At 46.5% G+C, this 72,089-nt stretch overlaps 1 long non-coding RNA gene and 1 other non-coding gene across 2 annotated transcripts; one reads left to right on the plus strand and one right to left on the minus strand.

The window, feature by feature from the left end:
• The first annotated feature begins 25,289 nt into the window (after window positions 1-25,289).
• LOC123373782 lies at window positions 25,290-35,854 on the plus strand. The gene is made up of 3 exons (XR_006580856.1): window positions 25,290-25,515; window positions 34,204-34,409; window positions 35,802-35,854. It is a non-coding gene; the product is annotated as an uncharacterized LOC123373782 (long non-coding RNA).
• A 3,905-nt stretch (window positions 35,855-39,759) lies between these two features.
• Window positions 39,760-39,862, minus strand: LOC123375227. Its single transcript, XR_006581349.1, has one exon. It is a non-coding gene; the product is annotated as a U6 spliceosomal RNA (small nuclear RNA).
• Window positions 39,863-72,089: the final 32,227 nt, after the last annotated feature.

Raw genomic sequence — 72,089 nt, forward strand, 5'->3', positions numbered from 1 at the left:
CTAGTAAGTGCTAATGTCATCAGTTAACAGAGCTTTCTTTGAAGATTTCTGTATACTACCACACACACAAACAGAGAGGAACCCATGCTCTCTCTCATGTCCCCTCTACCATGAATAAGACAAGGTAGAGCAGGCAGTCAGACCTACATAAGCCATGTCTGACTTCCCCATGATCCAGTTTGAGGAAACGCAGGAATCAGAAATATATCTAATCATGAATGATCTCACTGGTGAGAGATTAGAGAGATTGCCAGATATACAATAGCTACATATGATAGTATCTGGCCATGATGTCCATGGAGTCAGCTGTTCACGTTTCTTGGCTGTTTTGTGGAAGAAGAATTCAGCCAGAGAGAGGGGAGTGGGTTTGGCTATTTGCAGAGACCTAACTCATGATTCCCCCTCTCATCCATTTGGTCACTTGAATCTGTGTGTGTGTGTGTGTGTGTGTGTTTGTTTTTACTGGATAGAATAAGAAACAGAATAATGGCTCAGATGTTTCATTCGTGTTCATCTAGTCATGTGTGTGGTTTAGATGCCACAGTTGTGATGTCTGTACATAGGGTGTTATAGGCTACTTCCTGACTGTTGGACTATATTCCTAAGAATCCCTCACACTTGAGGACAAGCTGTGTTTTAACTGGGAGAGGAGAGTATAGCATAGTAAGTGCTCTATGTATGTATCACTATAGCTGCTGGGTGGACTGTTGAAGCTGTCCAAGTGGTTTTAATATGCTAGTGTCTCACTCAAGAGGCTGTCCCACTTCTGAAAGTTTCTTTTCTTCATCTCTCTCTCTCTCTCTCTCTACTTGGATCCCATATTCATATTTATTTTCATCTTTCCCCATCCACACCAATACCTATGTTCTTGATCTCATCAATAGCAGCACATCACTCCCTTTCCTAGTCTCTTTATAATCTTGCCTGCACAGACCACTCTTGGATTATATTTGGACACCTGGCCCCATGGTTTCTCCTTAGAAAATGAGGACATATTAATGCTTGCTCAAGCACCTTGATCCCACTTGACTTTCCTGCCTGGTTTGCTCTTCAATAGCTATTTTGCTGACCCTTCCATCCCAGTCCCTTCTGTTGATGCTTCCAGTGCTGTTCTCTCAACTCCCTTCAACTACCTTATTTCCTGCTGTTTATCACATCTAACTCATCACATTCTGGGCTGCCTCTCACACATCAAGTTATCTTTGGTACAGAGAAACCAGCCTTGATCCTAAAGTGCACAAGCTGGCTGGTGTCTTGAAAAACAAGAGCATGTGTCCCTACTCCATATCCATCAGTACAAGATTTGGAAAGCTGCCAGTAGTTAGTCTATAGGGTTTGCCTCACTAGTTGCAAATTCAGATATCTGTTTCCTCACTTGCAGGGTAGCTGATAATCCTTGCTTTCTCTTTTGCGCCATGAATTCTCTTCTTCCTTCCCATGTTCTCAGACTTTATTTCCTTTACCCATCCTTCTTCCTCTAACCTCAGTCTCATGAGGACATATATGTATTTGGCAATTTACAAAATAAAGGCATCAATTCCACATTATTCAAAACTTTCCCCTCTGTGTTTTAATGTCTCCCTTCATTTGGGTCATTGTCTCAAGATGTTAGAGACTAACATCAGAAGCTTAAGTTATGGCAGTATAAGAGCTAATAGTATTGTTCGCAAATGCCTACCCGAAATGCTCTCATCCCTGTCTCTGCTGTGGTTATTGCTCCCAGATAAAGTTCTGATCACAAGAGCAAGCAGAGGGAGTAGTTGAAATCTTAGTAATGAAGAATGCTGCTGTCTATTGGTATCAAATTAATGCCTGTCGGAAACAACAAGTGAAGACAATAGGGAAGTGACCCATGGGTAGATGTACTCTCCCAAAGTACCATTACTGAAATCCTGCAGAATCAATGTGTGCTTCAGAGATAGTTTATCACTTCAGTGTTTTTGATGACTCTTACAGTAAAGAAGTTTGTAATTAGAGCTGGTCTAAATATTTAGACTACAAATATTTCCCCTCCTCCCCACATCAAAAATGGACCTCTCTCATGAAAAGAACTTTTGCACAACATTGGTTTTTCCAAAATTTTCCAAGTTTTCTTCAGTGAAAGCCAAACATTTGGGGGTTTGATTTGATTTTTTGTTTTTCAAGTGGCAAAATGGGAAGAGGGAGGGGAAGGGGCAGAGAAAAGGTGAGAAAAGGTTGGGGAATGGACTCCTAAAAAAAAATTCCAGCAAAAAAAATGTCATCAGTTCTTTTCAAAAATTTTGAAACAAGAGCATTTTTGAGGTAATTGAAAATTTTTGCAATGTTCCCTCCCACTTTCTAACCAGTTCCATTCAGAGCTTTGGGATTCAGCTGTGGGGTAGGGGGACTTGGCGCATCAGCCCCACAGGAGCCCTGGTGCCTCCTGCAGGTTTGAAAATATTTGCCAGAGTTCTGCTCCAGATGGCTCCAGCTGAATTTAAGCTCTGATTGCTATACATGGAGTGCATTATTCCTTCCGGACTCCCTTCAGTAACTGGCTGACAGTCTGAAGCATTACATATGAGACACAGCATTTGGACAGGGCACTCAGTCCAGAGCCCCAGGTTCTATTCCTAGCTCTGCCTTTGATGCGCTATGTGGCCTTGAGCAAAATCACAAGCTCTGTGCCTCAGTTTCCCCATCTTTAGAACAGTGATCATGTCTTACCCACCTTTGCAAACACATTGAAATTTGCAGATTAAAGGACACTATACACATTTTTATATCCAGCTGCAGTATTTGACACTGCAGCCTCCTTCCAGCATTGAATTCCTACAAAGTAAAGAACAGTTTCCTTTAATTTGCTGTGGATTTACCATATAATTACTTAATTGCGATTCTGCTGTGGAAGGGCAGGTATTACTGCAGAGGTTGGACAGTTTACATTGTCTTTTACTAACGCATACAAGAGGTTAACGCCGTAGATAAACGTATGCCTGGTTTCAATGGTAGAAAGCCTTGCTTTCCACCCCTGCACTAATTTGTGACTATTTTTAATCAATGTTAATGTTGAGCTATGGTAAAAATACTCCCTGGAAAGTTTAGGATTTACATTTGCCTTCATATCTATTCAGCAGAAAGCTGGCGCTGCAGCCCCTATTCTGATTCATTAGCTTCACCCGCCCCATGAAAATGTCAGATTGCTTTGGCCTGGTGGGCCACCTCTCCTGCAGACGCACAGCTTGAGGATTTGAAGCAACTAACTCTGAATTTTAAAAAATTAAATTAAAAAAAAAATCTAGACGTCTCTCTCTAACAATAGCGCTGACACAATGAACAACATCACAGAGCTGCAGTGATCAGGTTCATGAGCTATCCCACTATTTTGCACATGGGTCCTCTCTCAGGGTAGATCTACACTGCAGGTGACTGTTGTGTATTTGGTTGTCATGGGTTTTGTTACTATGGCAACTGAGTTAGACTATTAAGGGATAGCTCAGCCGGTTTCAACCGGCTGAGTGAGCTCTCTGTTTCTGTAAATAAAATGGAGGTTTTGGTTAGCTGTCTGCTCTCTGGCCTCAAGTGATTGTTTCCTACACCGGCTGCCCCAAGGACTTAACAGTGACTATGTGATTTTAGTACCATATGAGCTTTAACCTATCCCACACAAGTAGCAATGGCAGTGTAGATGTGGCAACATGGGCTAACAAGCAGATTACATACCCAGGTTCTCTTGAGGACTTGTAATCTGGTTGCTAGCTAGTGCTTTGAGACTGATGGAGTAAGAGGGCTATATAAGAGCTTGATATTCACTAAGTAATCACTACCATAAGCCTTCCTGTATCTCTCCTCTTCTCATTGGCTCTCCATTTCCATTCACCTCTCCTCTTACAATGTCTCTTTTCTCCTTTGCCTAGGTCCTCGAATGTTCGCACTCTGCAATAACTGTTTCTATTAAGCCTTGTAAAGCATTGTCAGCTCCCGCTGCTGCACACTCAGCTGGCTGCTTTGTTTGGGTCCCGCTACATTGGGCCCATGTGCTCTTAAGCTTCCTTTGGTCTGAGCAGCCTCCAGCCTCTTTCCTTGATCTCGCTGGCATCCTTCCTGGGCATGGCCTCTCTATAAACCTTTGCAGAAATGGGACCTTATGGCCCAGCTACCCCAGGCCCCCTGGAGACCCTCCAGTAGCTTAATCACTCCCTTTCCCAGAGCTGCAACCTTGTGGGCTCTCTGGATTTACAGTTCACCTCTTCAGGGACACATGATCGTTCAAAGCCAACAGAGGCTTCATACAAGCTCCCCAAACCAAACACTCGTCACGTCAGTTAAAACAAGCAATGTACATATCCAGAAAAAAAATCATAAACATCGACATGCATTTCACTGCCTCTGTTTCCTCACTGACTGAAGTCTAGAGAATGCTCAAGCAGAGTCCTCTATGGAGTCCAAGATCCCCCTTCCGGCACATGGCTTCTCCGCTGCAGGCAGTTTCTTTCTTCCATGTCTGGTCACACAGTTAAACAGGACACCTATGCTACAAAAGCATATCCCTATGTTCCTCTCCCGAGCCCAAGTTTTCTGTGTCAGAGTCCCTCTGCCTTCCCCCTAAATGTCTCAGGAACTGTGATATTTTAAAGACCCAGCATTCACAGTTGATCTTTGTTCTCCTGATAGGATAGTGAGAAATCCTCAAACCCCAGCCTCCTGTTGAAAGGCTGGTGTGACACTCTGTGTCCCAAAGCAACACCCTGGCACCCCCATATTCACCACTGTCATATAAATTATATGTTTTGTACACAGTATGCCTTGTGAGGTATTATTCTAAAAGTCTTGATCTGATGGACATTAATATCTGGTTAAGCTGTATGTGCTATCATTGTAAGTGAAGTTATGAAGTTTTGCTACCTATGTTCCACTGAAACATGTTGTGAGATTGGGAACACATACAAGCAGCCTTTCAGATACAACAATAAAAAGGCCAAACAATGTTGATGGCTCATTGAGGAGACTACAAATACTCACAAGGATTGCCCCAGGAACTGTGAACAATGGAAACCTCTCAGGGATAGCACATACCCAGAGGAGGTTGTTGAACTTATATCACAGAAAAAGATCTTTCCAGTGAATTGGAAGAAGATATGAAAGGGGGAAGTGACATCATCGCTTGGCCTCACACCCCACACAACAGAACACCAGTGGAACAAAGACTGAACTGGGGGGAAATGCTGGTCCCAGGCAGGAAAGAAAAAAGCCCTGCCTGTGTATGAAACATCAGCAAACTGCTTGTACTATCTAACAGGGTGAAACACTGCTTGATTCAAATCCTGTCTAGTGTATAAGACTTAGATTGCAGTTTTGTTTATTTCTTAGGTAATTTTTATCTGTACATCTGTCACTTATCACTTAAAATCTATTTTTCTGTAGTTAATAAATTTATTTTATATTTTACCTAAAAATAATATTGTTTGAGTGAAGTGCTTGTGGGAAAATCTCAGCTCAGTTAACAAAGGCTTGTGCATATTCCTCTCCACATTGAGGGAGGGGTGGGCTGGGTAATAAACTCATACTGGTCAGGCTTTTGACCAGGACAGGACAGCAGTACAAGACTGGGGAGCTCTGAGGAATTGGCTGGAGCCTATCTATTGTTGGTTCATGCAGTGGCTGGTGTGGTGTGGCCCCTGCCTGTCAATGTTTGTGTGAGGGGAAGCTTGGAGGGCTTTGCAGCTTACCACAATGTCACAGTGTGAGAGGGAATCCAGATTGATAAAACAGAGGACTCAGTGGTACCCCAGTTCCAGGTTACACCCTGGGCAGCCGATCACAGTTGGAAAACACTGATTTCTCCTAGAATGTGTCCAGCCATCTTAATAGTTCACCAGAGGAGGTTGTGTGTAGTCTCCGCCAAAAGCAAAGAACTAGCTGATTGTCAGTTATTGCAAGATATTTGCACAGGAAACAATTTTAAAGCTACGTAACATGTAGGATATTAGGTTTCACTCGCAACAGACTTGGAACACATCCCCTGAGGAAGGCGAGTGTGACAGCTGACAATCAACATAAGAAGGATGGACATCAATGGAGACAGCCTGTGTTTGGTGTCTGGACTAGATGCAGGTGGAATGATTCTCAAGGGACCCACAACTGAGAGTCACCTTATTCACACCCTGCCTCCAGCATGAGAGAGTCTTGCTTGTGCCCAGCTGGGTGGCAGCTCCTTAGGCTGTGCTAGCCCTTACTGTACCTTGCAGGTTAACAGTAGAGGCATCCCAGTCCCACAGTCCCTCTGAAGTGTTCTGCCACTTATCCACTGACCACCCTCAGAAATACCAGGTCTGCTGTCCCCCAAGGAACAGTTCACACTAGCTTGTGTTATTCAGCTCCCTTTACTTAAAAGCACAACACACCAATGTATTTATAGTGAAAACAAGAATATATTTTTTCCTCAGAGATTCAAGGAATAGCAAGTCAGAATACTGGAAAAAAACTGCTACATATAAAACCAAATCGTAACACGCTTTCTAGAGGCTAAACATAACTAATCAGTTAACCTCCTGTCTCTTCTCACCCAGAATCCTGCAGCATTTTCAACCATGTTTGGCTGAGATCCCATTTTCATTAAATGTAAGCGCACTGCCTGTTTACTTCCTAGGTGCAGGAAAGGGGGATGGGGGGTCTTCTTTGCCTTCTACATCTACCTCCCCCCCACAAAGTTCATGGTTTGTCCTCAGTGACAGGATAACCACCAGTGACTTATTTTTTCTGTGTGCTGCTTCCCTCTTGACTTCACAAGTCTCCACTGACTTCATATGCAAAGGACATCCATTGCATTAGCTTACAATGCTTAATTTACATCTCAGAGAGGCAGGTAAATAAACATCTCTTTTCTGACAGAAAACCTGTTCCTCCTTCTCTGCTTGGGGCACAAACCTTGGCCCAGACCCTACGGACGTATTTTCAGCATATACACATAATGCCTTACTTATCTGTACAGACATTTTACACTGATAGTAGTGACTAGAGTGACCCCAGCTTTCATTTCCGACCTCACGTGACATTCTTTGGTGAACCAGAATGTACATACCAGGCTCAGGACACTCCTGTAAACCCCTTGCCTGTGGCATTAAGGGGTTTTGGGGTTATAGTAGGCTGGAGATTTACAAGACAAGTGAACCTCCGGGAAGTTCTCTGAAGAGGGGACCTTCTGGGCTGAGAGGCAATGGCTTGTGGCTGGATAAGAGAAGACATGGTCCATATGGTTACCCATTACAGAGGAGTGACTCTGCCAGCAGGAGTTGTTTCCATGAAGTGGGTCCCAACTCTCTGAACTGGACAAGTGCTGCAAGAACTAGTCAGTGGGTGAGAAATAGCTTAGGAGACAGGAAAGTAATTGGCTACTCAGTGTAGGCTACAGATTACGTTTTGTTTCTTTTAACTGTAACCTTATGTTTCCCAGTCCTCCTACTTGCTTTTATCTGAATCGTTATCTCAAGCTCTGTTAAATACATTTCAGTTTGGTTTTACTACAAGCCTGTCTAAGGTCCTGTCTACACTGTAGACCTGTATCAGTGTAACTACGTCACTCATGGGTGTGAAAAATCCGCATTCCTGAACAATGTAGTTATAGCAAATTAATCCCCCTGGAGACAGCGCTTCTCCCGCCAACATAGCTACTGCTTCCCAGGGAGGTGGATTAACTAAGCTAATGGGAGAGCTCTCTCCTGTCATTAGAGCTCTTCATTAGAGCGCTGCAGCCGCACCAATGCAGTGTTTTAAGTATAGATGTGGCTTTAGTGACTTGTGCTAAGGAGAGCAATGAACTGAGGTGAAACCAGTGAACTGGAGCGCACTGGTTCTGCAGAGGCAGCAGAGCAGCGTACACTGTGGATGTCCCTAAGATAGGGGACTAGGCACTCAAGAGTAACAAATGTGCTCATTGTCCCCCAGCATTCCCACTTAAATGGGCACCATCAAGGGTTAATGACCCTCCACTGTTCCTGGTCTGAGAGATACATGTGACACAGCCCTGACAGCACATGACTGACTCCACAGCCACTGAGACATTCACTGATACACCAATTTCATAAGATCAACCAGAATTCATAGGTTGTGCCAAAACAGATCCCCCAAACCATCACAAGCATGTTCTCTTTTGTATCAAAAAATCTTATCAAACTGTTACCTGATAGTTTTCAAAGCCACATGGGAGCATTCTGACAATACAGTCCGACTTCTCACATTGTGTATTAGGCCCAGATCCTCAGGCGCCTAAATACCTTTTAACTCCCATAGATTGCAATATGGACCTTAGAGCTCTTTGCATCACAACAATCCGAGTCTTGTGGGCTAGATCTCAGCTTTCTACCATGGTTGGGCTTTGTAGCACAGCAACTGCCAAGCAAGTATTTCTGTAGAGAGGCATCCAAATCCCACAAACTGCGAAAGAGGCAGAGGCTGAACCTGGATCCAAAGTTCCACAGCTCTGCCCCTTGCTTTATCATAAGCCAGAGCAAACCCCCTCCCCACAATGAATGCTCCTGAATTTTGAGAGCGTTTCTTGACTGGGCATTTAACTTTCAAATTCCTTTCTAAAGAAGCTGACCAATGCCTTACTAAGGCTACTTAAAATCAAACAGATACACAGCCAATATTCATAACTTCGAATACAAAAATGATACATGCATATAAATAGGATGAATATATTCAGTAGATCATAACCTTTGCAGAGATATGTTACATGGCATATGTAGCTGTCATGGGGCGGGACTCACCCCTGCGGTGCCTCCTGCTGGTTGTCCAGGGAATTAGCATTTCCAGCCTCCGGAGCACCCTCTGCAGGCCGGTGTCCCACTTGCTGCCGGGCCCAAGTCCCTCCCGGACCCTGATGCCCCTTTCAGGCTGCGGTGCTACCCCCTGGCAGTACCCCCACAGATCTGGGTCTCCCCTCCCAAGGGAACCCCCAACCTCTATCCCCACTTCACCTCAGACTATGGCTACTGCCAGTCTCAATCTAGCCCCCATTCACTGGGGCAGACTGCAGTGTAAATGCCACTCATCACCGGCAAGGGGGGTTTGGACCTGCTGCCTCTGCCTACCCTTAGGCTGCCCCTCTGCAACCCCAGTACTCTTCTTGGCCTTTAACAAGGCCTGCAGCCTGGGGAGTTTCCAGGCTGGAGCTCCCCCAGCCTTCCCCCAGCCCTGCTCCACTTTAGGTACTCTTTCTCAGCTCCCAGGCAGTCAGGCCCTTCTCCCTCAAGAGCTAGAGGGAAAGTCCTCTCAGCTCCTGGCTTCACTGGCTTTTATAGGGCCAGCTGCAGTCTGATTGGGGCGTGACCCAGCTGCAACTGCTTCCCCAATCAGCGAGTCTTTAGCTCACGCCCCAGCCCTCTCCCAGGGCTGGCTTCAAGCTCTTTCAGGGCAGGAGCAGGTGACCACCCCGCTACAGTAGCATAAAACAGATTCCAGTTATGTCATATTTACATTCATAAGCATATTTCCATAAAGCATTACGGGGTGCAACATCACAGGTGGGTTCCGTGTCAGAGACTCCCTGATGAGCTCTTTCTTCAGGGAGTGAGGCTGAAAGAGGAGGCAGAGAATGGCTCTAGAGCCACTCACAAACTCCCGCCCCACGGGAACAGAAGGAGCTGCCACAGCAGGCTTGAAAGAACCAGAGCACAAATACAGCACATTGCTCTGCCACTGAACAGCAGCTCGCCCCGTTAAGCAAAACGCCTACATTTTCCACAAAAAAGCAGACAAAATTGGGTTGTTTAGTCAAAAAACAGTTTATATGGAAAATGTTTGACCAGCCCTGCCTCCAGGGACATCACCAGGAGCTTTGGCTGAGTGAAAGCTGCAGGATTGGGTCCAAAGCACCTGGCTTCTGAAATACAAGAGAGGTTCCTGAGAGCAAGACAGCTGCCCAGCCAGCTCTCCCTGGCAGCTGGCTGCTCTGCAGATAAGCAGTTCTCAGCACAACTCTGGTTCCAGATTAATTAAACTCAGGAGCAGGCTGGGCAAACAGTTACATCAACTCTCTTCTTTCACCCATCACAGACCTCCAACCAATAGCAAGACAGCAGGTCACCCAGTCTTTAGGGTAGCCAATGTGCAGACACTTTACAATAATTACCCCATTAGTTAGTGCGCTAAACTAAAACAGTGCAAAACAGGAACCTAAAACCACATGGCATGGATTGGCACCTGCATGAGGAGCCCATTGACCTCCCTGAGAGATCTGCACAGGGAATGGGGACAGACAGTCACCCTGGGAGTCTCTCTCTTCCCTTCCTAACTGAAGACACCAATGTTTTCACTTCACAGAAGGCAAATGGAAGGATCTGCCCCCAGTGATTTGACTGGTCATGCTGCTCAGACTGTCAGTCCCCCAGGATTGGAGTCCGGGACTCTGACATGTTGAGTAGCATCAGACCCCACTTACAGTCCCTTTGAATTCAAAGGAACTGTGTGAGGAATATTATATCCAATGTGAGTAAAGGTGTCCCAATCTGGGCCTTACAAGTTAAGTTAGTAGGTGGACAGGGATCAGGAACTAAGCCACTGTGCTGAACTACGGCTACAAGTTTCTTCCCTGTTATTTATCTTCATGTAAAAACCAAAGCCAACTCCTCCACCAAGCACGGAACCTCATGCACCCAACTGCTCCACCAAGCACTGAACCTCATGCACTCTGTGCTCACCATCCAACCTACCAAGAAGGCTGAGGGAGAGGTACGTTTTGCATCTCCCCCTCAAACAGGCAGATGGGGACAGGCTGGGGAGGTGGGAAGATTAGAAGTAAGTGATTTCCCTGCTTGGAAGTTCCTGGACTCCCACTCTTCCTAGCTCTGCCAAGCTTCCTGCCTGAAGTAGGAGTATCCCGCATTTAGAGACATCCCTTTCCACTTTCTGGAACACCACCTTGGAGCTGCTGCTGGAGCTCTGGCATTGTGGGGAGGACTGGATGGATGGAGGGAGAAGCAGGTAACCAGAAAACCTGTGCGTTGAGAGACTGTCCCTGGAACACAGCCAGCAGGGGAAGAGAGCAAGTCATCTGCCTGGGGAAGTGCCAGAAGACTAGGCCCTTGTGGTGTGAGAGGGAGGAAAAGAGATGGGAAGGCCAGAAGAGAGGAATGGGCTAGAGGCAGGGAGAGCAAAGGGAGTGTGAAAGGGGGGTAGTTTGTCATGGGTAACTGATTTATTAAATCTCTCTCATTTTCACAGGACTTCAAGCAGCTCAGCTAAACACCCAGCAAAGGCTATTCCCCGTCCTGTCCAAACTGGGCAATAGCTGCAGCCTTGTAAGAAAGCCTGGTCCCTTGAGACTTCCTGATCCTAGAGGCTGGACATGCTCACCTGAGCTGAACCCCTGAGGAGGTTTGCCCATCACTCGAATGACGCTGCAGGATCCAAGTCTTATCTCAGCTACACTGCTGTAAATCCAGGGCAATCCTATTGGCCTCAGCATAGTTATTTGGGATTGAGACTGGTGTGAGCTCACAATCTTGCTCAGTGACTTGACAACACAACTCCTCTGCCCCCATTACCCAAACCCATCCACAGCACAGATTAGTCCCTTTTTGGTGCACAGAGGTGAAAGGGATGTTTCTCTGTGCTGCAGCTTTTCACGCTGTGCTGCTTCGCTCCCTCTTACTGTGTATTAAAGAAGAGGGTGGCTGCAAAGAGGCAGGCTATGGATACTAAACTATAGGTCTCACTGCGCAGTGTTCCATCCTGATCCGGGGGCTTCCTGCCCCTCTGCCAATTTCTGTACAATGCTTTGTAAGCCATGCGACAATGCGTGCTCACCTGCCCAATGAAAGCAGCACATCCATCAGTATTTTTACATACCTACCTTGTGTGCTGATTTGCATGTTCAACCCAAGCATCCACTTGAGACATGGCTTAGGCCCTCTGTTTTCCATATAGGCTTTTGCCTCATTTCTTACTACTGAATCTGTGTTCTCACCTCTCTGCATTACAGAGGAAGACATTAAGCTCAACAACCTGCAGGTCCAATGGAGTTTCCAGTCCCTCTGGGTCAAAGCCTCTTATTGAACAGAAGGCCTGGCATGGATCATGCTGGGAAGCACAGGAGTCAATATTTTTTCCAACCCTCCTTTGCAAGAACTTGTGGATCCAATTCCACTTGCTATTAGAGCAAAGTGAAATTTTTCAGACAAGGAGGGGGTTGTTAGTTTGGGGTTTTTTTTGTTTATTTTTGCTAAAAAAAGGGGGGGGCAGTTTTTGTCAACTGAAGGTATTCACAAATTTGGGTTGAATGCAACAAATAGTTTGAGGTGGGAAAAAATGTTTTTCCCCCTCCCTGAAAGCACTGAAATGATTGACACTTTTGAAACACAACGTTTTGAGGTTTTGTTTAGAAATTTAGCTATCTTTGGTTTAAAACCAAAAGGGTAAAACACACCTGAAAACTAAACCAAACATGACAACAACTCACTTTAGGGCAGGGGTCTCAAACATGCGGCCCGCGGAGCTCTTCCCTGCGGCCCGCGGAGCTCCCCCAGTTACTTCCTGTCGCTGCCAAACTCCCCTCACCCCGAGTTATTTTCTGTGCCTAAGCTCCCCGCGCGCTGCTCCCCAATGTTTGGGGCCGGGTCTCTCCCCTGGCCCCACCTGCCGCCCCCATGCGCCTCCCCCCAGTGTCTCCCGGCCCCCACTTGCTGCCCCCTCACCGCTGGGGAGCCTGCCCGGGAGCTCACGCTGACTCCACTCCTCGGCGGCTTCCGGCATCACCTGCTGCCGCAGGGTCCTAGCGCCCCCCTGCACTAGGGCCAGAGCAGGCTGCCCTTCCCCTGCACCTTCTGCCCTAGTCCTGAGCCTCTCCAATGCCTCAAACCCCTCACCCTCAGCCCCACAGCCCTCACCCCTGCACCCCCTCCTATCCCCAAACTCCGTCCCAAAGCCTGCACCCCCACCCCCTGCCGCAGCCTGGAGCCTGCACCGAGCACAGAGCCTGCACTCCAGACCCCCTCCCCCACCCAAACTCCAGCCCAGAGCCTTAGGCAGTAAATCTAAGTGCGTGTTTTGTCCTTTGAGTGAGGTGCATTACTGAGTGTATATATTTATTAAAACTGCTTGGAAATGACTTCGTCCAAAAAAAGAACACTCATGGAAGAAAAGAGAGTTTTCCAAGACAAATGGGAGAACTTATATTTTTTCACAGAGGTAAAAGATAAAATTCAATGCCTTATTTGTCAGCAAACGATTGCTGTTCCCAAGGAGTATAACGTGCGTCGGCACTATGACACGATGCACCGTGAAAAATATGATGCATTCACCGGAAAAATCTGAGAGGAAAAAGTTCAGCAACTTAAAGCAGCATTTGCCAAGCAAAGAAATTTATTTTCAGGGATTAACAAGTCTAGCGAAGATTCAGTAAGAGCAAGTTTTGTGATAAGCGAAATGATAGCTAAATCATCGCGACCTTTTACAGAAGGCTTATTCATAAAAGAATGTCTTATGAAGGCCAGTGAAATTTTATGTCCTAATAGGAAGAAAGTTTTTGAAGGCATAAGCTTGTCTGCAAATACAGTTGCCTGCAGGATAACGGATTTAGCTGATAATGTGCAAAAACAATTGATTCAAATGGCAAAAGACTTTGAAGTATTTTCAATTGCTCTTGATGAGAGTACAGATGTATCAGATACCGCACAGTGTGCAGTGTTCATTAGAGGTGTGGACTGCAATTTGAATATAACTGAAGAATTGCTAGACTTAATACCACTGAAGGGTACCACAACGGGACGTGACATATTTCAAGGATTGGAAGAGTGCATTGAAAAAGCTGCGCTGCCATGGAACAAACTCGTATCTTTGGTTACGGACGGTGTGCCATCAATGTGCTCTGAAAACATTGGTGTGGTTGGATTATTGAAGACCAAACTGAACAGCCTCAATATACCAGGAATTAGCTTCACCAGTATACATTGTATTTTGCACCAAGAAGCCCTGTGTAGTAAAAGTCTACAAATGAAAGAAGTTATGGATGTAGTTGTTAAAACTGTTAATTTTATACGTACACGAGGGCTGAATCACAGACAGTTCACTTCTTTTCTAGCAAGTATGGACTGTGAATATGGGGAACTTCTGTATCACACTCAAGTTAGATGGCTGAGTTGTGGAAATGTTTTGAAGCGTTTTTTTGCACTTAAAGAGGAGATTGATTCCTTCATGAAAATGAAAAACAAGGAGGTTCCACAGCTTGCTGATTCCACTTTTATCTGCAACCTTGCTTTTCTAACAGATGTAACTGATCACCTGAATGCACTGAACTTGAAACTTCAGGGTAGAAAACAGGTGATAACACAGATGTATGACAGTATTAAGTCATTCAAAGTCAAGCTTACTTTATGGGGGAAACAGCTGATTGCTGGCAATTTGGTCCATTTCTCAACTCTGAATTCCTTAGGAAAAGTTGAACCCAAATCCTTGAAAGAATATGCAGAGATCATTTCTAACTTACACAAACAGTTTGATGTGCGGTTTAAAGATTTCAAGGCACTTGAACCACATTTTCAACTTTTTTCCACACCATTTGCTGTTGAAATTGACAATGTTGCAGAGGAAATGCAGATGGAGTTAGTGGAGCTTCAGTGTGACACGATTTTGAAGCAGAAGTATACAGATGTTGGAATTCCAGAATTCTACAGGTTTCTTTCACAAGAAAGATTTCCCATGTTATTCTCTGCTTCTGCAAGGATAATGGCAATGTTTGGAAGTACATATATATGTGAACAGTTTTTCTCTTCCATGAAGATTAACAAATCTGTGTTAAGGTCAAGGCTCACTGATGAACATTTGCAAGCAACACTGAGATTGGTTTCGTCTCAGGATATCAAACCTAATATTGATGCTCTGGTTGATGCAAAACGCTGCCAGCTAAGTGGCCAAAAATGAAATGACTGTCAAAATTAGCACTGACGTTTCACATTACAGTTAAAGAAGTTAATAAAAAAGTTAATAAATTAACTTTTAATAGCATACTATATTTTAATACTATACTACTATATTATTCTTCATTTTTTTTTCTGCCTACCTCCAGGCGCTTCCCGCCGCCAAACAGCTGTTGGTGGCACTTAGCACTTTCCAGGAGGCAGGGGGGAGGAGCGGGGAGCCGCACACTTAGGGGAGGAGGTGGAGAAGAGACAGGGCAGGGGCGGGGCCTCATGGAAGGGGTGGATTGGGGGTGTGGCCAGGGGCAGCAAGGGGGCGTGTCAGTGATGCGGCCCTCGGGCCAATGCACTAGTCCTCATGCGGCCCTCGGGGTCATTTGAGTTTGAGACCCCTGCTTTAGGGCAAACATTTCATTTTGTTTGACCTTAAAACAAATAGCTTTTGGTGTTTTGTTTTGGCCACCCAAAAATGAAAATAGAAAATAAAAATGACCTATTCTCTCAGATCTACTCCCCATCCCCGTGTTCAGCTTAATGGGAGTAAGTGTGTCCACACCTGGAGTTATTCAGGAACAGCTGAATAGCTCCATGTATAAACTAGTCATTACCCTAGGCAAGCCCACTGATGCTAATGGGGCAATAGGAACAGGAGGGCAGAACACGGCCAATGTGCGTGAGATTCCAAGGGGAAATCGACAGAACATTAACTACTGGCAGCAAATAGCATAGCAACAGTACCGCTAGCCTTCAGTAAGTGCGTGGAGCTACAACAGATCAGGGACTGCTACAGTGTTCTAGGTTGGCGTGTGGAGCAAAGAGGCATCTCTGCTCTACGCACCTGTTTTGCAATTCTGTTCTGAGAAGGACAGGCAAAGAAAAAAAACCAAATGTTTTAGCTTTCTTTTTAAAGAACACGAGAAACTTTGGACAAAGGAGGCCATAACAGCTGCTTGTGTTAAAAAGTATCTTAGGCCTACTTCCTTGCTGGATCCCTTAGTCCCTTCCTTCTAGAGAAAGACGTCTAATAGACTCATCAGTGCTAGATTCTACCCTCAGTTATGCCCTTGCAAGATGCAAGCCCATTGATTTCAGCTGGGTTGAACAGATAGCGGCAAGAGATCAGCTGGCCTCCCGTGTTATTACCTTTTGCATTCAGGGCAGCAAGGCACTAATAACCCTTTGCATTGAGCAGTTTAGCCTGAGTTCCCTAATAAGTCCTTGCTTCCTGGTGTTCTACGGTAAGTCCTTTCATTCTGAAATGTCTCACCAATAGCAGTTGAGAGCTGGTTTCAAAATGAAATCCGGTTTCAAAATGAAAGCCCACTTTTGTGAAATATTTTGCATATGTCAATATTTTCCCCATGTCTGAATTACACACTTTTTTTAAATAAAGATTTTGTTTTGCATTCTGAAATTTGTGTAGATAATGTAATTGAATTTTTTTGGTTTGCCCCAATGTTTTTTTTTTTTAAGAAAAAAGAAAAACAAGTTGATGTTTTTTGTTTTTAGAAATTGTTTTTGTTAAGACATGACATTTCATTTTTTTAAAAGGACATTCAATGAAAAAGATATTTTCTTTTGAAGAATTTCAACCAACTCTTGTAAAGACTAAACCACTCTCTAGTCGAGCCCAGTTGATTTTATCAAATACATTCATGACATTGAAATGATCCTTTGGTCACTGCAAAGCCTCTGCTATCAACAATAAGGACTTGAACATCTACACTAGTTTTTAGCCTCTGGCTTCTCTTCAGAGCAGTGGTGCCTTGCAGCTAGAGCACTAGGCTGGCCTTGGGAGACCAAGGTTTTATTCTTAGCTCTGCCATTGGGCTGTTGGATGACCTTGGGTATGCCTCATTGCCACTCTGTGCCTCAGTTTCCCCATCTGTAAAACCGGGATGATGACCTCATTGGTAAAGAGCTTTGGGATTTATTGATGAAAAGCAGGATATAAAAGAGTATAGTTATTATCCTAAAGTGTAGTCCCAAGTGGAGATTAGTAGTGCGGCGTGACAGAATTCAATCACCACCAGGTGCCTCCCCATGGCGTAGCTGCTCTTCCCTGGGCCAGTGCCCCTTTGTTGACAGTCACTCTGGCACTGGGGTGGTCTCTGCGCCTAGTAGCACAGTTCTCTGGCCAGATCACAGTCCTTAGTCCCCCACATCGACTGCTCAGCCTGCAGCCCCCTTTCTGGGCTCGATAACTCTTTCAACAGGCTTGTACATCCCCTTTCCCTGGGGCTGGTAGAGGAACCCAATCCCACCTCTACTCTGGGTTTAAGCCCAAGGCCCCATACTGGAGAACTAGTCTGCTCCTTCACCTGTGCTGTGCTTTTCCCTGGGCATTTCCTACCTCTCTTCTCAAGTTCCTCTCACTCACTTCCCTAGTTAGTCCAAGCCCTCCTCCCCCCCCCCCCCTGGAAAGCTTTCTTCTCTCGCTCCATGTTTGGAGTCCCGCCATGCAGCTTGGCTTTCCTTCCAGCTTCCCCCTGCCCAGGCTTTAGCCTCACTTGAGCCTGCTTTTCCCTCCTTCACTTCAGCCACCTTCGGCTCTCTATGGGAAAGCAGCTGATTCCCCTCAGGTGGGGCTCAGTCTCTGATCAGGCTGGCTGAGCCCCAGGTAACATGCCACCCTGTTCCAAGCAGCAATATCACTGCATTTTTACCAGGAGCTAAAAAGATCCACTGTGCACGTGGCCCAAGGCCAGGTCCCTTCTGCCCCCTGCACAACTTCAGTTATACAAGCTGGGTCTCACCTTGTTGCTCAACCAATGATCTCCTTCCCACTCCGTGCTACACGCTGTATTGCAGACAGTGGGGCCGGGCGTCCAGTGCCCTGCACCTCGTGGCTGTAAAATACTACCAGGCCGGAACAGTCGCATCGCGCTGCTCCATGGCCCAGGGGGAAGTGACTGCACAGGATGGAGAGAACTAGGCCCTTGATGTGTTTCAAGTTCCATAGGCCTCAAATCCTTAGCCCAGTACAGCATAGAGTAAGCAGGCAGTGTGCTACGGAGAGGTGTTGGCGGCGGGGGGGCGGGGGGGGGGAGATGAAGGGATCTCTCTCCCCACTCCTCCCACCAAGCGGTAGATAGGCAGTAAAGACCCGTTTGCTGTACTGTGGGGTAGAGTGCTGCTTGCCTGGGGTCCCGTATCCAGTATCAACATCCCCCCATTTGCTGCATAGTCTGCCCTAGGCTAGCGTAACGCTCTCTTCTTCGCTACGAGTACTGCTGCTGTGCCTTGGGCTGGAAATTTCAAGGAGGTCTCCATTTTCACCCCCACGACACCCATCTGAGTCTGAGAGGTTGTTCAACTTTCTAGCCATCAGGAAACAGTTTTGGTGGCAAAGTCTTTGGCTCCATCAGGCCAGTTCCTAGCTAGAGTAAACAAGAGCCTAGGTGAGAGCAGCGCAGGCGAACAATGCACAAGAGGTTATTGTAGCCAGTACTTGTCAGAGCTCATCTGGGGCACTGCCTGCATTACCGGGCTGCTGCTGCTGACGGTGCGTTGTGTCTCTGAAGTGCACTCAGGGATTTTTAATTGTGTGCTGGCACTATTAGAGTTGGTCAGCTTTGCTGCTCCAGAGCCGAGAACTGGGAGGGCTATGGGGAGCTCTTCTAACCAGTTTTAAAACCAGCTGGAGTTATAATGCAGAGACAGTTTCAAGCACTTAAGCTGGCTTCACCTGTTTTTACCAAGCTGGCTTTATGACCCTAACCCACCTAAACCTGTGTCTATGCTATTTCATGAGCCAGTTTTAACACTGGTTTAGCTGAACTGGTTAGGAAATATCCCCAGCATAGCCCGTCACTGAAATATTTGTCATTTGTGCAGTGTAGTGTCCCAGAGAAATCTAACTTAATTGTCCCTCTAGTCCACTGTCCACATATTAACCTGCTGAACTATGTCTGTGAAGCTGTTAAATACTGTATTTAGCACAACAAAGGAAAGGAAATTGAAAATATGGAAGGGCCCTTGCTGTGCACTCAGGCAATTTAATTAGGTATCCAAGCATTGTGTGTATGTCATGATTTCACCAGAGCCTATGTTAAAAGAGTGGAGGATAGTAATCAAAGAAAGAGGCAGCCAGGCAGCTAATTTAAGTAAATACATCTTGAGAAATGAGTCATTCCCTTTACACTAGACTGAAAGACATCTCTGCAATGGATGGGGCCACGGAGGTCACTGGGCAAAATGAATGATCTAGGGCAGGGGTGGGCAAACTTTTTGGCCGAGGGCCACATCTGGGTATGGAAATTGTATGGCAGGCCATGAATGCTCATGAAATTGGGGGTTGGGGTGTGGGCTCTGGGGTGGGGCCAGAAATGAGGAGTTCAGGGTGTGGGCTTTGGGCTGGGGCAGGGGGTTGGGATGCAAGAGAGGATGAGGGCTCTGGCTGGAGGTGTGGGGTCTGGGGTGGGGCCACGGATGAGGGGTTTGGGGTGCAGGAGGGGGCTGAGTGCTCGGGGTGGAACAGAGGGGTTCGGAGTATGGGAGGGGCGATGCAGGGGTTTGGGGTGTCAGAGGGAGTACGGGTTCTGGGCTGGAGGTGTGGGTTCCAGAGTGGGGCCAGAAATGAGGGCTTCAGGGTGCAGGAGGGGGCTCCAGGCAGGGGCAGGGGGTTGGGGTGTGGGAGAGGGGGCTCCATGCTGGGGCTGAGGGGTTCAGAGTCCAGGAGGGGGCTTCGGGCAGGGGCAGGGGTTGGGGGTGAGGGCTCTGGCTGGGGATGCGGGCTCTGGGGTGGGGCTTTCGGGGTGCAGGAGGATGCTCTGGGCTGGGGTTGAGGGGTTTGGAAGATGGGAGGGGGATCAGGGCTGGGGCAGGGGGTTGGGGCGTGGGAGGAGGTCAGGGGTGCAGGCTCCGGGTGGCACTTACCTGAAGCAGCTCCTGGAAGCAGCAGCATGTCCCCCCTCCGGCTCCTACGTGGAGGCGCAGGGCCGGATGCGGCCCACGGGCTGTAGTTTGCCCACCCCTGATTTAGGGAGATGCCTGTGTGGAAGCTTAAATGGCAAGTTGTGCCTTGAATTAAGGGACCGGCTCTTCCACCTTGGCGACTGTCATCTCAGATCAGTGCTGGGAAGACCATGCTTGTCTAAAAGCCAGGGCTTCGCTGCTCTTTCCTCAGGCGAACGTGGGGAGGTCGGCGTGTGTCAGCTGCAGAGCGCAAAGGCTGTGACAGAGGGAGACAGCTTCCCAGCATGGGAGCTGTAAAATATTAACAAGGCTTTGTCTTGCCTTTCCTGTGCACTAGCACATCATCCAGGTGTGACCAGGCACCTCCTCTACCTTGCTGGGCTTGGCATGTCCACCTCTGGCAGCTGGGGACCTGGACAAAAACAGCCCTACTCCGGACTGTGTTTATTTCTCACTACTTTCAACGTAGGCCGAAGGAGAACTCCTCCACCAAACCAAGGGGATACCTTTTCCTACTCCCTCTTGGGGTGGGGAGGGGCCCTTGTTTTTAGTCCTGGGGGGCTAGTCCTTCCCCTAAACCAGCAGTCAGTCATGTAGCTTCCCCTGTTGGGAGGAGAACTGCCTCTCACGCTGGAGCAGCTTCTCTCTCTGCTGCCATTAGCTCTACAGCAGTTTTTCTCTCCTCCCCTCTCACCAGAGGAGGGGTTGCTAAAGGTCTCAGGCAGCCCTGAATTGGACTCAGATGGCCCTAGTTGACCTGCTGTCACCCTTGTTCAGCTCATAGGGAAAAGGGCCTTTCTCTAGGGCTAATATACCTGCCCTCCCCCACTCTCTTACAGCTGCCCAGCGTGACTTTGTCACCCAGGAGAGCTGCAGAACACGGTTCACCCTGGCCTCCGATACTGCACACTGAATACACGATCCATAGATTTTTAGATCTCATTAAATGGATTAGGCACTACTGCAATCACAGCGGCCCCAGCCAAGATCAGTTCCCCGGTGTGCTAGGCACGGTACTAACACGTCATAAGAAAGAGTCGCTGCCCCCCGGGCTTACAGTCTAAAGAGACAAAGGCTGGAGGGGAAACACAGAGAGAAGGGGAGTGACTTACCTAAGATAGGTTTCAGCGTGGTAGTCGTGTTAGTCTACCACTAAAATCATGCATCTGATGAATTGGGTTCTAGCCCATGAAAGCTTATACCTAAATACATTTGTTAGTCTCTAAGGTGCCACAAGGCCTCGTCGTTGTTTTTACGTAAGATAGCGCAGCAGCTTAAGAGCAGAGCCAGAGAAACCAGGTCTCCTGACCCCCAGTTCGGTGCCCGCCCCACTGTCTGCTATACTCTGGGGAGCGGAGGCCATCTGAGAGGGATTTCCCTTCCTACCTCTGCTCTGGACGGATGTGTCAGGTGGGTTTCAGTCTCAGAAAGGAGGAGGTCTGCTGGTAGTTAGGGGACCACCTGTAGGCATTGTCGGCAGCCTGTAGTGCGAGCCAAAGAGGCAGAGGGGGATTGGGGCAGGGACGTGCGCAAGGGGAGGCAAGGAGGGGCATAGGCCCCCCAGTAATAGGGCACAGAATGCCTCCAGCCCCAGGGCCGTGGAGTGGGGGAAAGAAGAACGAGCTCCTGCCAGAGCCGGGGGGAGGGAGGGAAGAGTGAGCTCCTGCCAGGGTGGGGGATGGGGGCACAGATCCAAAAAGAGGTCAAAGTACAATTTCTGCACAAGCCCCTGGAGTGGGGAGAAGAGTGTGGCCAGGCCAGACCCTGAAGGACGGTAAGAGTTACAGAAAGGCTCAAACAAGGGGGAAATGGCACAGCTCCATGGGTAGGGGCAGGTGGGGTATGTCAAGCCAGGCTCTGACTCAGGTTTGAGCCAAGCCCCCTGTCCAAACCACACACAAATCAGTCAAGCACTCAGGACCCCAGTCCTATGACCCCGCTGGGGGGTGAGTCAGAGCCAGAGTCCCAGTGTGACTCTGTCCAAGCCCTGTCATTTTGCAGTGTGGACGCAGCTCAAACTGCAAAGCTGAATCTGAAGATCTGGACACGTTAGCCCGGCTGAGATTGCTGGGGCCAGCAGTTGTAAACCCAGGTTTAAAGCACAGTGTGACCATGCCAGCACACGTCGCTTGGAAACTGTCCACAAGCCCAGGTCCCCCAGACCCAGATGTGGTGTGCAGTGTAGACATACCTGGAGACACCATCCAGGGAACTGCCACACCCTCTGCATACCATAAAGCAGCCTCCATAGTAAGCCCTCAGAGCAGGGATTTGGGAAGGGAGGGTATCTGGCCAGGGGAGGACAGCGGTGTGGCCAGTGGGTCCAGGACTATATGGATTCACTGGCCTACCCCTTCCAGGGAAAGGCTGGGCAGCAGCTCCCCAATACCACTCCCTGAGGCCACAGTAGCAGCCATCAAGGAGTGCAAAGGAGCTCTGCCCCCTGATTCCAGGTTGCATGGGAGGACTCTGCTTCCAGCACACCCAGCCCTTGCCCAGCTCCCCTGGGTACAGCCTGCTTCACTTGGGCCCTGTGCCGACACCGGGATTTGGTCCTAAGCCCTCCCACTACTTGCTCTACTAAGCCAGCCTAAGCTTCTGAACTAGCTGAGAGGAATCTGGTACTGTTAAGAGGCTAAAGCTGCCGCCTCGGCTTTCCTCCAAGGGGAAAGCACAATTGTGTGGCTTGTACTTAGACTGGGAGCTCATTGGTACAGAGCAGCTTTTCATTGTGTGTGTACAGCGCCTAGCACAGCGGGTGCCACCCAATGGGCTGTAACCGCTACCACGCCACAACTGCTGATGATTTTGGAAACGAAGGCATCCAGCTGCTCCTTCTTCCCCATCAAAAGGACACATCCAGATTCAGGAAGCGAAGTCCCACTGTTTCACGATATGTCCAGCCACAGACTCTGTGTCACCTTCTTCTCCCAGGGGAAACACACCAGCAAGGCTCTGGCATCTGCTACAGAGAAGCAACAGCATCTTGCTTTGGGGCCGAATCAGAGATTTCTTCTTGTCCTTTTCCTGATCTAACAACCTTTGGCATTGAACAACTGAAAAGCTGGCCCTCATCCTCCGGTAAGCTGCAACTAAACAGGGACATGACACACTTAAGCAGTGTGATACACACTCCCCCACAACAGGGAAGGCTTGTCCTGACTATTTGAAGTCCACATATCCTCATAGGGACCACCACTACCCCACTGCAGCTTATCAGCAGGGATGTAACCCTGAATCAGAGCACAGGCCTTTACCACTGAAGTTAAGAAACAACTATATTAGCTGGTAGCAGTAGCTGGCTTTTATCCACAACACACTTAGTCAGCATGTTATAGACATGTCACATGCAATGCAGAAAATATTTTTTTAAATGTTAGACTGTGTCAATTATATTTATTTACACTAGTTTTTCATATCTCTTCACTCATCTGGCCTGGCTGACAGAATATAACTAATAAAATCTTAGAAACTTCTAAACCTTACCTAACAACTTGCCTATATATAATAAACCAGGTCTGTCAAGTGTTGTGAGATGCTTGGCTGAAATATGCCAGAAGTGCAAAATATTATTATGTAAAAGCAATTTGGTGGGATAGGATAGACATTGGGTCCAATTCTCAGCTGATTTCAATGGAGCTATGCTGGTCTATGCCAGCTGATGATCTGGCCCGTTATTTCAATGTAAAATTAGATTTGCCATATATCTCCTCATATATTTCAAATTACTTTTGTTAATTCAAATGGTGACATTTAAACAAAATATTACTGTTATTTATCTTGCACAGTAACTGAAGTTGTCATGCCACTCAAAAAAAATTAGTTTCACATGCTAAACTTTTTTTTATCTAAGAATGGAAAACTAAAATCAAAGAGAAATCTCAACGCTTATGAAACAAGGAATGCAAATTAAGGCCTAGAGCCCACAAACACTAATATATGTTTGTATCTGTATTCATGTGATTAGTCCCACTGATTTCAACAGATCTCCTCAGGTAAGTAAAGTTATGCACATATTTAAACATTCAGAGGATCAGGGCCTATGTAGTGGTTCTGGGCAAACTGGACGACGAGTGCATATTAGGGTTGCCAATTTTGATTGGATGTGTTCCTGGTGATTTAATCACATGACATAATCTTTAATTCCTGGTGACTCCAGGCCAATCCTGGAGGGTTGGCAACCCTAGTGCACACAGGAAAACACAGTAGGCCAGTTTCTGCTTTCTCTTATATTGGTGTAGGCCCAGAGTAACTCCATTGATGACTGCTACTCTGGATTTATACTGGAGAAACTGAAAGCAGCTCAGTGAATCTATCTTCCTGAACTATTGCACAACACTTAGGACCTTTGAAAACAAAGCATCCTTTTGCAAACACAAAAATGAAAGCAAATTAATTAGACAAAAGATACAGAACACTATGAACTCTAACCCAGTTCTCAAACTTTTTTTTTTTTTTTTTGCAGACCACTTGAAAATTGCTGCCAGCCTGGGGGGTCCATTCACTCAGCCAGCAGCGGTCTGAGCTGACCAGCGGCCAGGACCCCGCCTGGCAGGAGCCCGGCGGACGGAACCCCAGACCGTCAGTGGGCTGAGCGGGGCTGGCTGCTCAGCCCGCTGCCAGTCTGGGTTTCCGTCTGCCAGCTCCTGCAAGCCGGGGTCCTGAGGATCATTCATGGAGTTTTGGTTAGTCAGTCAGGGAACTTGTTTTGGGGAGCCCCTACTCCCTGAACTGTGTCCTCAAGCCAGGGAGTAAGGGTTTGGGGCTTTTATAACGTGCTCCATATTAAACTTTTGGAGGGATTTACCACCTTCTCCTACTTGTGAGTCCTTTGGGCTGTACTGAACCCAGTCAGCCACACTGCTAGACCATTGCAGAGAAGAATTTTGTGCTCATAGATCATCAAGGGCCCCAACAAAGTATGCGTTCCAACGGGACATTAATCTTACATTTGCTACATCAGGTCACGTGACTGGGGAAAGTCATGGGTATTAATCACCAGTGACCCTAAAAATAGTGTTTTACTCTGTTATGTTATATTTGTCTCCTGTTTAATATAATTATTGTGTTGAATATATTGTAGATGTTTGTGTTATTTCTTGGAAATCTCCAACTATCTGGCAAGTAAGTGGGGATAACCCTGTGGTTAGAATTTTCCTCCCAAGCTGCCCTGGTAACCCTGCCAGGAAGGGTGGAGTGGGGTGGAGGCACCACCAAACAAATTCATAGGAAAAAATAAAGAAGATACACCCTGCTGAATGAATGGCGGGATCCAGAAGAACCCAGACCTGTCCATCAACACCTGTAAGCAGATTGGCATGAAAGAAGGTAACTGGGTGGAGAGGTGGCGCTACAATTGTGAGATCAGAAGTAACTCAAATCACCAACCCTTACTCTACAGCTAATTTGCATGTAACAATTTCATTGGCTGCATGAGGGAGACTGCACAAATAGTGGCTTGCTTGGTCCAATTGCTACATCCATGTGACTGCACCAGCTACAAGTAAAGCCCATCAGAGGGCAGATTCAGATCTCAGTTATACCCGTGTAAACACAGAGTTGTTCTGCTGAAGTCAATAGACTTCACATTCGCACCAGTGCAACTCAGAACAGAGTCTAGACCTTACATTGCAAAAGCCTGTATTTGTGTGCCCATATTCTGGCTGGGACCAGCCCTGTGCCCAACTGCCCATTGGACAATCTGCTTCTCACTAAAGGACAGGTAAGAATAACCTGCAGAGGGGTGGTGTAGAGAAGCCATGGTTCAAATCACATGCAGGTAAACATGTGGATCATGTGTTCTGACCACAGGCCATGTCCCATAATGCCTCTCTGTAGCTCTTCAGCTCAGAGAGCCTGCTGGGTGCCTTTCTGTCATATTTCAGATGGGTTAGTATAGGGTCTAGCCATCCTCTGCCCCATGCTCCATCTGTTGGCCAGGGGCTGTCTGTCTATTCACAGTGCCAGGCAGAATCTGACCCAACACTGTGACTTGTTAATGGCCTACAGAAACAGTTATACTGAATCACTTTGTTTTAAGAGCCTTGCAAGTCACTTAATTCCTGCATTAGATCTGCCCTTTCCCACTCTGGCTAGGAAAGAATAATCAGTTCCAGGAACAGGAGAAGACCATTGGGCTGACATATGCTTAGTTATTCTGTTTTGTTTACTTAAACTTTTCCTCCATTCTTCTCTCCCTACTGTACCTTTCCAGCCTTTTCCATTCACAAACCCGCCCAATTCTTTCTTGCGCCATTCACTCTCCAAGTTGTTTCAGTAACTAGAGGCCAAATTTGTCCTGGTGCAACCAGGCACAGTTCCAGTGAAGTCAACACCAGGCTGCTTTCACTTACACCAGGGCTGCATTGTGCCCCTTGTGGTCCCGGCCAGTTTGAAGAGCTTGATTGGCTGTTGCATCAGTCACACTGGATTTCATAACGTTAGACATTTCAATGGGAGTGACTCATTCCCTCTTGGAGTGTATAATATGTATGAGCAAAGATGATTAACTTTTGCTGAATGGGATGATTTCTGGAATGGGAACTGGTGTTAATTAGGAACAGATCTCAGGCTTTCACAATCTCTGTTTTTAATGACCTTATATATACACATATATTAAAAATTCAATTTGCTTTTTAGCCCAGGCTTGATGTTAATGTTAAAGTTAAATACCCTTGTCATCTCATCTTAGAAAGGAACAATGGAGACTCAGAGTTAAGGCTTCAGATTTTGATAGCCCCTGACATTGCCAACTCTCGTGATTTCATTGCAAGTCTCATGATATTTGCAGAAGAATCTCAGCTTTCATTTGAAAAAGAAGTTTTTAGCCCTTGCAGGGAAAATCCTTTAAGATGTGAAGCAAGTAAATCCTGAAGACTCAGGAAGCAGAAGATACATTTAAAGAACCAAAACTACATCTTTTATAAAAATATCACAGGATTGTTAAGCCAATCTCACAATTTGGGGGCATCTGACACTTGAATGTTTGAGTTTTACCAGCTCTTGTTGGCCTGCAAGCCAGTATTATCCCATGGTGATTTGTCTCATGTTCCAGCTTCGAAGCCTCTATTTTATTTTATGTTTAAAAGCCTCCTGCTATTATGGATGCAGACGAAGCCTTCAAGATGTAGGCAAAGTGTAAACCGATGCAATGCTGTCTCATCTGCCTGGGTCTGCAGAGCTGTGAATGGCTTCTGGTCTCTTTAAGGGGGTGTTGACTCTAGAGCCTAATAGCAACAATTTAAAAGGCAATGTTGTTAGCTATTTCACTGCTGATCATAAGAACATAAGAATGGCCATACTGGGTCAGACCAAAGGTCCATCCAGCCCATTATTCTGTCTGCCGACAGTGGCCAATGCCAGGTGCCCCAGAGGGAGTGAACCTAACAGGTAATAATCAAGTTCTCTCTCTCCTGCAGTCCACCTCCACCCTCTGACAGACAGAGGCTAGGGACACCATTCCTTACCCATCCTGGCTAATAGCCATTAATGAACTTAACCTCCATGAATTTAACTAGTTCTCTTTTAAACCATATTATAGTCCTAGCCTTCACAACCTCCTCAGGCAAGGAGTTCCACAGGTTGACTGTGCGCTGTGTGAAGAAGAACTTCCTTTTATTTGTTTTAGACCTGCTGCCCATTAATTTCATGTGGTGACCCCTAGTTCTTATATTATGGGAACAAGTAAATAACTTTTCCTTATTCACTTTCTCCACACCACTCATGATTTTATATACCTCTATCATATCCCCACTTAGTCTCCTCTTTTCCAAGCTGAAAATCCTAGCTTCTTTAATGTCTCCTCATATGGGACCCGTTCAAAACTCCTAATCATTTTAGTTGCCCTTTTCTGAACTTTTTCCAATGCCAGTATATCTTTTTTGAGATGAGGAGACCACATCTGTACTCAGTAGTCAAGATGTGGGTGTATCATGGATTTATATTAGGGCAAGAATATTCTCTGTCTTATTCTTTATCCCTTTTTTAATGATTGGTAACATCCTGTTTGCTTTTTTGACTGCCGCTGAACACTGCATGGACGTCTTCAGAGAACTATCCACGATGACTCAAAGATCTCTTTTCCTGATTAGTTGTAGCTAAATTAGTCCCGATCATATTGTATGTATAGTTGGGGTTATTTTTTCCAATGTGCATTACTTTACAATTTATCCACATTAAATTTAATTTGCCATTTTGTTGCCCAATCACTTAGTTTTGTGAGATCTTTTTGAAGTTCTTCACAGTCTGCTTTGGTCTTAAGAAGCAGCAAAGAATCCTGTGGCACCTTATAGACTAACAGACGTTTTGCAGCATGAGCTTTCGTGGGTGAATACCCACTTCTTCGGATGCAAGTGGTGGAAATTTCCTGGGGCAGGTATATATAAGCAAGCAAGAAGCAAGCTAGAGATAACGAGGTTAGATCAATCAGGGTGGATGAGGCCCTGTTCTAGCAGGGTTAGTCTATAAGGTGCCACAGGATTCTTTGCTGCTTCTACAGAACCAGACTAACACGGCTACCCCTCTGATATTTGGTCTTAACTATCTTGAGCAGTTTAGTATCGTCTGCAAACTTTGCCACCTCACTGTTTACCCCTTTCTCCAGATCATTTATGAATAAGTTGAATAGGATTGGTCCTAGGACTGACCCTTGGGGAACACCACTAGTTACCCCTCTCCATTCTGTAAATTTACCATTTATTCCTACTCTTTTTTCCCTGTCTTTTAACCAGTTCTCAGTCCCTGAAAGGATCTTCCCTCTTATCCCATGACAACTTAATTTACAAAGCACACAAGAAAAAAAGAGGGACACCTGCATTAGAAAGTTCTGCACAATCTACTGTGAATGGCGACAGTAGTGGGTGGAGCCTATATTGTGGATGGAGTCTGGGAGAATATCAGCACTTTTCTTTTTCCAGCTTGTCCCATGCTGCTATTTTAGGGTGACCAGATGTCCTGATTTTACAGGGACAGTCCCTATTTTGGGGTCTTTTTCTTATATAGGCTCCTATTACCCCCCACATTTGTTGTCTAGTCACCCTATGCTATTTCTGGCTATTGTCAATGATGTAAAAAGCTGTTCTTCTTCTTCTTATTTGCATTGCAGTAATCCCTAGGAGTTCCAGTCCTGGGCTAAGAGTCCACTGTGTCAGATGCTGTACAAACACACAACAAAAAGGCTGTCTCTGCCCCAAGGAGCTAACTGACCGTCTCTATTGCAATCCCCATCCCTGTCTCAATGATTAATTCAGGTCTCATGCCTCTGCATTGGGGCGTTCCACCTCTCATTAAGAACCGGACACTCTAACCCAAAGCGGAACATGGGAACACATCAATAAAGACTTTGCCTCTTTGGAGTGATGACTAACCTACCTCATTTTCTAGGGAATTCAGAGGAGGTGCACTGGTCCTCTAGACACTTACTTCAAAGTACTTTACAAAGGAGCTGCAAGCATCATCAGCCTCATTTTACAGGAGTGCAGTGACAACGCACAAAGGTTAAATGACAAGGCTGCAGTCATGCAGGGAGTTGGTAGCAGGCAGAACACAAGCCTCCTTGAATCCTGGCCTGATGCACTGGATCACGCTGCCTCCCCCATGGAGGTCTTCAGACCTCTCAATAGGGCGCCTTTCAACAACATAAGATATTATTGTAACGGAGATGCTCACAAGTCCTTACTCACAGCAATGCTGCTGGCCAAGTCTCTTCGTAGCCTCTGTTATATTCATCTTGGCATTTTCTTCTAGAGTTTATTTACCTGAGTCTTGATAGGCTAAGAAAGATCTCTGAATACAGCCTCTAAATGTTAACCAAAAAGAACCTGGCGATTGTGTACATTGATGTAGGAAGTAGCTACATCTTTGGAGTTTTGCTGGGTTCCCCCACCCCCACCCCCTTGCTATTTTCTTGCTCTTTAGCTTGCTCACTTTTCAAAAAAATGTATGGGCAAGCAACTGGCTCCAAGGCTATTTCCATAATAATGGGTGCGTTTCATGGCTTCTGCAAAAAACAGGCAATAGGTGCACTGCAAATCTGGTGGTGGAGTGTGTGTGTGAGATTTTAAAAATACCATTTAACAGATCTGAACACTCTTGAAACTTGTTTGATAACTAGCCCTGGAGACTGAAGTCCCCTGTTTATCCCCGTACACAGGCAGCGGCATCCATAATACTCAGAGGGCAGTGATCAGTCCTGTGCAACTCCAGCTAAAGCAATGAGGTTGCATGGGTGTGGAAGGCCCAAGACTATTTGGCCTTTATGGATAAAAACGCCATGTAATGGACATAGGAGAACAGCAAGCGTTTCAGGATGGCCCAGTAAGCAGCAGAGATAATCTTCCAGCAACCTGGTGCCTATTTAGCGTCTCAGCCTTTAGCCATCAGCAAATACAGCCACTGAGCTCTGGAAAGGTGTCCTTCAAAGAAAGAGAAACTCAGCAGATGGGCCAAGGGCAAAATGGGTTTAAAGACTAAACTTCCCTCTTTGCCCCTTAGGCAGTTCCTTCAGCTCAATCAGGATTCAATTTGGCTCCGATCCTGGGCCATGCTCCAGCAGCGCTGTGCTGCTCTGCCTGTGCAAAGAGGCCATTATCCCAGTGAACATAAGAGTGGCCATATTGGACCAGATCAGTGGTCCTTCTAGCCCTGTATCTTGTCTTCTGACGGTGGCCAATGGCAGATGCTTCAGAGGGAATTAACAGAACAGGAGTCAAACAAACTGGCATCTTTAACCAGCACTGCATTTAGTTTCAAGTTAAAGAAACTCAGGCCTGCAAAGGCACTGTGGCCTAGTGGGCAGAGCGACTATTATTTTTTAAAAATCAGATGATTTTTAAGCTAATCTCATGATCTTGGGCACTTGGGATTGGCAATATCAGCTTTGTCTTTTCCTTCTCTAACTTTTTGCTGCCTATTGCTCTGCGTAGCATTAACATGCAACTATTGCTTCTGTTTTTAAACCCAGCCTTCAGGTAACTAAAACTCTTTTAATTTGTGCTGGGTGGAAACCTGTTGTCAGCCATATACTAATTTGTATGTGGAGCGGGTTAGACCCCTGCTTCTGGGATGCCACCTGATGAGCTGGGGTTTAACTGAGCCTCCCCTGCTCAATCAGCCTGGGTTCCCTCTCCCTGCTTTGCTGAATTAGGCTCGCTGGACTCTTGCAGCACACACACAGGTAGGGCCAGACCCCGCTGCAGTCAGCTCTGTGTGAGAGGGCTCCCCCACCCCTTGTCGGAGACAAACCCCAAATATACTGTTTTGCGCTGTATAGAAATAGCTGTACAGTGCAAACTCATAAAATTTGCCCTCTTCCTCAATGTGACAGAGATGTGCATGACTTCTTCCCCCCCCCCCGAGCTATAAACTGCATAAACTGGGTTTTATTATAAACAAGAAATAAGTTTATTAACTACAAAAGGTGAAATGTAAGTGGTTAAAGAGATAGCAAACAAAACCACGCTGATTACCTTAGTAAACAAAAGTTGCAGAGTCAGACTGAGCTTAACACACTAGATAGGTAGGATACAAATTAACAAATTCTCACCCTGAGTGATAAACAGGCTGGCCGATCCTTATGGCCCAAGTTGCCTTGGCTTTCCCAGGTTTTCTTACACAGGCTAGAGATCTTAGCCTGGGACCATCACTTCTCACAGTTCAGTCTTTGGTTCCTCAGGTGTCTTCAGGTGTGTTGTTGTAGGGAGAGTGAGGACCTGCCATGTTGTCATTGTCCCTCTTTTATACCTCCCCCTCACTTGCTGGAACGTTTTTTTCACTGTGACCTGAGTCAAACAGTTCCCATTGTATAGAACTATCTAACCCGAGTCAAACAGTTCCCATTGTATAGGGATATCTCTGAGAGGTTTCTATTGCACACAGTTCCTGGGGTAATCCTTGTGCTTGTGTGCATTTCTTCAATAAGCCATTATCATTGTTTTGCCTCATCGAACATGGCACATTTGAAATACAGAGACATGGTCAATATTCTCAATATTCCCAGCTTCAGATACAAAAATGAATCATGATACCTGCACACAAATTGGTTAAACACATTCAGTAAATCGTAACCTTTCCAATGATATCTTACAAGACCCATCCTGCATAAAGTACATCTCAGTTATGTCATACGCATATTTTCATAAAGAATATGGAGTGAAACATCACAATGTTTCCAATTATATGTTTCCATCTTTAAATCTGGTTTTTCAGCCAATTGCAGCTCAATTTTAGTGTGTGTCTGGCTGCACCTTGATATATTCATTGTCAGCCACCCAGACACAAATTTCATTGCATTGCACACCAAAAAAAGGGATTTTAAATGGAATACACTACATATTTTAAAAAATAAAACAAAACCCTAGACAGGGGGTTGGTTGTCTTCATAGATTTTTCTTTTTTAACTCTCCCTTGAAACAAAATTAATCTGAGCATGACGTTTGTTTTTTTTAAAGAGAATTAGATACAGCAAAGCACCAAATCACATGCTTAATTTCAAGCACATGTTTAAGTTCAAATCAAAATGGTATATACTCAGGCAGCTAGTCCCTCCCATTGCCCATCATTCTGCAGCTACACCGTTATTGTTAGCGAGTTAGCACAGATGTTTCTAGCTGATCTGGAAATTATAGCTCCAGTGAGGACATAGCCGGAGTCCATGCGAATTCACTCCATGATCCCACTGATCTTGGAGTCTTGCTTTCAGGGGGAAAAATCCAACAGCCACAGAAATTAAGAGCATAGCTTCTCATTTGTGCTTTCCATGCATTTCACATACACTTTCCCCTCTCATTCAAGTCTTGTGCATGTTACACATTATTTCCCATTCTTCATTTAACATTAGCCCCTCTAAGGACAGATACATTCGGACGCAAGCAAATCATTCCAGTCTTTCTATGCTAAGCACTTCCCTGCTTGTTACACTTTCTCGTGACTTTCCGTAAACAAGGCCTGACTGTAACTGGCGAGTGTGTGTTACAGGGCCCCCTCTGTGCGATCCATGGAGGGTAGGATTTGTCACAAAGCACTGGCTCCAGCAGCTCATGCTCTGAGGTCCTTGGTGTATTGGCCAAGAAGACAGCCGTCACAAGAGCATTTGTTGAAATTACTAGATCCCCTGCTTTGGCCCCCATCCCTCTGGTCTGCAAGGACACAGCGCTCTGGTATATAACTTCACAGGCAAAGAGAGGAAATTTTAGTGGGAGCCTCATGTTATAATATTAGCACACATCACTGGCTAAGCCATCAGCAAAGCAAAGGAAAGAGGAAACCTTGTCCCAGTTCCTCACCTTTTGAGCAGAAAAACTGATTGCATTACAATAGTGCCTACAGACCCACCCCACCCCCCCATGGAAAGCAGGGCCCCTATTATGCTAGGCCCTGTACAGACACAGTGAGACTGTGTGCCTTGAAGCGCTTATGACTTAAACAGACAGGGCCTAAGGGGAAACAAGAAGAATAACTTGTCCGCTTTCCCATACCAGGGCAGTGGAAGAGAGGGGACGAGAATCCAGGTCTTCTGGGTCCAAATCCAGGGCTTTATCCACTACATCACACTGCCACGTATAGGACTGGCTGGTGTGATACACTGTGGCACATAGATGCAGGAAATAACACTTCAAGCAGGGGATGCAGATGCACTTAAGTAAAGGCCATAGAAATTAGACAGCCTGTCCGCCTATTTATCAAAGCACCTGCAGTTCCCATTTCAAGTCAGGGGAAACAATTAGAAATACACAAGAACAAACGGATATAAACTGGCCATCAGGAAGTTTAGACTTGAAATTAGACGAAGGTTTCTAACCATCAGAGGAGTAAAGTTCTGGAACGGCCTTCCCAGGGGAGCAGTGGGGGCAAAAGACATACCTGGCTTCAAGACTAAGCTTGATAAGTTTATGGAGGGGATGGTATGATGGGAGAGCCTAATTTTGGCAATTAATTGATCTTTGACTATTAGCGGTAAATATGCCCAATGGCTTGTGATGGGATGTTAGATGGGGTGGGATCTGAGTTACTACAGAGAATTCTTTTCTGGGTGTCTGGCTGGTGATTCTTGCCCACATGCTCAGGGTTTAACTGATCACCATATTTGGAGTCGGGAAGGAATTTTCCTCCAGGGCAGACTGGCGGAAGCCCTGGGGGTTTTTCACTTTCCTCTGCAGCGTGGCGCACGGGTCACTTGCTGGAGGATTCTCTGCACCTTGAAGTCTTTAAACCACGATTTGAGGACTTCATTAGCTCAGACGTAGGTTAGGGGTTTGATACAGGAGTGGGTGGGTGAGATTCTGTGGCCTGCATTGTGCAGGAGGTCAGACTAGACAATCATAATGGTCCCTTCTGACCTTAAAGTCTATGATTCTATAATACTGTGCTAAATGAGGATGCTTGAAGTAGATAATCTCAAACAATTCCTTTCTAGGAGCTGCCTACTCAGTTGTAACTTAAAGACCTTGAGAGATGGAAACAGCCAAAGCTACATGGGCAAAAGGAGGCTAGATACGCTGCATAATGAAGAATGAGCTGGAGATGGTGAATATGACAACTCTGTAGCTATTCATTCTACATACAGATGAACCCACTGCTTACGTATTTCGTGACCAATCCTGCCCACCCTGTCTGATTTTGGTGAGTGCAGCGGGCTGGAGGAGTGATCTAGAATGAGGCTCTCTCTGTCACACCCTCTAGGACAGCCCAGATTTATCAGTGTATTGGAAAGCTGAGTGCAAGGTGATGGATTTGTTGGCTTCAGCCCATGCCTCTCACTGCAAAGTGGAAGGCTGCAGCTGAGCTGACCTCTATTTTATGAATTATGGGAGTGTTAATATGTGAGACTCAAGAAAAAACTGATCAATATAAAGGGGAAGATTAGCCACACCGTACATGCACGGGCAAGGATATCCCGGAGAAACTTCCCAAACATGACAAATGCTTCTCCAGTAACAGAATGTACAAGCTGATGGGCTAATGAAATGAGAGGATGATCTCAGGTGCTAGGAGACAGGTCTCTACCATCCTCCATCTGCAATGCCACCCATGTCTTGGCAGGAAATCCAAAGACCAAAGACCATAAAGCCCCTCATCAGCAAACCCTATTGAGCACCAGGGACCTGAAAACCACCTGTGGTTTCTTGCCACCACCACCCTCCACATCCCACAATCTTGTGTGTCTGCAAAGGACTGTGGGATAGGGATCCTGGCATGAAATGGCAGGTAGAATATGGGTGCTGGTGGGCCTGTTGCTGGCGGGGCATTGAAAAGGTGTTGGGTTGAGGTGTGTGGTGTTATTGTGCTTTTGGAAACACTGGAGTGTACTGGGGTTGGAGGATCCTGGGTAGGGATGTTGCCTGTGGGGCTGGTGGGAGATCCTGGGGCTCAGTACTGAATGGGGCTGGTTGACTTGGGAGGCTGTTGCCTTTCTCCCCGCCTCCACAGCTCCAGCCCAGGGCTGCTTCACCACTGTCTGCAGAGCAGCAGCAGCAGCAGGGGAAAGATGAGGTGAGCTGAGGACCTGACTGGTTGGGAAAGAAGAGATTGGAGAGCAGGGAGGGGAGGGCAGGAGAGGGGCAGAGGCAGAGCAAGAAGGAGCTGCTCCTTCCCTGGCTCCCACTAGGGCCTAGCAGCTGCATGGACTTTGTCCCCTCGACCAGCTCAGCAGTCCCATGTTAGAGGTCAAGGCCAGGGCACGACTTTGGGGCAGGGAATCCCATGTGGCCACCACTGAGCCTTCTGCTGCATGTCTGTGAATAGCAGGGGACAAGGTGCTCAGGCTAGCACCTTCCAGCAGTACTAGAGCCACTTGAAATGAAATAAAAGGGGTGGAGTGGATAAGGAATAAACAGCCCGATACGGGGCTTTCTGCTATGAACTTAACTGCCATAAAACAAGACATGCCTAGCACAACTATAATGCGCATTCTGCCTCGCCAGCACCCTCGATCCTGGGCAATAATCATCAGAACACTTTACAGTTGCTTTTAGCCTTCTTAAAGGTGGGTGAAATATCTCCCCCCTTTTACAGATGGAGAAACTGAGGCAAACAGAAGTGACATGCCATGCTTAAGGTCCACAACAGGTCAGTTGCATAACCCAGAATAGAACGCAGGTCTCCGCCTCACTTGTTTGTCCCTGTTCACACACACAAACCCCTGACTTGAGCGCAGGGGTTCTAGTAACACAAGAGGGCTGGCAAGACCGGGGGTATAGGCCAAAGCTTGAGAGAACTCAGTTCATTGGCTAACATAACCACTCTACTGTGGCCGGAGAATAGGTTCCCAGCACAACACTCAAGGGACGCTAGGCCTCTGATGCCCCAGGGCCATCTTTTCTTGTCGTCCACCCATTCCCTGATTCTGGACTGGAAATCAACGACTAAGCCAGTTCGGCGTTCAACCCCCACGTTCTCTTGCAGCTTCCAGTACCAGGAACTGCATTTCTCTAGTGGACTGCACCACGCTGCCATCCTAACACCACACCCCAGAGAGGAGAATGAATGAAAAGCAAGCCACACAAAAGCCGGAGTTCCACATTCATACTTAAAACTACATAAACTGAGCCCTCCATAGCTTTGGCATTAGAGAAGACCAGAACCTTGAAAATCAAGCCCATTTTCACCCTATACAAATTGGACTTCTGAATGAAAGTGCCCCCCTGGAGCTATATACTTCCCCAAAAATGAGGAAAGGAGATCAATTTGTCCATTGTTACTGATCTCTCTGTTGCCACACCTGTTCACAATCAGCCAAGTCACCCTGTAGGAGAACTGTCATTCAGTTGCAGCAATAGGTAAAACAAGGCAAATCCGGTAACCTCCCTTTGGGAATTCCAAGCATGGGCATGCAGTATTACAGCGGCACAGTGCTCAGCTGTGCCAGTTCAAGGAATTGATAAGAACCTCATCTTTGGATTTCACTCATTTGGTTCCCCTCACCTGATGCTTGCGGGAGTTTATATCCAAAAATAAGTCAAACCCAGCCCAGAAAATTTCACCTAGTTTACAATCTGTGGGAATTTTAACTTCACTTGCGATGATTATTCATACCAGGATCTGTGCCAGGAAAACATATCTGTTTATACAATCAGGAAACAGAAATGATATTGTTTTACTTATGACCAATCGCAATGAAGCAACACAGCTCCCAGGTGGGATTTTGCGGTTTGAATAGCAAGCCACAGAGTAAACACAAAAATTACCAAAAAATTGCACAATGATGTCAATTAGTGAATAAATTCAAGGAAATCATCTGCTCACAGCCATCCTGAGAGAAGGGGAAGAGATCAGATAAGAGAAGAGATCAGATATCAGGAAAAAACTTTCTGTCGGGGTAGTTAAGCACTGGAATAAATTTCCCAGGGAGGCTGTGGAATCTCCATCATTGGACTTTTTAAAGAGCAGGTTAGACAAACACCTGTCAGGGATGGTCTAGATAATACTTAGTCCTGCCATGAGTGCAGGAGACTGGACCAGAAGACCTCTCGAGATCCCTTCCAGTCCTACGATTTTATGATTCCATGATTCTATAAATTATTAAAAATTATTTGCTCACTCTAGGCATTATGCACTTTAACCCATGAACATACCCAATATCAATGGTTTTCATTTAAAAACTAAGGGCCAAGGTTTTCAGAAGTGCCTAGATTTTGAGTGACTATGCTGAGACACTTCCCGAAAATCAGTCCCCTCGAGATCCTTGAAGCGGGGTCCCCAAAATCTTGGCCAAAGCCGTTTCTTTGCTTCCTGCAGTTCCAAAATGAATTAAACAAAATTCTGGAGCAGCTATTCACAAAAGGGGCAGATCTTTTGCTGGTGTATTAATGACACTGACAACTGACATTAGCTGAGGCTCTGCCTTGGACTGTTTTCACCCTTTAGACAGATTAGCTGGGCCTTTCATACTGTTTTATTACTAATAAGAACAATACTAACTTAATCTTAAAGACATCTATCAGAGCATGCAGCAGTCCAAATGCTGAAACACATAAACCGCCTCTCCTTCTGCTCCATGCTAGCAAAGCTGTTCCATAGTTAGCTCAGAATCCAGCTATCCTACATTTGACCAACTGTTCTCTGTGGTGTCATCTTTGTTTGTTTATCCCCAAACTGTTCTCTGAAATTCTGGGTCTAAAAAAAGCCCAACAGGCCTTTTTTTTTTTTTTTTTTTTAAAGACAAGAAAAATAAAAAGCAAGAGCTGCTGTACAGCTGCCAGTGTGTTTTACAGTGGGGCAGAAATCTCCATCTCCCCATTTCACAGATAAGGGAAATCAGGGACAGAGGTTAAAGGGCTTTTCCAAGGTCTCATATAAGCCAGTGACAGAGCCAAGACTAGAAGTCAGGTCTCTTGATTCCCGGGCCAGCATGTCATTCCCAGGATCACACTGCCGCCTCCTTCCTGCTGATTGCTTTTGGCTTTCTGACATCATCTAATCAGGCCAGGTTGCACATGCACGCATTTTAGGTCATACACTGAACTGACCAGCTCCCATAAGAGCCCTGACTCCGGTGTCGGCTGTGGGAACATGTCGGATGCCACTACAAGCCGAGCACTCAGCTAGCAGGTCATCTGGGGAAGTCTGCAGTGTCCTGAAAGGCTGAAGAAGATCTCAGGGCACGTTCCATTACACCAGGGATGATAGATCCAGTGCCTTGGAAGTAAGCAGCACATCACAGTCTATTTAGCACATGGCATTGCAAGTCACAGAAAAATACAGAGGGAAGTGCAGGCAATATAGCCCCTGGCTAGAAAGTTATGAAACACAGAGCCAGGAGGCAAAGGGAGAGGGGAGCCTTCCGGATCAACCACTGGGCAAGTCACTGTGGTATTTGGGCAACTTCCCCAGCAGCAGCCTGGGTACAGATGTTTTCTCCCATGCAGATCATTTTTCGTGCGGCCGACAGACATCGTTTGGTTCCCTGGTACGAGAGGCAGCTGTAATCACTTGTCCTTTCTCACACACATGTCCTGGAGGCTTCTCATTAAACTTCCACATCTGTTCCTGGTTTGCTCTTTGTCTGAAGATATTCCTGCTATGCCAGAGGATGTGCAGCAAAAGGTCAGCTGACATCTCAAGAGAGAGGGGGCCTCCGGAGAGCCCTCAAGATTTAGCCCTGTGGATGGCAGGTGAAGCAGTAGCAGGAGTTATTATATAGAACGTGGTGGGCTGTTTGTATCAGCACCCTATTGATGTCCATGATGGACATCAATAGGGTGCTGATACAAACAGCCCACCACGTTGCTCCTCCAAAATGGTCCCACACGACTCCTTAAGCAGTCCGGAGAAAGAAAGAAAATGGGCACAAAGAAGTCATTGCTTCACCCTGGCCTCTCTGGGTAATTAATCCACAGCGTTAGGGGGCTCTGAAGGCAGGTGGGGTGGGTAAATTAGGTGGGGTGGTGGGGAAACTCGGACGATTAAAGGAAGTTGCCTCTCTATATCCCTTCTTGCAAACCCACATTCCAACAACTTGGCTGCTAGGTGCATTTTTAGCTGCTGAGTGATCCCGGCTCCCACCCTGCCCCCATCTTATGGAGTGAAGAGTTCTTTTTTGGTTTGCTTTGCCAGTGGGAGAGCGATCTACAACAGGCCAGATGGAAGATGTTCTAATTTGGGTTTCCTATGATTTATATCATTAGGTTTAGGCAAGGTTGGCTGTATATGGCACAATCATTTGTTAGCTTTGTTCTGTCTACTCCCCTTCCCCCACCCCAAAGGGTTTTCATGAGACTGTAGTAATGTCTACTGTGCCACTGCTAGTGCTCTGCATCTAGATATCGTAGGTATTTAGATCAAATTGCTGCTTGGGTAATATACACCCAGAATAACACAGGGCCAAATTCTGTGGTCCTCAATTGAGTAAAGTTCCCACTCCAGTAATTGCAGTGGCCTAATCCATCCAGGGAGAGAGACACTGGGAGAGACAGCTCAAGGCTAGACCAAGAGTTTTCTCGCAGCTGTGGCCACAATGCATTGTAGGGGAGTGAAGGAACTTATGACCCCCACGAATTTGCATGTCATCTTTGCACAGGGGCCATGCTAACCTTCTCTGTATCGTTCCAATTTTAGTATAGCACCCTAGGCAAGCATATAAGACAGGTCACAATTTTCCCCTGCACATTGCAAAGGGACCTCAAAGCTGTACTTATAAGGGAGAAAAAACCAAGTTCGTCATTAATGTCAAATAGATATAGTTTAAAAATAAACCATCTTGTTGCTAATACATTTCACAACACTTCTGTCAAGAAAGGGGCTCATGATGAATGCCTTTATCATTGCGAAAGATCTCACTTCCTCAGTGCTCTCCAGCTTGTGTTACAACAAATGCTGCTTGGGCAACGCAGTTCATTACCATACTTCCCTAAACACAGTATCTGTGGTGCAGATCTTCTTACTCAACACTTCAGAGTGACTCATCAGAGAGCAGTCACACCATGTCTGGTTAATCAGGGACAGGTTTCTTGTTTCCCAGGCTGCTGCTTTGGGCCTGTATCTGAAGGTACTTCGTTGGGCGTAGTCCTTCCTCTCCTTGGTTTCAAGTGGGATGTATTCTTTTATGGAGAAAGCAAGTTAAAATATAAAATAACCCCTTTATATAAAATAACCTCCACCTATGGAGAGGGGGCATCCAAAATATGGTTCATTGGTTCTGTGGTTTTAGGAAGATCAGTAGTTTTCTGTCTGAAGAGAAGATAGGGTGACCAGACAGCAAATGTGAAAAATCGGGATGGGGGTTGGAGGGTAATAGAAGCCTATATAAGAAAAAGACCCAAAAATCAGGACTGTCCCTATAAAATCGGGACATCTGGTCACCCTAAGAGAAGAGGACAAAGGACTAAATTGTGCCCTTAGTTACACTCTTACAACAGATAGGGTTGCTCCATCCATGGTAATTATATGGCCCCCATTATTCTAGTGTCCATGCACCTCAGACAGTCTTCAATGTATTTATCCTCACAACGCCCCTGTGGGGTCAGGATTATCAAAGTGACTTGCCCCAGGTGTACCCTTCACCCAGTAGAGAAAGCCTTTCTATTGAAAATTGTACATATCTATTTTTTTCCTTGCCCAAACTGAGGGATTTATCACCAGGCTTGGAATCTGAGGACTCAGTACTGGCTCACTGCAATGTCTTGAAAAGGCATTTGTCCAGAAGGATTTAGGTTTGGACTCCAGCTCAGAAAACATTTGAGATATTTGGGATTTTGCTTAAAAAAAAAAAGAGAAAGTTGTAGTTTTTCTTTTCGTAAACACCTGTGCCGCTAATGGCAATGACATTTCTCTAATGGAAGTGTGTCTCACTCAGACGGAAGATGCCCTGAAAGGTGGTGAAAATTCAGACAAACATGCAAGATCCCAAAGGTAGAGGAAAAGATACAGCTGTCTAAAGACAATTAGCACTGACTGTATTTTGCAACATTTGAGACAATTTTTATCTTGCTCAGGTCCTCTCAGATTCAGACAAGGGCAGTTTTTTTAACTTTATTTTTTTAACGACAGATTTCTTATATTGTCTTTGGCAAATATTGCTGAGATGTAGCTGAAACCATTGGTCAACCTTGGCTTATTCCTACAAAGGGTTATTCCAGTTCTGCTCCCTTTGAAATCAGTGGCAAAACATCCACTGATTTCAATATGAGCAGAATCTGGCACTTATAAGCCACTCTGTACAAATTAAGACCCTGATTCAGGGAAGCACTTAGGCACTCACTTAAAATTAAGCCCCCTTTCTGAATGGGGATACTTTGCTGAATTGGGGCCTAAACATCTTTCACTTTATAATGAGAAATCAGAACTGCGCCTTCACGGTGTCTCTGTTGGGTTGAGTGAAATCACAATCACCAACAAGAGAGACGGAAGGCACTCTTCCCATTCAAGGCCCGCATGTTCATTCACTCCTAAATGTCCCCTGAAATTTAGCATTCTTTGCATCATCCCAAAAAAGGATTCCACAAGGATGGGAAGGGGCGAGTTAGTGAAGCGATTTGAGCAAATGCAACTGAGCTGTTGGTGTGGTTTGCAAAGTAAATAAACAAACAAAATTAAAAGGACATTTCCTTTTGCACTTGGCTAGCACAAACCAGGAAAGCATTACATTTAAGGTGCTGGGTTTTTCAAAAGCATCCAGCATTGGCTTAATTCAGATCCTCTTGAAATCAGTGTTCAAATTCCCACTGGCTCCCATCGGAATGGAGCTAGGCTAACACTCAATGCTTTCAAAATAAAGCCTTCCCCCAGTTCACGAATGCAGTTAAAAGTGGCTGGAAAATGATGATCTAGCTACACATGCACATCACCCTGTTGTTACTGCTGCGGGGCCTTATCCTCCCAGGGGCTGAGCATCTTTAAGTCCCATGGCAATGGAGAGCACTCAGCACCTGCTCAGCTGTGGTATAGAACTAGACCCCTACAAGCTCACACAGCAAACTCTCTGGGCCTGTTCTAAAATAGTTAAGTGCTGTGTGTGGCTAGTGTGTCATATATTCAATTGCTTCTAAATTAATACGCCAAAGGGCAGTGTACCTGATGTCTAAAGCTACCACCCCATCCCTACTGGTAACAGCCTTTCTGGTGGCCTTTAGCTAAACTTGGAAGGATTAGATTTTTATTGATAAAGTCAGTAAATGTTGATTTCAACGTGCACACGCAAACCGAGGGAAAAATATTTCCATCAATAATAACAGAAATTTACACATAGGCAAAGTAAGGAAAAATTCTTCTTGAGGACTTGGTTCAGACTTTTGAATGAGGCTTGTTACAAATGGACTAATTTATGAATAGGAAAAACAGATACGATTTGTTGATTTAAGGATATTGACTTTGTATATTTTCACAGGTGATGCTGACGATTTGTGTTTTAATGGTTTCTAGAGATTCAGAAAGTTAAAGCTTAATATCCGCACTCACAAAATCATTGTTTGACCCCAACTTTCCTGCAATTGTGACAATTGAAATCAATAGAAATTTTTAAAATGCTTAAAAATAAACAAACATCGATATTAGCTTTCGAAATATAAAAAAATAAAAATCAAAATTCGGCCAAGCCTACCTTTATCATACTGCTGGACTATTGTTGGATGACAATAGTTGCACACTTCTGTCATCGCACAGGCAGATTTGAGTGGTATCAAAACATATAAAGAAAAAGTAGTTTAAAAAACAAAATAAACAAACCCAGGTATTTAGCACACTGTTTAAAGCGTTGCCGCCAAATTCTGCTTTCAGTTACACTGGTGTAAATCCATCCAGATAGCTGGGTGGAAAGCAGGGTGCCAGAGCAAAACTTGTCTCAGAGTATATTTCCCCACTTGATATCCTGGACACAATGGGCTAAATTCAGCCCTGATATAATTCCATTGGCCTCAGTGGTTTTACACCACAGATGAATCCAGGGTGCAGAGACAATCTGAAATAGACACTGGTAGAGCCTAGAATTCAGCCTGATTACAGGAGATAAGGATTGGTCTCTACACCAAGAGACAGGTCTTTTATAGAAGCAAAATCTCCCTAACGTTGGCTCAGGCCAGGTGGTTTAACAGTTTGTAGTGGCTACCGTGCATGGGACCTGGCTTATCGAGTACTTACCATGGTGGCGATAGTATGAAGCCAGCAGTGTTAGAGCACAAGGGAAGTTGACTTCCTAGAGTACATTTCATACAGGAAGATGTCTCGTAAAACACACTGAGGGCCTGACCTTACCTTCACTGTACAGGCAAAACTCACTAACTTCAATGGGAATTTTGCCTGCATATGAACTACAAAACAGGACCCAACAAATGACGGCCCCAGTTCAGCAATGCACTTTAAGCACGTGCTTAACTTTAAGCATACAAGTAATCCCACTGAAGTTAATGGGAAAACTCATGTGTTTAGTTAGGCAACGTGCTTAAGAACTTGGTTGCACTGGGGATTATTTACAGAAAGCTAAAGTCTCTTCCCAGTAATACTCCGGCATCTGGGTCATATCCTGAATGCACTGAAGTCAATAACCAAACTCAGTGTCCATGGATGTCAATGGAGTTGCTCAGGATTTAATACTCCAGATTAAAGGTGAGCAGACGTTGTCCTGTAATCAGTGAAACCTTGTGTTGCAGCTCCAGTTGTGGGGCTCAGCAGCGTATGTTCCCACCCATACTATGCATCTGTCTCTTGCCAACGCCGGCAGAGAGCTAGGGTCCCCTGACAAAGCTGTTGTGAGAGCCCTGATTTTAAAACAAACAGACACACAAAAAAAGAGAGGCGCATTTATGTTCCTCCCAGCTGTGCTCTCCAGGACAGAAGGATTTCTGTGACCAGACAATAACGCTTTATACGGCAAGGGTAAGTTTCAGTTACTTGAAACTATCAGCTCTTGTGTTTGAATCATCTTATATTCTCCACAATGAAACGAGGCTTCCCCACTGGCAAATATTCGGTCGTGCTGTTAAATCAGACACAAAGGCCAAACAGGATTTGGATTTAAAGTGATGTCACAGGAGAAGCCTAAACCCAGCCGCTTGCCCAGTTTGGGATTGTTTATGTATGTTCCAGGCACTGTCTTACCTGCCCCTTTGAGCCAGCTCCGCTCCCTCTCGGCAAGAGGAAAGCGAGTCCAGCATTCTAATCCGTTACCAACAAGGAGGGCGCTGAAATTTAACATAGGCTGTTGGGATTTTTACTCCCCAGCAAAATCTTCAGTAAAACCCTCGCATCTCTTTTCAGAGTACCAGAAAGAGCCAAAGTTTGCACCATTTGCTGAGTGCTTGGGACCGCTGTTTACCAGCATTTACAGCACTAAATCCTACATAAAAAGGGTGGGGGTTCTGAGCACTATGAAATATTCTCTAGTCCCTGTCTCTGCGTGTGTGTTTCGGGGGGGGGGAGGAGATGGTAGGGAGTAGGGGGTAATTTAATGGAAGCGGATACTACTCGTTGATTAAAAGAAAGGCCTGGGATCCAGGACTCTTGCATTCTGATCCTGCCTCTGAATTGCTGTGTGACCTTGGACAAGTCAATAAGAACATTGTTCTTCAGTTTACCCATCTGTAAAATAGGGATATTAATAACGACCATCTTCCCTCGCCAGGGTGTTGTGAGAAACAGCAGTTCGGGAGAGGGAAGGACAGAGCTAGCCTGGAACTAGGAGATGTGGGTTCAATTTTTGGTCCCCCCACAGCCATCCTGAGCAAGTCAGACCCAGATCCTCAAAGGCACATACCTCTAAGAGAGTTAGACCCCTGAATGCCTTTGGGGATCTGGGCCTCTCTCTCTCTCTGGCCCCATCTGTAAAATGGGAGCAATAGCACAATCCTGTCCCAGAGGGGCTTGTGAGGATAAATGGCTTAAAGATTGCAAGTGCTCCAATGCCCCAATGATGGGGACCATCCAGATACCTTAGTAATGTAATTAGCAACAAGGCCTTAAAATTCCTCCTATCCTACAGGAAGGAGAGAGAGAGTGTGTGTGTGTTACTATTATTATTATTAGAACTCTGCACTGGCCAATGGGAATTCTCTCTGCAAAGCAGAAAAGCCCCCACAGGAGGCAAGGTGGGATTTGAAAGGATCCCAGACTGTGTATAGTATTTTGCAGAGAGCTATTAATACTGATAGAGAGATGGTGTCAGACATGGTTACTATGTGAAATATACAAGTCAAAGAGGAAATCCCATCAGGCATAAATCCATGTCTACTAACTCTGGTGGCTGGTTGGAACAGGGACGCTCAAAACAAGCAGGGGAGATGACTTCATGGCCAAACTAAAGGTTTTGTGACCATTAAAGTGATGCAGGAAGATGGCAGGTGGGATTAAAGATTAACATTGTAATCTGGATGGGAGATGTCTCCAAATGTACCACAAACTGCACATTGAATGTAGGTTAATACCAGCAGAACTTGATGCCCTGAGCTTCCACAAGGGATGGAGTTTACAAGTTTTATGTAGAGCATAAGGCCTATTGTTTAGTCAAGCTTTTAATTGATCTTTAGGGCCCCAATTCAGCAGAGACATCAATGGCACGTAAGCACATGCATAACTTTAAGCATGTGCTTACGTGCTTTGCTGAACTGGGGTCTAGCTCACCTGCAATAGCAAGGAGTAGAGGATTTGCTGATGTGTCTTGTATTGTCTTGAAAGACACTTGGTCATGGCTTGGGTTATTCTTACTGGTGGAGGCCACAACCATGATTACAAATCAATCAATAAATACGCAACAGCCAAAGCAAGATCTGATTCTAAGGCGGATGAGCCACAGTAGCCAGGGGAGACCTCGGTGCCAAGGAGTTGTGAAAACCCTCCTTCCCAGTTCAGTTAAAACATCCACAAACCCATTTCTATGTCAGATCTGGTTCACGGGCTCTGAAGTTCAGAAGGGACTGGGTGGAATTAAGCCAAACTTTCCCCATGGCTGAATCTCCAAATCCATAGGCAAGGTGAGAGTTCTACAGGTTTGTATATGTCTGCATGGACTCAAAGACTTGAGGGGACTGGAAGGGTAGCTACTAGCCATATACCAGAATACCATGCTACTGCTCCCACGTGATCTCTCCCAAAAAATGCAGGTTGAACCAGATATAGATCATGAACAGAACCCTCAGAATATTACCCCAGATGGGCACACTGTCAATGGCAACTAGAAATAATAATTCACAAGCTCTGTAGATGTTCACACAGAGCAAAATATTGTGCTCAGAGTATCCAGAGAATCTGGGGGCACGCACACAAAGAAGCCAATGAACCAGCGCCTCATTTGCAAGCTCTTGGAGAATTGCAGAAACCAAGAAGAACGTCGTGTGTCACCTTAACAAAGTTCAGCAGCGAAGGAAAGTGGGCACTGCCTTCTGTCCCCTGACAAAGGGAAAAAGCCATTAGCAGTAGCACCCAAAGCAACTTAACATCTCTAGGGAGGAGGAGAGGGGGTGCCCACCCTTCACAAAGGCACCATCGTATACAGGAGGGGGAAGAAACGGAAGAGAAATGTTGAGGGAATGATGTGGTAGTTGCAACAGAGTCTCAAGGAGGGAGAGGCTCAAAGAATAAGAGGGCAGAAGAGTAGCAGTGAGAGAGAAGATCTAAGAGAGCAAACATCTACAGCCTGGGAATGAGGAAGGCGGTGGTGGTACCTGTGAGCACATGTTAGCAAACTGCCCAGGGAGAGTCCCAGAAGCATTTTCTTCTCTCTCTCTCTCTCTCTCCCCCCCCCTCTCTGGCCATGTGCTTGGGAGTATGGATGGAAGGGAAGTGGGGAGATGCTAGCAAAGGACAAACAGGACTTTACAGCCTATAGCACAGATGGGAGGGAGAGTGAGGCACCCCAAAGGCAGGCAGTTCTCTGGCTCCTGACAGCAACCTAACCCCATGCATTTGGTTTCTAATTGTGGGCAGTTGAAGCCCTGTGGAACCGATGTGGCACAATCAGCACCTTCTAGTGCTCCTGAGGGACACTCTCACTGGAGGGACCAATACTATCAACAGCTCTTCACAACTGTCCACATTCTCAGAGACTATGCTACCAGGACACTTTGGAGCAAACACGACTCAGAGCTGCAATCACTAACCCAGCAGCCATCTTGTACAGGAAGTTTTAAGTTGCAGGTCTATGGGGAAATACCTGCATTTCCTTACTACAGCAGCCTTTGACCCTGTTACTGCTAGACCCATAATGACAACGTAATGCAAACCGACAGGGTGGAACAGGAAACCTGAAAATAGAGTGGCAGCTTTGAGTGTGTAATTGGTGTCAAAGAGGAAGTATATTGTCAGTTCTCTCCAGTTACATGTGCAGATGCCTGAGGCTTTCCTATACACTGCCAGCCCTATAAATAGTCTTAAGTAACCTTTCAGAAAAAATGCACTGAGGCAGGTTCTTTGCTTTTCTTTCAGGGAAGAGGTAGGTAGGGATTAGCGCAGGGCCAACTCGCCATAGTCAGCATGAAATGTCGCTTTTTTGGCCCCCATGTCCATGAATGATCTCTGTCACGGTTGTGTGAAGAACCTTCGTACGAGCATTCCCAGCACGATAGCTTCCCCCAGACATTCTTAGTAACAAATACAGAAAATGAGCAAAATGCAAAAAATAACAGCAGCACCCACTGCCTTCCTCTCTAGGCTCTGAGAAAGCTAAGCATCATTATTGCTGGTTTTACAGATGGGGAAAGGGAGGTTAAATAACATGGCCAGTGTTGAACTGCAGGTCAGTGGCAGAGCTAGGAACAGAACTCAGGGGGGGTAGATCCACTAGCTGAGAGTCTGTCCCCAGGTCCCCTGGCTCTCAGTTCAGTGCCCTGTCCTGAGTAGGCAAATCTGTTTGAATTCCAAGGAATTCTCGTGCATACTTCTCTGCACTTTCTGCCCGGCTCTAATGGAGACAGGCACTGGACAGACAGCACTTAAATCCATTCTCAAGCCAAATAGCTAACTCGGAAAGCTCACACACACCACTTGCATAATACAAGTGGGATTTCCAACTGGGACGCAGGCGAGGCAAGAGCGCAGTTTGCCTCGCTCTCTATTTACCAGAAAGCCTGAGAAGTTTGTACATAGCTAAAATAAAGTTTTTTTGCCACAACAATGCTTTTTATTTTTTTAAAAAAAGCATATTTTGCTAACGTGGGGCCATATCTTACAATGTTACTCAGGCCAAGCTCTCATTGTGGCCAATGGAGAGTTTTGCCTGAGAAAGAACCGTAGAATTACACCCCCAGGTGTGATTGAAAAGACACCGAGTTTTACAGTCACGAAGACATGGTGGAGTTCTGTGGAAGCACTAATTTGTGGGGAGGGAGGAAAATTATATACTGTCATTTTATCTGACTTCTAAATCTCCTAGCACATAGGTACCACCAAGTTGGACTCTACAGAAAAAAAACCCCCTAAAATCAGGTTAGATAGATTGCACTAACAAGATTAGATGTTATTAGATCCATGGCTGGGCACCAAGGTTTACGCATGTTTTGGTACAGTCATCCATTCAGTAAAGAAACTAGATAGATAGATAAAGGACTGTCAAAAAATTAACTGCGATTAAAAAAATTAATCGTGATTAATTGCACAATTAAAAAAATTAATCATGATTAATCGCGCTGTTAAATTATAATAGAATACAATTTATTTAAATATTTTTGGATGTTTTCTATAATTTAAAATATATTGTTTTCAATTACAACACAGAATACAAAGTGTACAGTGCTCACTTTATATTTATTTTTGATTGCACTAAAAAAACCCCAAAGAAATAGTATTTTTAAATTCACCTAATACAAGTACTGTAGTGCAATCTATTTATCACAAAAGTTGAACTTACACATTTAGAATTATGCACAAAAAAAGCCTGCATTCAAAAATAAAACCATGTAAAATTTTAGAGCCTGCAAGTCCACTCAGTCCTACTACTTGTTTTCAATGTCACCTGAAAGTGAGAACAGACATTCTCATAGCACTGTTGTGGCCTGCGTTGCAAGATATTTACTTGCCAGATGCGCTAAAGATTCATATATCCCTTCATGCTTCAACCACCATTCCAGGGGACATGCATCCATGCTGATGACAGGTTCTGCTCGATAACCATCCAAAGCAGTGTCAACTGATGCATGTTCATTTTCATTATCTGAGTCAGATCCCACCAGCAGACGGTTGATTTTCTTTTTTGGTGGTTTGGGTTCTGTAGTTTCCACATCAGAGAGTTGCTCTTTTAAGACTTCTAAAAGCATGCTCCATACCTCGTCCCTCTCAGATTTTGGAAGGCACTTCAGATTCCTAAACCTTGGGTCGAGTGCTGTAACTATCTTTAGAAATCTCACATTGAGACCTTCTTTGTGTTTTGTCAAATCTGCAGTGAAAGTGTTTTTAAAATGAACAACATGTGCTGGGTCATCATCCAAGACTTCTATAACATGAAATATATGGCAGAATATGGGTAAAACAGAGCAGGGGACAATTCTCCGCCTCCACCCCCACCCCCAGGAGTTCAGTCACATTTAATTAATGCATTATTAATGAGCGTCACCAGCATGGAAGCATGTCCTCTAGAATGGTGGCCAAAGCATGAAGGGGCATACAAATGTTTAGCATATCTGGCACGTAAATACCTTGCAATGCTGGCTACAAAAGTGCCATGCAAATGCATGGTCTCACTTTCTGGTGTCATTGTAAATAAGAAAAGGGCAGCATTATCTCCTGCAAATATAAACAAACTTGTCTTAGCAATTGGCTGAACAAGAAGTAGGACTGTGTGGACTTGTAGGCTCTGAAGTTTTACACTGTTTTGTTTTTGAGTGCAGTTGTGTAACAAAAAAAATTACATTTGTAAGTTGCACTTTCACGATAAAGAGATTGCACTACAGTACTTGTCTGAGTTGAATTGAAAAATACTATTTCTTTTGTTTATCATTTTTACAGTGCAAAAATTTGTAATAAAAATATACACTTTGATTTCAATTACAACACAGAATATATATGAAAATGTAGAAAAACATCCAAAATATTTAATAAATTGGTATTCTATTGTTTAATAGTGCGATTAAAACGGATTGTGATTAATTTTTAAATCACAGTTAATTTTTTTGAGTTAATCACGTGAGTTAACTGTGATTAATCAACAGCCCTAATATATATACACACACAATATATATATATCTAAGATACTTCTTGTGCCTTGTCTGTCAGATTGTAAGCACTTCAGAACAGGGACCAGGGCCTAGATCCACAAAGCTATGTAGATACAATTGAAATCAGTGGAAGTTAGGAGCCTAAATACCTTCAGGATCTTTCCATGTGTTTGCACAGCACCTGGATTCTGTTGTAATGCAAATAATAAACAACAGCAGCAGCTGCTAGATTGGCCATTTCAGATCCCTTGATGACCCCACAGTCACTTTTCTCAAGGACAGCGTAACTGGGACCAGAGCAGTCTTGTATCCCCCCCTCTTCCCTGGCTGCCAATAGAGACCTGAGAGAGCTCAATACAAGCTCAAGCATTCCAGAAGGCTCCCCTAACCGGCCCCGCATCAGCAGGTGCAAGCCCCTTCACTCCAGCATCAGTGCAGAATCGTGGCTTGAGTCCTTAATTGCGTCCCACACTTTCCAGTCCTCATTGGGCAAGGTGAGGCTGGCCACAAGGATCTGCTTCTGAGGACAGCAAATGGACAAATTAGCATGAATTAATTAATTAATGGTTAAAAGGCTCTTTGAAGGTGCAAAGCCCTCTGAATGATGACAAGTGTTACCTAAGCAAGGGCTGAATGCCCACAAAATGACCTCATTCCGAGAGCTGAGATCCAATGTTATTTTCGGCTGTGACCTGCCCCCAGGTTGCTCATCAGCACAGTATGGACCCCGCAGTGCATCAGCTGTGCTGGTGGCGGCATCGTGATGGAACGGGGGACCCTGCTTTAGTGCTGCCAGGATACAGCGCCTCAGTTTTCCAAGCAAAATGGAATTGGAAAGCTTCCCGAGCCATCTGCTCCTCTGATCTACTCGCCATATGAAGATGCTATGTAGGGAAGCAGTGAGATTGGAGGAGTGAATTCTTTTCTCTCACTGGCTGTCTCTGCAGAGCAGCTTGGAGAGTCCAGCATTTCAACAAGGCGGCTCCCCTCCACACAGGGATGTCCTTTGAGCAGCAGAGACTGGGGGCCTCAACCCATTGTGTGGAAAGATGTACAGCCCAAGCAGAAGAGGAAGAGCAATACTGTCGAAGCAAACTGCAAATCTTAGACCCTGTTGAGGGCTTAGGAATGGGTGCCATCAGATACTGGGAGGGAAAGGGACTAAGGGAGCCGAGTTCTTTTTAAAGTGCAGAGATTTTCCTACAACATGGAGGGTTTTCACTACAGTTGCAGAATTAATTATTTTTATTTATTCAGTTACCTGATCACTGGCAATATTCACAATCCAGCAACTGTTTGCTACAGTCTTATGTGCATATACAGTCTAATGTGCCTGCAATACACACCACATGCCAGCTGTGTTAATCACACTGCTTTGGGAACAAGAGCTACCATAGGAAAGTTGAGGCTTTGTCTGCTTGTGTTGCACTAGTGCGTCTCTTGTTCTCTCCATCTTCTGGCAGGGATGCTTCATCCTGGGCAGCTGTATCTGATCCTGTCCTTGGCCAGGGAGTCATTTCTAGTTCCCTGAGGACCCAGCATAACAAACTAGTGAAATGTTTTCTGCAAAACTATACTTTTTTCTTACTTGAGCCAAACCTATTCCCTAGTATTTGTCCTGCCTTCCCCACATCAGAAAGCTTCACATCTATTTCAGTGGTCCATCCTGAATCACCAAGGTGCTAAATGATCAGTCTGGAAAGGCACAATGAATGGCACTAATCGTAGCATCCTGATACAAGCCCAAGGCCCAGCAAGCTGCTTAAGACAGGAACAGCCCAACTGTAGCCAATGGAGCTAATCACGTAGCTAGCTAGACATGTGCTTATGCACTATGCAGAATCAGGGCCTTAATCAGGGAAAGGATGTCATGGCCCATGGCACATGGACCTCTTTTGAACGGGGATTACACGTAGCAAGCAGCAGCAATTTGGCGCATAAGCAGCTCCCTGCTATGAAGGGGCAGGCGCTGGGGCTAAGTAATTAGCATTTGGACTTAGGAGAAATGGGGTTTCAGTGCATATGGGGCACTATTAAGAATTGTTCCTATGTCAAATAAAACACAGCATCTTAGTCTGCTCTACAACTGAAGCCCAACCCCCCAAACTACTGAGGCACCTAATGCCCTTTGAAACCTTTGAATCAGGGGCTTAAATACCGTCAAGGAGCTGAGCCTGAGACCAAGAGACCAGCATGGAGAGGTTCAGAACAAGGACAGACTAACATGGGCTTCTGACCAAAAAGTAATGGGCATGAGTGAGAAAACTCCTTTCCATGCACTTCTGCATTAACACTGAGAGACATGACTATTAACCCAATGCACAAGGTGACAATAATTTCTAAACCATTGGCTGGATCCATGCCAAGATCAGCTCAGAGTCTAAAATGCTCAATACAATCTCGCTCTTATTCATCACCACTAACATGTGGAAGACAGTTGGTGAAGAGGGGCAAAGGAAAACCCATTGTTTATTTGTATGCTGAAAGCCAGTAGATTGTGCCAGAATCATTGCTCCTTTGTTTAGCTTTGGTCTATTAAATCACCTTCCCTCCCACCCCCTGTGGCACACAGAATGTTTTATAATCACTGCTACTAACAGAAGAGAGAGTTGATGAAATCAGTTAAACATTTACGCAATAACCACTGAAGAATGATCAAATCGCCTGCTGCTGATGGTCTATTTTGTGGGTAATGAGGGACAGCCCCTCTTTGGTTCAGGCTCTCTCTTTGCTGCTTAGTTAAGGCTACGTGATTGCATTCAGATTTCACACACAACAGCTACAACCCTTTCACTGGGCACGGCGGCTACTGGCCAAAAGTACAGATAAGACAAAATTAGCCTCAGCACAATTAGTTTGGTAGGTACACGTGCTAAAGGTTTCGTTACCAATGAGCAACACTGGAAGCCTGCAGTGTTGCAGGAAACAGAACTTTACTAGACATGCTGAGACACCGGTGCTACCCATCTGCAGCAACCAGCACTAGGCTTGCATTCCCGAAGCCCTGCTCCCTCACCCATCTAAATCCCTCCAGAAATCCAAGCCTTTTCCTCCCATTCCACTCGTCAGCCTGCACTAAAGGAAGAACTTGGCCCAGCTCTGCACAGAGAGCGAGAGGATCTGTGGGGTAGTCATGCGACCTGGGATTGACAGTGAAGGTGACATGGATAAATCTTCTCTTTACAACAAGCAGCTGCCTGGCTTTTGACCCAGAAAGACCAAATCACATCTGTGATCTGCTCACTCCACTGGCTACCCCTCTGAGTCCAGTCAGACGACAATGGGAAAGAGGCTGGAGAACCCAAGTACAAGCAGGAGAGAAAAGCCAGTCTGGACACTTTCAGTGCAACTCGTACATTTGTATCTGGCATCTAGGTGAGTGTGGGAAATGCTGCAGACTCGGCTTACACTCATTGGGCTACAGTGCCCGGTGATACAGCTGTACTTGATTTACAATTGTCACGGAGTCCCTGGGAGATGCTCTGGAACTGCTCCCCACAAAGCCAGTCAGGACTCTGGGGAGCCTCCTCTCCCTTGGAGCAGACTGTCTTCAGGGCAAGAAGCTCACACGGTTTCACCTTCCTGGGTCTGACCTTGGAGCATTCAGCATATGCCTCTCCTTGCGCTTCCCACAGAGAGTCTACCCAGGCGGGGTCCTGGGGAAGCCAGAGGGTCCTGCACCCCCACTTCGCAGTCAGACGTGACTCTCAGCCAGCCAGTAAAACAGAGGTTTATTAGATGACAGGAACACGGTGTAAAACAGAGCTTGTAGGTACAGAGAATGGGACCCCTCAGCCAGGTCCATTCTGGGGCCCAGCAAGCCAGACAACCCCGTCTGCCCTCACTTCCCATCCCCAGCCAGCTCCGAACTGAAACCCCCTCCAGCCCCAACTTTCTGGCCTTTGTCTCTTTCCCAGGCCAGGAGGTCACCTGATCTCTTTATTCACCTTTAGCCATCCCCTTGCAGAGGGAAAGGGCCCTGGCAATTTGTTGCTAGGAGACAGATTGTCAGCCATTTGTGCACACTGGAGACTTTTAATGCATAGGGGAAACTGAGGCACCCACACAGTATTCAGAGGAAACATTAAGAACAGTCCCACTTCATCACAACAATTAGCTACATAAAGGCCTGAATCCTGGAGGGGAGACAAAAAACCTCAGTCCCCATGGGTGAAATCCCCCTTGACACCACTGCGATTCCATGGGCCTAGTATCCAAAGAGGCAGGTGCCATTTACAAACCTAAGATTGGCTCACCAGGAATTCTGCATGCAGAGATGGTGCAGGATCAGGCCCCACACATTATAACTCACTACCAGAGGTGAAGGGTTGATTATTATTTTTGGAAGAAAAATCCACACAGGGGCCTGCTCATGGCCAAATCACAGCAAGGGTTACTTTTGCAAAGCGATGGTATATAGGTTTGACAAAGCAATTATATTACAGTGGTTGCCTAAAGGCAGGGGTGAGGAGAAAGAGGACAGTGCTGTACACCACAGAAAGCAGACTAGAAACCCATGAGGCATATCCTCTCTAAGGGCAGGAAGCATTTCCTCTGCCCTGCCCACCAGCTTTCCTAGAAGTTACAGAACAGGGAAGGAAGCCCAGTAAAGAGAAGAGGTCAAGTAACTCAATGGCTTGGGGAAGTAAACAAACCTTGTTGTCTTAACAGCCTTTCCAAAACACTTTGGAACCTTTTCACAAAGCGGGAGTGAGACTCTGAAGAAGGGGAGTCACCACGTGCATGCATACAAAATACACACAGGTTTAGCACCCAAAACTCAGACCTTTCTCCTTGCCTTCATTCTTATCTTAATTATGACCCTCAATCACTCCTGAGCCAGCTCATAAACATCAGGTGACATCCCCTCATTCACAGAGGCAAAGCCCCTTTTATACTCAGGGCTAGGAGAGCTACCTTGTCCATCATGCTTCCCACGTGAGTCAGCAGAACAATTCTGCATCGCCCTGCAGGGTCACAAACCTGAAACCAGCATCCTTCCACTTTGTCACTATCAGCTCTGTTTAAAAGTAAAGCAGTTGTGCAGTGGCTACTCCAAACAGGATTGCCATTTTAATCACTTGGTTTCAGATGATCTATCTGCGAATAGTTCCCAGATAGAATTAATGATCAAATTAGTTCCACCCAACCCCCCAGTTTTAGGGAAATTTATTCTGAGGCACTGCAATCTATAATACACAGCAACAAATCCACTGTGGGGAGAAACTGGCGCAACTCCCCCTGCTTTGCCCCAGGTTTCCCATGGCCCACGGAACAACAAGAACAAAACTGTTGTAGCACCTTCCATTCAATGAATAGAGCCTCACGGCACTCAGGCAATGTAGGGAAAATTGTTGCCCTCATTGTAGAGATGAGAGAGTCCAAGATCATACAGTGACTCAGTAGCAAAGCTGGGAATGGACACAAATGTCCTGACTTAGCCTTGAACTTTAGGCATACAAGTTCATAGAGTGTGAAAAAAAATAACTTCAATCATGTCATTATTTCTGTATTCCAATTGACATGTTTTTTAAAGGGGAATTCCCCCCCACACCACACCACCCCACTACAAGTATGTGTTACCCATAGGATGTGCTGGGAAGGGGTAAAAATCATAGTTACTGTTGGGGACTTGTTGCAGTTTGTTACACAATTCACTTCTAGCTTTTGCAAGTGGGAAAATGCAATAGCTGTCTTTGGTAAGTGAGTCTATATGTTTCCGTTCATTAATTATCAGCCAAACTGAGGGATGGGAAGGAAAGCAAAACTTTTCAGAGGTAGCAGAGTCATTGTGGCCAGAAATACAGTTGTTTATTTTAATTCTTATTTGTATTCTAGTATCCCCAGCTGAAATCAGGGCCCTATTGTGCTAGGTGCTGTACAAACACCAAGTGAGAGACAGTCCCTGCCCCAAACCGCTTACGACCTAAATAGCTATTGATTTGATCTGGGTTTTTTTTTAAGATGGAGCAAGACTCCTTTTAAGAAAAAAAATCAGATAAACTAAAACACGGTAAATATGTTTAGTCCTGTCCCTACATCCCAATAGGCCAATCTGTTTCTGTGTTTTATTATTTTTCAGTGTGGTTATTCTTATTTCAATAAACAAAAACTCTCTTACCTCATCTCATGCTTCGGGGGAGGAAATTCAGCATGGTCCTTGGGTTCAGAATCAGTGCTGTGTTAATTCCCTTTTGTGCCAATGCAAATGCCACAGAGGCACTCACCACTTCCTAGTAATGACGGCTGTGATAGGCCATGGCCATGATTTTCAGACAGGACTCAGGAGGTTAGCAGCAGGGGTGGCTCCAGGCCCCAGCACGCCAAGCGCGTGCTTGGGGCGGCCTGCCGGTGCCGTGAGGGCGGCAGGCAGGCTGCCTCTGTCGGTTTGCCTGCAGAGGGTCCGCTGGTCCCGCGGCTTCAGAGGACCTCCAGCAGGCGTGGCTGCAGCAGGTCCACCGAAGCCACGGGACCAGCGAACCCTCCGCAGGCAAACCGCTGGAGGCAGCCTGCCTGCCATGCTTGGGGCGGCAAAATCCCTAGAGCCACCCCTGGTTAGCAGCCTCACTTCTAGGGTGCTCAAGATGAGATGCCTTTAAGGAGTCTAATTTTAGGAAGAGCCAAGCGCTCACCCGCTGAAAATCAAGGCCCTTGGGAAAATGTCTCATGTTGAGCAGCCAAACACAGAGACACCCAAGATCCCTATTGACAACCTTGGCTCCACGAAGCTCTGACACTGCTCGGAGTGGCGTTGATTTCAATGGGGGCACTGCGTGGGTGCCAGGGTCCATCTGCACTGAGCCACCTGGGTTTCAAGGTGGGGCCCTGGCTGCATGGAGCTCTTTGCAGGATCGGCACCATCGTTATTTATTATTTATGTATTTGGATTTCTACAAAACAGAATAAAAGTGAGGCTGTCCCATTGCCTGTCCAGTTTGCAGGGAGATCCCACAGCACACTAAGTGCCACCGTGATTATTTTTTTAAAAGAGCATAATGAGAAAGGTCTGAGTGCAGGACTGGGAGCCAGGGACTCTTGAGGTAGAATCCTTCCCCTGACGACCCCCGCCCAGCAGAATGTTTACTATGTATATTATGGCTTCACAGTGCTAGGTGCTGTACCAATGCATACCTGCCCTGAAGATCTAAGAGTACCTCCACACAGCAGCTGGGAGTGTGATTCCCCGCATGGGTCTACACTACAGACAAGCTGTAGTTTTACTCAAGTGAGCGTACTAACAGCAAGAGCAGTATGGCCGCAGTAGCGCAGGCACAGCTAAGGGTACAGTCCCACCTGATCCGTGGGTACATACTCGGATGGCTAGCCCAAGCTGCTGCCTGTGCTGCTGTTTTTACCCACCTGGAAATCCCCCTCCCAGGTGCTGTACAGATGTACCCTGAGCACCAGGTGAGAGCCCGGAGTGGCTATGACAAACCGATTGGGGGAAGCACAAGGCAGGGGTGGGACCGTCATGATTGGCGTACTAAGTGGCAGGCAGAGCACAGCAGCTGCTGAGCCCTGGCACCAGCAGGGAAGAGTTTTAAGGCGGTGTTTGAAGGGTGGCACAGTGGCCTTGTGAGTGACCATGGAGACTCAGGTGCAGCATGGGAGAAAGCGTGAGGGTACTTCTTGGAAAGTTCAACAGGCGGGTCCCTGTTGCCCCATTCCGCCCCTCCCCCCCCCCCTCCCCAACTACACTCACCTGACAGGGACGTGGGAGGACCAGCGTCAGCTCACACCGGGAAGGGGGGCTGAAGGTGAGCTGGGTAGCTTGTTGTGGTTTATTTAAATAAATGCCTTAAGGAGAAGAAGGGAGGAAAATACAGCAGCTCCAGCCACCCATTGCTTTGCCGGAGCAGCCAGTGCAGCAGCCGCCAGCAATTTTCCACTCCCGGGACTCTAGCTGGGACCCAACACAAAAGAGGCGGCTGGAAGCTCTTCCTGGCACTGGAGGCTTTGTGGGTGCCTCAAGTTGTATCCTAGTGGAGCCAAGCTGCGTCTCGCTGAAGAGCATCAATGGGGCATTTGTAAATAATGTCTGTAAGGGGGCACAAAGATGAAGACACCATTGGCAGTGCTTTTGCTAGGCTTCCGTCCAGAACTCTCCTTTCAGGGGAGGGGGAGGGAATTGATTCACCCAGCGGTTTTGTGAAGTCATTCTCTCCTGATTTCTTTTCTCCTCCCCCAGCGTCAACTGTGGAAAATGAACACAATAGCCATAGTCTGCTGCAGCATTTGCTTCCTAAGGTACCAGCAAACCAGCCTCTCCACTGCCTGGTCCCTGCCAACAAAGCGTCACAGATGGGCTGGCGACTGGCCTGTCCCTCGGACACAGCGTGGATGTTTAACCTAGTCACCAGACTGCGCGGCCTCCTTCAGACTGCTCAGCATTACTAGCCTGCACTGTGGGGCGCACCACAAAACAAGGGGAGCTGGCGTCCCTCACTTTGGAGTGAGGAAAGAGCGACTGGTTAGGAGCCAAAAGGGGCAGAATATCTGGCTGCCCCAGGGGGCTCAGGAGAATAGGCTGACAGAGGAGAGCTCTTGAGAAATGACAGCTGGTAAGTAGCCATCAATGGCTGGATATTTGGTGACCTGCATGACGTTGGCAGGAGAGGAGAGAACATCCTCAGTTAGAAAGAGCAAGAAAGTGACTTGTTGGCCAGATCTCTCACTCAGGGGCGGCTCCAGGCCCCAGCACGCCAAGCGCGTGCTTGGGGCAGCAAGCTGCGAGGAGCGCTCTGCCGGCGCCGTGAGGGCGGCAGGCAGGCTCCCTCCGGCGGTTTGCCTGCGGAGGGAGGTCCGCCGAAGCCGCGGGACCAGCGGACCCTCCACAGGCAAACCACCGGAGGCAGCCTGCCTGCCGTGCTTGGGGCGGCAAAATCCCTAGAGCCGCCCCTGCTCTCACGTGCACACTCTCCTTCCCCATTCGCCTGGCCAAAGCAATCAAAGACAATTCACTCACAAAAGGGCTACATTCACAGCTGATGTAACCTGGTTCATCCCCACGAACTTCAGTGGAGTTGTAGTCATTTATGGCAGCTGGGAATTTGTCATAATTATCTCCTGCCATTTCCTCACCATCTTTTCTAAGTAGTGCTGATGGGCTCTGAAGCGGGTGCGATGCCAAGCGTAGAATGCCACTGGTTGGTTAGTGGAAAGGGAGTGTGGAAGGGAATTTGTGAACATTGGCTAATTGCAGACTACAAGCTACTGGGTAAAACATACAAGAAACAAGGACCAGAAATGGTTTGCTGATGCCTGACAGCTGGTGTTAGAAGAGGCAAGAGCAGAAGAGTATCAGCTTTGTGAGCTGAAGGATGCTGGGAGCTCTGGATAGGAGAACATGGCTTGAGCCACACAGCTCACTGCAACCAATGGAGACCCATTGACTTCAATGTGGCTCACACTTGTGAAGACCAGCAGCTGAATGGCTCTGGTAGAAGTGGTGAGAGGCAGAAGAGGTGGAAGAAAAAAGTGGAATGAAAATGAGGAGTCAAATTCACTGCTGATGTAGAGGAGGCAGCTCCATTGGCTTCAATGGCATTTCACTTGTCTACATTTGGTTGGAAGCATCCATCAAGTTTCAGATAAGTGAGATTCAGTGGATTGGATAGAAAGTAGGGTGGAAACTGTTGGATAAAACCAGGCTGGAGAAATGCTGGTAGCGAGGAAGATATCCCAGGAAACACTTTCCTAGGGAAGAAGGCCAGAAATTTGATCCTCATCATGGATTTTTCAAGTTCTTAGACACCAAGCCAATCAGCTATACCACAGAGACCCTACTACTGCTCATTGCCAGCTGACAAGGGAGTTACAAGCGCATCCTGATCCCAGTACATACATTCTGGTTCCCCAAAGAGTGTTATGTAAGATTTTAAATGAAAGCAGGATCATGCTAGTCATTAATAACTTAGTGATAAGTATGTCCAGATACTATGTAAGAAATTATGTACATATAATGAAAAGATGTTCTTAAAGTGTGTATCAAGACAGGGTTGACAAACATGTTTCTGCCAGGCAAAGGATGTATATTCACCTGTCTCTCTGGGTCCGCATTGTAAATTAAGCATTATAAGCCAATGCAATGGAAGCCCCATTTACATACGAAGTCAACAGGAGGATGTGAGGTCAACAGAGAGACAAGAGACTGAATGATGAGTGGATTGTCCTGTCTCTGGGGCAGACAAGGCACTTTGGGGAATATAAGAAGGCAAAAAGACACCCCATTTTCCTGTACCTAGGAAGTAATCAGGCAGTGCGATTCCATTAATGAAAACAGGATCACAACCAGCCCTGGTTGAAATGCTGCAGAAGACATTTGAGGTGTATTTAGACTGGAGATTATCCTGTTAAGTTTAGTCTCTAGAAAGCGTTTCATATTTTTGTTTTATACGTAACCTGTTGTTTCCATTATCCTTACTCGCAATCTCTTAAATCTTGATCTTTGATAATAAACTTGTGATTGTTTTCATTGTTTTCAGTGCTCTGGTATTAAGTGCAGGTCCTGAGCTGAATCAAACAAGCTGGTGTGCAAAACATTCAAATAAACCCAAATGTAGCTTCTTTTCTAAACAAAAATTACTTTCCATTCTTTTGTGACCTTTTCTTCCCCCCTCTCCCTTTTTCAGCCAGCTCCAGTCATAATACAGGAAGGAAAAAGCTTTATGAAAAGAAAATGGACTCAGAAATAGGTAAAAATTAGATGCCTTAAATGCCAATTTCTGTAGCTCTAGACAGGTTAGTGGAGCAGCAGTTAGTTTGTTGACAGCTAAATACTCTATTTTACCGCTGGAGCAATAATGGAGTGGGAGGGAATTGCTAGAATATTCTTTCAAATTCTCAAATTGATTCACTTTGGCTGTCTTTGTACCTCTTCGTGTTCACTTTCATGCAATTGAGTTTTATTAGCATGAAATGTTCACGCAAAGTGAAGGTTAAGCTTGCACTCTCAAATATTATTGGAAAGTAAGTTTTAGATTAAATTTTCCATACAAAGTAACCCCCATGCCCCGAAAATGACTATTAAAGAGTTATTTATATGCCTCCAAGCAGGGAACAGCAAGGACGCCATGTAACCACTCACAGCTAAGCTACACAACTGGAACTTCGCCATTTAACTGCAACTGGAGAAAAAGTTCATTGAATAATTTTGAATCATGAATAAATCTGAGCTAATCCTGATCTGTCCACAGACATTCTGCCACCACTGAGAGAGGACATATTCAGCAAACAAATTTTTTGCTCTGAATTATTCAAATGAGGAGTCAAATTCACTGCTGGTGTAGAGGGGGCAGCTCCATTGACTTCAATGGTGTTTCACTTGTCTACATTTGGTTGGAATTATCCATTGGGCATAACTGATTTGGAGGGCAGTAGGAAACCAGCCAATCTCTTCATGCCCTTTGACCTAAAGAAAGGAAATACACAACATGAAGGATGTGACCACACAGGGATGCAGTGGTTGAAATGAATTTACAGGGACATAAGCTTGACAAGACAGCTGCCATTTTCAGGACCAAGAATTAACTGTGTCTAATTTACACATTTTACAGTTGTTCCATCACTGCCTCCAAGCTCCTGTGAATCAAATGCACCTAAAACCAGAATATATTACAGACAGATTCCAAGGGTAACTACACCCCTTATTTCGCTCGCTCTTTCACGCACACAAGAACTCAGAGCAGATGAAATTCTGAGTGGTGGTTTTCTAGTTCGTGGCTCCACTCACAACACAATTACTCCAAAGGAAGAATTTTGTGCCTGGGCGAAAGCCTGCAGAATCGTACCCTAGTTAACGTGAAAGAGAACCCACAAGATGTGTTTGAAACCAACAACAGTGATACACATTTGGTGAGGGTGCTTGTGTCATGCCATGAGTCAGTGTGTTACCCAGGTGATATGTCAAAAACAGACACAAATAGCTGCTGCAGAGTAGAAAGCAAGGAATGTGGGGGTTGGGGGGAGTAGAAATCTACATTACGACGCCATATAGAGGGTACTTTTGTTCCAGGTGCTCTCTAGCATTTGTCAGTTACAGAGCGAGCTGCTCTTTAACCCCTTTTAGACTCTCTTGAGGGCACCTCTTTTGCCTCTCTGGGCGCAGCTGCATGGCCCTACCACTGTTGGACAGCTCGCTGAGCTGCAACCCGCCTGTTCAGCAACTGTATTAACCCAACAGGCCCCAATGGGGCTGGCACCTGAAAGCCTTTTAAGGAGCCTGTTTACAGTGATTCAAAACCAGCTTCTTCAAAACAGCGTCACTTATTTACCGAAGCCCATAGCTCCACTCTGCACCTGCCCCATATCTCTTCTCCCCTGTCCTGTGCCCCTCAACCTCCTTCCCTTTTCATTTAACTGAACCCCACTTAAATTACCCCCCACCCCAAAAAACCAACCAACCAAATCCTGGAACTAACATGGCGTTTGTTGCCATCCCATTGTTTGCTCTGCTGGCATGTTCTACCTCTTCCCCCACCTCATGCCTGTCCTGTCTATGTAGGCTGGAAACTGCCTGGAGGGAAAGGACCATCACTCCTATGTTTGTGCATTGCCTAGCACAAAGGGCCCCGTTCTTGGCTGGCTTTTAGGAACTACCATAATAAACACGATTAAATAAATAAAAAATAATAATAGCAGCATGCAGAACAAAGGGATCAAATTAAAAAAAAAAAGACCTGTCTCGTACCTACATCAGAGTATTTGGTAAATTCCCCTCAGCCCAGTAACCCTGATCTCTGGGTGGAGAAAGAACCTGCTTGTTGCAGACACAGAGAGAGAGAGAGAGAGAGAAACTGCATCTCCCTCAACTCCAAGTAGCTGCTTACAATCCATTCAACTCCTCTTCTTCCCTATGTGAGAACCTCTTGAGTGTTAGTATTCCCTTTAATCCTAGGTTTTTTGGACTGGCAAGAATAAACCTTGACAGTGTGGGTGGAACCAAGTAGGGGCATTCCCCAATTAATAGCTCCCCCCTCCCATTGTTCCCTAAGCCTTCTCTCTCATTGTTTTGGATCCTGTCTGTTTTCCCACTAACAGTTTCATCTGATTTAATGCTATCCAATCAGGCAGGATTATAATAAATAGGTAAACTGAGTCATGTGTCATCATCATACAAATAATACCAATAGCTCCCTTGTTCTCCACCTTATTGTCGAATTCCCTCTCTATTTGGAAGCCATCTTTGCTCTGCCTCCCTTCCCCTCACCCCACTCAGTTATGACTCTTGGTAACTGTAACTAGGTCAGAAAAACCACCCCTGTGCATCACTTTAGGGGTGATTGATAGTAAACAGACTTCCCCTAGTTTGTCCCAGTTCTTCTGTAACCACAGCCCGCAACTATCGTTCATTAATAGCTGAAGGCTCAACGGCTGTGAGTGAGGGCAGGTCAATGTGCACTGTCTGACACATACACCTAGACAAATGTCTCCCCCAGACCAGGCTGTTCGTCTTAATGTTAACTAGACAGGCATATAGATCTTTACTTGAGCTTGTTCCCTCACCTAACCTTGCTCAACTGCCACTGAAATCCTTGGGTGCTACATGCACATATCCAAGGGCAGAAATTGGCCACCTGTTCTATTTTAACTGGGTCTCTGTACTAACAGGTGTAGTTCCATTAGGGGGGCAACTTTTACTGATGTGCAAAAGTAAAATAGCTCCCCCCTCTACTAGTTTTCAAGCAACAAAACTACCCTCAACACTCACACGCATGTTCAGAATTGAACTGATTATTTACAGCCGTTTATTCATTGAATTTATCCCTCTTTTCTATTCAAGGATTATGCCCAAACTGGTTTTATTTTTTGTGAATTTGTTTGTTATTCAGAATTCACTGATGAATGGTTTATGCCTGCATTTCACCCTATGGCTTACTTGTAAATTAATCACCAAGACTATTCCTTCTACTAATTGCGGTTCATAATTTGCAATTCACACCATCTGATTGCTCCCCAAGGTCACATGGTATTGTCTCTGCTCCTTGATTGGACGACTCCTAAACTCACGTAAACCGTCGAAGATGGCTGTGTGATCACTTCTGCCATGAACACTTGTGCTATTCTAAAGAGTAGACTAATGGAAGAATGACAAGCCAGTGAAAAATGCTTGAAGTGGGTGACTAGTAATGGAACAAAAGCAGGTAGTGTGTCTGGTTTTTTCCATGCTCGGTTACAGACCAGACTTTCCGCACTGAGTGCCAAATGGCCATACATTTACTGAGCATCTAGAGTTCTAGCTCATATTTATCTTCTTCCACCATGATCTCACAGCTTAACATTCCCCAACACACCAAATTGCACTAAGCATGTGCCACAGTCCCAATTCAGACTGTCAATGGAACAAATCCCCAGAAATCACTATTGTTAAACCTGCTTAAATCTAGAGTTGCCAACCCTCCCGGTTTCGCCTGGAGTCTCCCAGAATCGGGCTCTAGCTCCCGGAGGCTACTGAAGCCAAACTGGGAGATTTTAGGCCACTAAAAGTCCGGCGGCACAGCAGCGTTAAAAGGCAGGCTCCCTGCCTGCCCTGGCCACCTGCCGCTCCCAGCAGTGACTGGCAAATCCCTGTTGTCCCTGGGGGTGGGCAGGGGGTCTTCGCATGCTGCTCTCACCCCAAGCACTGACTCTTCAGCTCCCATTGGCCGGGAACTGCAGCTAATGGGAGCTGTGGGAGCGGTGCCTGCAGGAATGGGCAGCACGCAGATCCCCCTGCTCCACCCCAGGGCCGCAAGGATGTGCCAGCCACTTCCAGGAGCAGCACGGGGCCAGGAAAGGCAGGGAGCCTGCCTTACCCTTGTTGTGTGGTCAACCAGGAGCTTCCCGCGGTAAGTGCTGCCCGACCGGAGCCCACACCCCTCACCCCCTTCTGCACCCCAACCCCCTGCCCCTGCTCTGAACCCACTTCTGGAGCCAGCACCCCAAACCCCCTCCTGCACCCCAATCCCCTGCCCCAGTCCTGAGCCCCTTTCCTTAGCCCACACCCCCTCCCACAACCCAACCCCATGCGCCAGCCCTGGGCCCCCTCCAGCACCCAAACTCCCTCCCAGAGCTTGCACCCCACACCCCCTGCCCCAGGCTCAGCCCAAAGCCCCCTCCCACACTCCGAACCCCTTGGTCCCAGCCCAGAACCCACACCCCCTCCCACACCCCAATCCTCTGCCCCAACCTGGTGAAAGTGAATGAGGGTGGGGGAGAGTGAGCGATGGGGGGGGGGATGGAGGGAGTGGGGTGGGGCCTCGGAGAAGGGGCATCAGAGGCAGGGCCTTGGAGAAGGGGTGGGGCAGGGGGCGGAGCAAGAGTGTGTGTGATTAGACAGTTGACAACCCTACTTAAATCAGGTCTTGAATCTGGCCTCTTTGGATTTTGCCTCTTCAAAGTGGCTCTCTGGATCCAATGCCATTCCTCATGCCTCTTCCGAACTAGTTTCTAGTAACACTTCATTCCCATGGAAAAGCGTACTTCAGCTGGACATTTTTAATGGCTTCTGCTTTCGTGGCTAATTAAATTACTTTAACATGACTATTAATTATACAGAATAATTCTCAGACAATCACATCAGTCTCTGAAGGTTGATATCTTTGAAAGACAGGAAGTCAGTGGGAATTCTAGTTATGCTGAATCACTAAACACCACCATGAGTAAAAGCAACTGATGTAGGGATGCCACCGCCTAACTTGGAGGAGACCTCCGGAGGCACGAATTCAAGCTACAAGCCTTCATGCTTCAAGAAGCATCCTCTAGATTAGATAGTGGAGTCATCACATCTCCCAGTGGGCATGTGCCAGCATCACAACCAGTCTCCTTCCCCTATTAGTCTAACCCCTATTACCAGAGTCTGGGACTTTGGCTCCCTCTCATGGCTGGTCCTCATAAGAGGTAAATGCGTGTTCTGCGAGGGGGGTTAGGGGATTTGTAATCCATTAGCTGAGGCCATAGAGGCCTGTGCTTTTAGTGAAAGAGGTCCTGGGTCAGTCCTGACCCATGGTGGGCGGCATCTCAGCAAAGCAGCCAAGGATTATTTGGAGCATGGAGACTGAACTGCCCTCACATCCCTAGACTTTGTTCAATGTTGAGGATGGAGTGAGGGAAGCTCAAGATGCTGTTAACCATGCTGTAGATCATTAGAGGACTGGTATACTCTGGATTTACACTGGTGACACAGAGCAGAAGGTGATGTCGTTTCTGTTGTGTATTTGGTTGTCATGGTTTTGTTGCTATGGCAACTGAGTTAGATTATTATGGGTTAGCTCAACCGGTTTCAACCGGCTGAGGAGCTCTCTGTATATATGTAAATAAAATGGAGGTTTTGGTTAGCTGCCTGCTCTCTGGCCTCAAGTGATTGCTTCCTACACCGGCTGCCCCAAGGATATAACACTGGCGACGAGGGTGAGACTCCGGTGCTGCTCCAGTAACAGAAGGAAGTAGAAGTTAAGGTAAAGAACAAACAAAAAAAAAAAGCTGCTTGTTGCACTGACTGTGAAAGTGAAACTAAAAATCATGGCTACTCTGACCAGGCCCCTGGAACCTTTTGATGAGAATACAGAGCAGTGGCATGTGTATACTGAGCGTTTTGAGCTTTTTGGTATTGCAAATGACATTACAGAAGCGAAGAAGGTGCCAATATTCTTAACTGTTGTAGGGGCTAAAACCTACTCTCTGCTACGCAGCTTACTACACCCTGTTAAGCCTGAGACTAAATCTTACAGTGACATTGTGGAAATCCTGGGGTCTCATTTCTCCCCAAAACCACTGGTAATTGCTGAAAGATATAGGTTCCACAAAAGAGACCAAAAGGAAGATGAAACAGTTGTACAATTTGTAGCCATTTTAAAAAAGCTAGCAGAACACTGTGAATTTAAAGAAATGTTACATGATGCCCTGCGTGACAGGTTAGTGTGTGGCCTGTACAGTGAAGCTATACGGAAGCGCCTACTGACAGAGGCTCAGCTTACCTTACAGAAGGCTGTTGATATTGCTGTCTCCATGGAACTGGCTACAAGGGAGGCACAATACATCGGTGCACCCCCTAGGGTACAAAAAGTGTCACAAGAACCGACCCACAAAACTGTGCAGAGTCAAGAATGTTACCGCTGTGGTAAGCCGGGTCACCAGGCATCAGAATGCTGGTGTAAGGACCTGGTGTGTCGACACTGTGGCAAAAAGGGACACATTGAGTGTGCCTGTAAACAAAAGAAAAAGAGGCCTGTGGTCTGGCCGACAAAAAGAGGAACCCTGCATACCCTAGAGCAGACCCAGGATGATCAAGGTGACACCTCATCGCAAGAGGAAGTGCCACTGCATGTTTTGTCTTTGGCAATGGGCTCACATGAATACTGGGTAACCCCGTTATTGGATGGCAAACGTATACGCATGGAACTGGACACCGGTGCAGCCGTCTCACTGATCTCCGAGACTGTGTATAAAGAAAAGCTACAGCATCTTCCGCTTAAGGCAACAAAAACTGTTCTGAAGACGTATACGGGAGAAGCTGTGCCTATGCTGGGCACTATTGATGTTAAGGTGGAGCTCAATGGACAGGTGGCTAAATTGCCACTGTTTGTGGTGAGAGGTATCTACCCAGCCTTAATGGGTAGGTCTTGGCTTGGGAAGATTCAACTGAACTGGGCAGAAGTGCACCGGATGACTAAAGAAGAAACCAGTCTAACCCCTATACTAAGGAAACATGCTGCTGTTTTTGGAGATGATTTGGGAAGTATGAAGGGAATCACTGTGACATTGAACATTAAACCTGGCAGTCCACCAAAATATCTGAAAGCCCGAACTGTGCCATATGCCATCAGGCCAAAAGTTGAAGCAGACCTGGAGCGCCTGGTCACCAATGGAGTCCTAATACCAGTTACCCATAGCTCATGGGACACTCCTATCGTTCCAATCGTGAAGAAAGATGGCTCTCTCCGGATTTGCGGTGATTTTAAAGTCACTGTCAACCCAGTGTTGTGTGCAGACAATGAAAAACGCTTTGAAATCAGCAAGGGGACAACACTCCATTCAAAAGCGTCTGGATACCTTTTTACTTTCCTACAGAAACACACCTCATGCTACGACCCACGCATCTCCGGCCTTTCAATGATGGGACGACAGCTGCGCACTTGCTTTGATCTGCTGAAACCTTCTGAACCCCGACAAATTGTGCAACATCAGCAGCAATATCAAGTCATCAGACGGGCACCCAGAGCAAAAGACCGAACCTTTAGCCCGGGACAGCCAGTTTTGGCTCGGAATTATACTTCCAGAGCTAAATGGGTTCCGGCCACAGTCATCACTCAAACAGGACCTGTTTCCTACACAGTCCGGACTGCAGAGAATCTTACCTGGCGGCGACATGTAGATCAGCTGTTGCCAGGTCATGCCAGTCCTCAGGACCCATCTGCAGTTGAGGGGTCTGACTTCACCTCTTCTGGTGAGGGATCGAATCACGAGTCACCTGTTTCTGACTGTTCTCCTCCATTACTGCCGACGGCTGAGATACCCCTTTGCCCAGCACGAGCTGATACCACCTCCTCACCTGTTCGTGCTGCGGACCCTGAGCCCCTAGTGCTTTCGGGTGCAATAACACCAGTAGTTCGCTGTAATCCACCTAGAGACAGAAGGCCTCCTCATCGGCTGGATCTTTAGCTAGGGCGAACCCACGGTTATGGGGCAAAATAATCCCCAGGGTTTAGCCGGGAATGGAGGCAGTCTACCCTCCTTCTCTAGTCTAGTGTGTGTTTTATTTAGGGGATGTTCTTATTAGGGGGGGAGGAATATGTTGTGTATTTGGTTGTCATGGTTTTGTTGCTATGGCAACTGAGTTAGATTATTATGGGTTAGCTGAACTGGTTTCAACCGGCTGAGGAGCTCTCTGTATATATGTAAATAAAATGGAGGTTTTGGTTAGCTGCCTGCTCTCTGGCCTCAAGTGATTGCTTCCTACACCGGCTGCCCCAAGGATATAACAGTTTCTACCTTGGGCCACACCAAGACCCTCCATTCCTGAACACTTCTCAATTTCCTGGGTTTGGATTCCAGAGCTGAGTCTGAACTTCCCCCAATACTGGGGTGTTTGCATTTGTCCCGTGATAAATAGAGGGTTGAGCTGCAGAGTCCAATCCAAATTTGGATCTGGGGTCATGCTTCAGGCTCTCTCTAGGGCAAAAGACAATCATCCTGGGGCACACATCAAGGACCTGCTTGGGGGCTTTGCTTCTTAATGAGGTTCCAGCCTGGACCTGTCCTTTATCTCCTTACTCTCCTTCATCCTAGCTCACTTTATAAGTGTATAAGAAATCTCCTGTACCTGGCAACAGCAAATCATGGCCCAGAAAGCTCAATCAAATAATGATAATTAATAAGCATTTACAGCACTGAATAAAATCACCTCCTGCATCTCCAAAGGGTGGCTCTTCCTGAGCTAACCAGCCTCTGTACAGATCATTTTCACCCTTACAACAGGAGAATCTCTTCCTTTTGTTGCATACAGTGAAGTTGCCATAATCTGATATTATTACAACACAGCACATGCGGTTGCTATAGAAATGACTGAGATGCTACAGAGAAAGGGCTCTCTGCCACATAGCCAGGCAAGGTATGGGGATGAATTAAAGCTCAGGAAAGGCCTTGCTTGAAAAGAAATATTTCAGCAGGAGCAATTTGGAGAAGATACTAAAAACCAAACAAAAGTGAATAGGATCAGAGGTACCAGATTTTACAATCAAACTGAGCCTTCTCACAAACATCAGTGGCCTAGATCGCATGAATCCATAACAATGTGATGTTCTATCTATCTCGGTACTTATACAGCACGTCTCAGTCACGGCAGTGTCAAAGCACCTTCTTTAACTGATTGCATTTAGAAACTCGCGGAATATCCTCAGGTACATCTTGAGCTAACTAAATGAACTTGTTTGTTTGTTTTCAGGCTGTTTTGTATCGTGTCTTTAACACACAGGGCTTGACTGTTCAAGTCGTGCAGGGTGCCCAGTGCCGGTGTAACCCACACACCTCCTTGGTGTGGTGTTCTGTCCCATCTAGTGACACCCAGACCACTCAGAGAGTTAAATGAGTCTGCTCTACAGCCCTAGCTCACAGCCAGTTCGCTTTAAGCTGATGCTGTAGAGGCTCATGCTCCGGTTTGATCCCGCCCACTGACGACCAAGGTCTGTCTGCGTTACACAGGCATGTCTTGAGTCAACCCAAGGGCCCAGGCAAGGCTAAACACTAGGCATGAGCGCACTACAAAGAACAACGGTTGCTCTCCAGCCCCATGCATGCTGCTTCCTCACTTGCAAGCTTGCAGAGTGGAAAGAAAAAAGAAGGACATTTCTGAGACATGGGCTTAAATGTGATCCTCACACTGCCTGTGAAGCATTTAGCTAGGCACTGCCAGCCACAAAGGAGGAATTACTTGGGCCCTGATCCAGCAAGGAACTTAAACAGGTGTCTAACTTTCCATGAGCCATCATCACATTGGGACTATTCACATGCTTAAGATTAGGCACCCTGCTGACTTTGGAGCGGGAGCCCACAATGGAGCCCAGGCCCATCGGGTCCCCAGATTGTATCCCTAGCCTCACACACCTGCCCACCAGCCTGAGTGCTAAAGGCCTACAGCCCCACAGCAGCCACGCCCTGTTCCCTGATTGGTTGGACAGACAGCATTTTCATTGGCTACCTGCAGGGGCGGCGAGTTGTATGGGCCCGTGGTGACCGTGCTCCACCAATATCAGAGCACGAGGGCCTGGCTCCACCAATATTTGGAGCCAGGTCTCTCCCCCGGCCACACCTGATGCCCCCACACGCCTCCCCTGGAGCATCCCCCGGGCCCTGCCTGCTGCCCCTGGGCCATTTAAAAGGGCCTGGGGCCCCTGCCACCACCATTGGCAGGGCAACAGGGATAAGGCGGCTTCCTGCCCGCCCACCTGGCTCCGCTGCCGGAAGTGGCCAGCATGTCCCTGTGGCCCCTGGGAGAGTGGTCTCTGTGCGCTGCCCCCACCCTGAGCTGCGGGGACGGTGCCTGCAGGAAGCACTGCGTGGAGACCCCTCTGGCCCCTTGCCTAGGAGCTGCTGCCAGAGGGGGGTGCGGGTCACTTCTGGGAGCCGCCTGAGATAAGTGCTGCACCCCTAACCCTCTCCCGCACCCCAACCCCCTGCCCCAGCCCAGAGCCCGCACCCTGCACCCAAACTCCCTCCCAGAGCACACACCCTGCACACTCTTCCAAATCCCAACTCCCTGCCCCAGCCCAGCCCCTGCACCCAAACTCCCTCCCAGAGCACACACCCTGCACCTCCTCCCACACCCCAACCCCCTGCCCCAGCCCAGACCCTGCCCCCAAACTCCCTCCCAGAGCCTTAGGCAGGTGTGGGGGACTGGGACTTGGACCCGTTCTGAGCACCATCAAAAATTATACAAACCTGCCACCCCGGGTACCTGGACTACATAAAGGCCCCAACAGAAAGCAGAAGCTGTCTGAGCAACAAGCCATTGCCTACTGGTTGCTGCTTAAACTGTCTTGTCTTGTTGCCCTGCTGTCTTGCATGGCCCTGCCTTGACACGTTGCCCGACCTTCACTCCCTATCCTGCCAACCCACCCCTTTGGCTTGATTCTTCTGGCTAATAACCTCCTCCAATCATTGCCCCAGATTGTCTCCAATACTGACTCACCTCCCAGCTACCAGGCCACCCGCTCACCACTTGACCACCTCTCTGGCCTGTCCCTAGCCCACTTCAGCCACT

This window comes from Mauremys mutica, chromosome 7 (genome assembly GCF_020497125.1).
Source record: "Mauremys mutica isolate MM-2020 ecotype Southern chromosome 7, ASM2049712v1, whole genome shotgun sequence".
NCBI classification, from domain to species: Eukaryota; Metazoa; Chordata; order Testudines; family Geoemydidae; genus Mauremys; species Mauremys mutica.